Source organism: Lagopus leucura, unplaced genomic scaffold, assembly GCF_019238085.1.
Source record: "Lagopus leucura isolate 7727_CA_CO unplaced genomic scaffold, USGS_WTPT01 Super-Scaffold_100159, whole genome shotgun sequence".
Lineage (NCBI taxonomy): Eukaryota > Metazoa > Chordata > Aves > Galliformes > Phasianidae > Lagopus > Lagopus leucura.
This window is the reverse complement of record NW_024962335.1, coordinates 32,321,051-32,393,139: the sequence shown is the minus strand read 5'-3', so window position 1 is coordinate 32,393,139 and position 72,089 is coordinate 32,321,051. Positions and strand designations below refer to the sequence as shown.

Here is a 72,089-nt window from a genome sequence, read left to right as displayed (position 1 = left end):
TTCCCCCCTTCCCCCCCCCCCCCCCCCCCCCGTTACTACTTCAGATTTTTTTGTCTTCCTTTTGTGTTTTATGTTTTTCCTTTCTCTTTCTCCTACCTAAGGCCTTTTGAGACTTTAATAACATAGAAAAACAAATGAAAACAATAGATAATCAACCCATGGGATGTAACAATCTACTTTTGTTTGTATATTACTTCAGAAATGACTTGTGCATTACTTGCCTTGGTAGCCATCCAAATAGCCTGGAAGTCATGCTTTACAGCACTGCTGTATGTAGCTGACATACAAATGTTCCCTTGTTTCACTGAATGTTACAATGATATTTAGATGAAAAGATGTTTCGATACACAGATGGAAATTTTATCTGGAAAAGAAAAATCTACTTTATATATCTACCCACTGTTTCCACTTGTATCTACCCACTGTTTAAAACTTCTCTTTAATCACAGCCAACTCTCTTTTCTCCTCCAATCTTCCTTTCTTGTTTTCTTCTCATCATTTTTCCTGGACACTACATAAATATTAAGACAAGTTACATTAAAATATCAAAACTAAACTTGGTTTCCGACATTTTTTCCCTTGTCATTATTTGAAGCAGATGTTTAAAAAGATACAAACTCCTGTGGGTGTTTCTCATGGCTGAAGAAATTATATTCTTTTTCCCCCCATGTAGTTTTATTGGAGACAAATACAGATGCAAATTTTCTTCAGCTTAACCTGTTAAAAATTCCCCCTGCAAAAGAAAACAACTTGTTACCTACATTCAAACTCATGAGAACTTCTCAGTGAAACCTTTTCTACTCAGCTAAACATGATTGAAAAAGCCTAAGGAGTGCCAAGTTATTAGGGAAACCATGCAGATAAACTGATGTATACAGAGTAGTTGCATAGAATTTATCCCATAAGAAGACTTGTAAATTACAAAAAGTTAATACGGTTCTTGGTTTTCTTCATCATTCCTCACTTCTTTTCTATCTATTAGCTGTTCTGGGCAGAGAACTTAGTGAATTTGGATGGTGACAATAACAACTCCGAACTAAGACTCATTATGTCTGTTCAATGTATTTTGCTGTCAGGATTCCTGAAAAGATATCAGTTTAATCAAATTGGAACAGTTGTATATTGATGCAGCTATTACAGATATTTTCTCTACACGTTCCAGAAAACATAGATAAAACTAACCTTCCATGAAAAGTAAGAATAGAAAGCCTTCTCTGGTACTAATTTTTACACAACTTACCCAGAGCATGAAGATTTAGCATTCAAATCTTCTCCTTATCTTGCACGTAGTCCTAATTCAGGTTGCAATATGACAGTACTATGCAGCAAGATGATCAGAATTTGATTATTTTGTGCATCAGTGACCTCACGTTTTAGCATCTTAAAACTATTAACATGGCTCCACTCTAAAGATAAACAACAGTTTCTAGACACAACAACAGCTTTTGTTTGCATAAATGCTTTTTACTGAATTTGAAGAACATTTGAAAACCATACATTCTTTGTTTAAAGTTACTTGCCAAGAATGAGAACATTTGGGCTCCAAGCTGAGTGACATCATTGCTGAAGAATGACATGACTCCCCCACCTACTTAAAAATTAGAATGCTGTGTGTTTAAAAAAGGTAATCTTCATTGTATGTTCAAATCTCACCATTTACATTTCCTAGAGGATACATCTTCTCTATTTTTAGATGTCAAACAGATTCTGCAGGAGATAAGGCTCACAGTTTGTCATTGTGTACTGCATAAGTAGGAAAAACAAGACTGAAAAATTGTTCATTGAAGGAAAATGTAAAAACTTGAATTATCTATTGGATTAGGCCAGTGATTCACTTATTGCAATATTCTGCCTTTGACAGTAACTTTCATTTTATGTTTCGGATAAAAGAAAGAATCTAGCCATGATTGTGTTGTCTTTCTACCACTGAAATATTAGCTCCTGAGCCAGTAAAACTTGAGTGTGTCACACCTTTAAGCATGAATAATTCCCTATTCTTAACATGCTCCAGTGATTCATCAGATGGTGGTCTTAATGACTGCCTTGAGACTCTAAACATGACTGTTTATGTAATAATTTTCTCAAAATACCCAACGCAGTTCCATGGATCCTCATCAACCACTGAGATTAAGAGAAGCTAAGGTTGTCTACCCTAGAGATTCTATTTCATCACATTTTGTATTGATTTCAAATTTTCCCTTCTACAGCTTTAAGTATACTGCCTTTGTTTTGTTAATTACCTTTTATCATGTTTTCTGACAATAAATAAAATGCCTGTTCGCTTTTCCCTTGTCCACAGCTATATTATTTGTGGAAAGCTTGAAAGTATGGAGACAGCTGAGGTAGCCCAAATCAAGACTAATTTAGTTTGCAATTCTGTGTGATGTATTTGTTCTACTTTCAAGTCTTGCTGCATTTCAAAATGCAGTTCGTGTTATAACATGGCACACAGGACAGGTAAGAAAAGTCCTCACAAACCTGAACAGGGTTTGTAATAGATCACCTGAATGTCCACAGAGAAGTACAGAACTGACAAGTCAGAATAATATGAGACCTGTGATAGCTCAATGTACAGGTATATCAGCCTATCCATTTACCCAATAAAATTTGAAGTATATCGATCAATTTCTTACCTATTTTCTATCTTCTTAAAGCCACATACAATCTTCAGTATATTTGACCTTTTTTATTCAGTCCCTCTGCGTAAGCTGTCTTTATCATTGGAAGAAATAACGTTATCTAACTAGAGCTGTGCAGTAGCCTCTTCAAATTTCAAGGGAGCATAGAAGGTAAGAGTTGGCATAATATAAGTGTATATTTATATTTCTCTCTGTGCTGTTATTTTCATTTTGCATACTGGAAATAGAAGAGCAGAAAGCTTAAATAATATTATTGTGGTCAGACATGAAATGCATGGTAGACAGAGGGTATACCATCAAAGTCTTACGTGCTCTAAGTTATTGCACAGACAATTTTGTGAGATTCAATGTCTTTTAAAATCTTTGTTAATCTCTTATAGTGCATCTAGAAGAGGGCCACAGAAATGATCTAAGGGATGGAACACCTTCACTGTGAGGACAGGTGAGAGAGCTGGGGCTGTTCAGCCTGGAGAAAAGGAGGCTTCAGGGAGACCTAGTAATGGCCTTTCAGTATCTAAAGGGGAGCAACAGGAAAGAACAAGACAGACATTTTAGCAGGATCTGTTGCAAAAGGACAAGGGGAAATTGTTTCAAACTGAAAGAAGGGAGATTTGGACTGAATATAAGGAAAAAGTTCTTCACAGTGAGGTGGTAAAGCACTGCAACAGGTTGCCCCTTCCTTGGGGATATTCAACATCAGGCTGGACAGGGCTCTGAATGACCTGATCTAATTATAGATGTCACCATTCATTGCAAAGAAGTTGGGCTATGTGGCTTTTAAAGGCCCCTTCCAACTCAAATGATTATACGACAAGAAAATAGTTCTTCAAGGACTTAGTAGGACACTGGTGGAGGAGACCAAGATTTTTCCTATTCCCTAAGCCTTGGTATGTTGAGCTATAAATTACTATCTTCAGGGCATTTTTTTTTCCCCCAACAGATACAAAACATATTTTCTTTAGCATAAGGTATATTTCCAAGATATTATTGCTTCAAAGTCTTCTCAGCCTTCCTCATGTCTTGCAAAGTCTTTTCTTTCCTCCTCTCTGATACATTTCTTCCTAAGCACTTTCTGCAGCACTTTTATTAACAGGCTAAGCTTCAAACTGAGGCTGCCTTTGAGGCTTAAGAGGGGAAAGAAAATTACTAGTCAAAACATTGCTGAGAGTTCCTTCTGTTTTTATAGTGAAGAAGCTTAATCACTTTTCATGGTTTGTTAATTCCAACATGGAATGTAACTTGAAATAAATGCTCTCTTGGTAGCCTGTCATTTTTTCATCTCTACATAAGCTGGTTCTCAGGTACAATAATGCACGAAGAATTTTGAAGATTCCTATTTAACCCCATAGCAGAAGGACTCAGACCGTATGTTTCCCAAACGTCCTTCTGTCAGAAACTGTAACCTTGCATTATCTCAGTCTTGGGTGCATATTACTTCTCACGTTTTGGAAGAGGATTATCAAAGCTGTACACCTTTTCACTTTCATATCGTGCCCGCAGCCAACAGGATCTGTAATCGTAACTGAAACTTCAGTGAATCCTGCCCTATTTTGTTCATAAATTCCCCTTGAGAGGCTCGAAAGTGTAGAAACCAGAAGTAGCAGTTAGCTGCATAACTTACCCTGATTTTAATGCGGCCATCCTTTAAAATTTGTGGGTTTTTTTTTTTTGTTGTTGTTTGTTTGTTTTGTTTTTTTGTTTGTTTGTTTGTTTTTTTTAACTGTACTGTGACTTGTTGATTGTTTGGCTCTATTTCCTATTCCTTCCAGATCTTGAGATGTAAAGTCATTTCTCACCATCTGTTTGGAACTTTATCTTCTCATGTTGTCTTTCATGTAATCCTTAGAGTTGGAAGGGACCTCTGAGGGCATCTAGTCCAACTCACTTGCAAAGAACAGGGACATGCACAGCCAGATCAGGTTGCCCAAGGCATGATCTAGTCTCGTCTTGAAAGTCTCCAGGGACGAGGCACCAACCTCATTGCTGGGCAACCTGTTCCAGTGCCTGTTTCCTTATATCTAACCTAAATCTACCCTCTTTGAGCTTGAAACTATTTCCCCTTGTTCTATCACTATGGACCCTGTCCCCTTTTTCTATAACTTCCCTTCCAATACTGAAAGGCCACCATCAAATGACTTCACAGTCATCTCTTCTCCAAGCTGAACGGCCCCAGCTCTCCAACTCTCTCTTCATCACTGGATATGTGCAACCCAATAAAGTAGGTGTTGTCTTCTCTGTCTAGTTTGTAGAAAGTATACGTACTGAAGGCATTATGCTGAGCTTGGCAGGTGGGAAACAGAAGAGGAAAAGAAAAGAGGATGGAATCCTGGTTATGCTCAGGGATTAGGGTTGGTTTTTTTTTGTTGTTGATTACTTTTTTTTTTTTTTACCTGTTTTTTTTTTTTTTGTTACACACTATATATCTTTCATACATGCACATATATTTGCATCACTGGAGCTCTCTTGTTTGAACCAGACATGATTAATGCTTCTGGTTCTGAAGAAATTGTAATATATACTGCTAAGGTCTCAAAATTGAAAAGCTAGGAGCTTTGAGACCCTTCATGCAATTCACAGAAGAAACAAGCTCTTTCCCAACTCTACACCATCTGCATAACACTTGGGTAGCCTTGGCACAATCTCTCATTCTTCAGTGTCTGAGGCTTTCAATGAAAACACATTTTTCTTTGTAGAAAACAAGCTTATGATCTCTGTTGGAATTAGCTCTGTTGAGAATCATCCCTCCAGAAGCCCAGTCATTTTTTATTTATTTAAAGTCAGCAGGAGATAAACAGATGGCTTTGAAAACTGCATTTTCATTTACATGGATGCATATTCATCTACACGCAGACACTGCACACTCATACACATATATAGTGGTAGTCTAAGAAATTGATCCACCGCAATTAGACTTAAGGAGACCTGAATCTCTCATCTCTCAAGAATTCATAACTCAAACTGGTTAGTACTTGAGACTGTTAGCCCAGCAGGAGCATGAACCTGGAAAATGAGCACATGCAAAAGGACATGCTGTAAGACAGACAGCTTTTTCCAGCTAGATGGGTTGCTGATCACTGAGTAGCAGATGGATAAGTTAATAAAACTCCAATTACTATGTTGCTGTGCAGTTTCTAATATCCATGACTTTTCACAGAATACATTATTAAACTATCCAGTTTTACTGCTTTCTTACCCATGTTTTCACTCATTACCTCATTCTCTCTGTTGCCAGAGTAGTGTTGTTGGTTTCAAGTATTATAACTTATTTTTCTGACATCTATGTCTCAAGATCTCATCACTTAGTTGTCTGCGATAACATAAGGAGCAAATAAGTTAATATTAAAATGCAATCTTTCATTAAAAAAAAATCTTTATGTTACTTGCTGATTCTTCTTGTCAATTTCTCCTGCATACGCAGTTTTTTCCAAATCTTACTCCTTTTCTAGCATTTTCAATTACTGAAGTTGTATGATTAAACTCTTAAACTGTGTTGATGGAAGAACATTTGTTGATGGAAGAACATTTTATTAAGCTCAAAGCTGAGTAATTTCCATTTTTTTACATGCTGACTCATAAATAGATAGCTAGTGCTCAAGGTATTTTTTCTTTGTAAAACTTATTTCAAGCACCACCACTATCACAGCAAATGTTCTGTCAGGAAAACCAGACCGCATACCGAACTGCTGCTTTGTTTCAACTTGGCATAAAGATGATGCATCTAGATTTCCATTTCTTCTGTTTTATTGCAAAATGGCATAATTAGATTAGATAAAGTATTATTAAAGTATTACTATGAAAGATTGGTTTTAAAAACAACTCTTATCCATCTTTTCTATGGATAGAAAGAAGAAGGCTGTTTAGTCTTTGGAGTTTAATGAAAGTATTTTTTGCTGTGCTAACAGCAATTGTGCAATCTCTACTATGACGTCTAGTAGCTGTTGTTTATTTTCTGTGGTTTCTTCTACAGACAGAATTTTTATGGTTTTTTCTGTAAAGAATTAGGATTGCTAATAAGAAGCCACAGGAATTAGATTTGTCAGGGTGAAAGTTCCTTACAATTTTGCTAAGCAGCACTAGATCTGTGAGTGAGACTATCCATAGAAAGGAAAAATTTAACAACACCCTCTCCTGACTATCAAATTCTCATGCAAATACTTCACTTTTTAATATCAGTAAAGAAACTAATGCATATTTTTCTAGAATTGGGACATATCTATATTTACATGGCAGTCAATTTTCATGACCAGTGTCTCATATACATTTTAATCAATTCTCCTGGCAGGTACTTAGTAAAAAAGAACCACTACTTTAAAAGTGCAGTAAGGATTATCTTTCTGAAGCTGATTATATAAAATGCAGGGAGTACATACAATCAGTAAAGCATCTGTCTGTGCCTTGTAATAAATCTTGAAGAGCATAGTATCCTCCAAGAAATATTTAAACCAACAGAAAGCAGGATTAAGTCTTAAAATAGATTATTCAAAGATTTATGCAGAGAAAGAGACAAAAGCATGTTAGTAATAACATAAATTTACAGAAAAGTAGTGGTGATGTATCTGGTTAATTAAAAAACAAAACAACAATCTAAAACAACCCAACGATGTTGAATAAATTCCAATTTCAATAAAATTGCTTTCAAAAAGAAGCCTCTACTGCTAATCATTTGAAATACCCTTCATACTTTCATTCTATCTTCAGCCTTTGATTAGAATGGCTGCTAGGTAGTCAGCTTCTCCTGCCACCTGAAAAGCATTTCAATCCACTAATAACTGCAATGTAGCATCATTTGAAATATCACACATGGTTTACAAGAAGAGACTTTAATTTCTTCCCAATTCACACAGAGCATTTACTTCCTTGAAGAATTTCAAGTACAATTGTACTGTACTAGAAGGTTGGGAATTAATGCAATATTCTCAGGAAAGAAGTGTCCAGATATATGGCAACTAAATAAAGTACATTTTAAGTGGGAAAAGCAAAACCAACCTGGCTTCCTTAAGTGCTTTTATTTGTTTATTAGCACTACTAAAGGAACACTGGATAAGAGAGTACTCCTACCATCTCACTAAACTCTACAAATTAAGCTCAACTTTGTCCTTACAGCCAGAAAAACATGGAATCTCAGTAAAATTTAGTTTATTCTTTCGGCAAATGACTTTATTTTTATTCCATTATCAAAATTTCTATGCCTTCTTTGCCTTGTTGATTTGTTAATTTAATTTGTGATTACAGAACACAAGCCTCTATATCACTAAGTTTTGAGGTTAATGTCATCTGGGAATTGAATTGTGGACCAAACACAACCTTAGCTGAGCATGAGTAGACAAAATCAGGTTAGGAGAAAGTGCTCTAAGAAGAACTTTCCTTTCAAGAAAGTAACTCAAGATCCTTCTACAAATATGAAACACAATAGAAGATCACAGTTTCCTTACTTTTTTTGCTTCCATAATCAGTTCTTAGTGTTTTAAAAGGCTACATTTACAACAATAGAAATCTCTTCAGTGTCACTAACTTGAATCTCCACTACTTGCTTATGCAACTTGCCAAAGTAGCAAATAACTAAGAAGCAAACTCTTTCAGATCTGTATCAGTATGCCAACATCACACGTGAAGATTTGCTCTCTATCAGTAGACATTTCTACTTTTTGTATAGAATTAAGCTACCAGTGATGATGTTAATAGAAGTTTATTTACCAAATAAAATACTAAATTTAATATAATAACATGCTTAATTCTTGACTGGTTCAGTTCATATACTAATTTTATTCAAGTCAATAGATGTCAAGTACTGATGAGAAAAACTATGGAGACATAAAACTGGAGTCAGAATAGTACTAATAAATTATTTTATATGGTCTGTTTACTTATAGCTGGATGGGGCCCTGGGCAGCCTGGACTAGTATTAGATATGGAGGTTGGTAGCCTTGCCTGTGGGAGGGGTTTGGAGCTTGAGGTGATGATCCTTGAGGTCTCTTCCAACCTGGGCCATTCTGTGATTCTATGACATTCTGTTTGGGTTTTTTAAACCACAAGCATAGCTTGTTTCTTGTAATAATAGGAGGCAGTAGATACAGTTGCCTTTAACCAGTTTCAAATCAGCTTCAGTTTCAAGAAAGGCAGCAGTCACAGTTCAATTACATAATTATATTCAATTATCACAATAATAAAGAAGGAATTGCTTACCCCTTTTCTGAAGATCAGGGCTCACTAGAAACTCCTAAAGGAGGCAATCTCCAAGTAGAAATGCTTCCCTTTCAGCTGTCAGCCTTTAAGTGAAGCTACAGGTGAGCAGCTTGCACCTGTACTCCCAGGGCTGGCTAAGTCCTTCCCCAGGTACTCAATCACCGTTTCAGGCTGTGATCTAATGTCTCTCATACAGTTCTCAACATATTTTGCCTAGGCCAGTGATAGACTTTAAACATCTTTCCCATACAACATGAAGACGCTAACTTTTTAATTTTGATAGGAGTATTAAATTTTACTTCAGAGTTGTCTTTCATCAACTACTGTCATGTTTAATTGCAGTAAATTGTGATATTACACAGACCAAAAAAGAGCTGAACCTTGTCTGCTCACTTCTGATCCTAACCTTACAAATATCTGAAAGACTCTTAGAAGATTTGTCTGGGTTTTACAAATTAGAGGAAGAGATAACAGTACATTATTACAACTTAGTGCCTCAGCCAAATAAATGTCCTTGTAAAACAGCAAACAAACCAACAGATTTATATTTCCTTGAACTTAGCAGATAAAACTGGAAAATTTTTGTATTCTTGGCTGAAGATATCCTCATGCCAGTGGACAGTTTAAGAGGGTCTGTTTGTTTTATTTATGTTGTCTCTCTCGCATACATAAAAAATAAAACCAATGAAAATATATTTTAATAACATGACCTTTCAAATTCTTTTGCTAAAGATTATGAAAATTCCTAGTTAATAAAATTACTGAAAAATAAATTATGCAAATTTAACTACCATCAAAATCTTAAGAGAACAATGTTTCACCAAACATCGTTGGGAAACTTTTTCGAGGATGCCTTCAGGGGGTCAGTATCTGATGCTGTGACAAAAATAAACAAATTTCTGGAAGTTAAATGTAAAAATTTAACAACAGAGACAAAAGAAATTCAAGGATCTTTGCAGTAAACACGTGACATTTGTAATGAATTCATTTCTGAATGCCTCAGTGGCAGGAAACCTGAAAGAGAAGCCCTTAAAGGAAATTCACATGAGCAGCAGTTAGAAAAAGTAAGGTCATTGCAAAAAAATTAAAAGATTTTATTGCGAGAATAGTGGAGGACAGCAGTGGTATTTCTGAATTAGAATACTTTCTTACATGGAACATAACAGAAGATGTCTCAAACCGTTATGCCAGTTACAAAGTCTACAGAACAGTGTAATAAAATGGATAGTAACAGACTGCCAAGAAGGAGTGACCTCCTACTAATGTCCCTGACCTGGGCCCCAAGGAGGTAGCACACTTCCCTACAAGTAGGGTCTGGCCAACATATGGGGCCCTCTTTTCCTTAGAAGGGAGTCACCTATAACAATTACCTACTTCTTTCCTTCTCAGTGGAAGCAGTCTTGAGGTGTGGAGTCAACTGCTTCTCCGTAAGCAACCTCCTGGATGGACCTTTCATTGCATCCTCACTTATATCTCCCTTGAATTCCAGAGCTTCAAACCTAGTATGTAGGGGCACTTGGGAAGCGAGATAAGATAGGGACAGGGTTTGCTTGCAATGCTGAGCTGGGACCTGTTTCCACCCCTCCTCATCTCATAAATCCCTTTCCTCTGCCCAATGGTGGCAGGGCATCCACACTGTTTGGAGGGGTCTCACCCCAGTGCCTGTCTTGCAGGTATGGCAGTGAGTCACTCCACCAGTCTATCTCCTCGCACTCCCTGATGATCTTTAACCTCTCTACCATGTTACTGAGCAGATCAACCACTTGCCCACACTTCACACAAATTATATCCCTGCTGCCCTCCACTGGCAGCAACAGGCTCAGGCACTCCCTGAGCCACACATTTTTTTGGCAGGCACTCCATCTGAGTCACCATATTGTTTTTGTCAAGAATTTTCTGCCTTGCGGAAATCGCAGCCGGATTTGTTGTCTGGAAGGCAGCTCATAGGTGAGCCAGTCTCCTCAGTGTGGAGAAATAGTCTACATCCTCCCTGCTTGCCTCCCTCCAGGGAGAAACTGCCTGCATCGTGCCCATCTGACATGCCATGTCCTGTTTGCCACACTCCTGGTTGGCTGTACTCCCCAGGGCTGGGTTAATACACACAGAAAGTGTTAGGAATTGATTACAGTTTTCCCCTCAACATCATATCCTAACAAATATTCCATACCCTAATTACTTCACTGATACTCCATGAAGACTATGTAAATGACACCAATTTTGTAGTACTAGTATCTAATTAAGTAGATCAATCATAAGGACAATACAGTACAGCATTAGGAACATCTCACATAGTTGTTCTGCTCACAAAGAAGCAGAATTGCTTCTGACAGGTTCATGGCAATACAAGGCAAAGTATTCACAGGGAGGCCAGTAGTCATATAAAGAAAGAGGAGTTAGAACTTGCCCAACCAGTGATCTCCGACTACACAGCAATCCATGACAAGACAGAGCCTAGGTCCAAGACAGGCTCCCCCTACAGTAGCAGGCCCTTGTATGACCTTGGGTCTACCCCTTCTAATCATGTGGAGTACAAAAATTTTGCCTGTGCCCCCTAGGCCAGCCTCACCCCTTCACAAGGTGCTCAATCACCAGTTCAAGCCATGACTGAACAGTATACCTCCAACAGTATTCATAGTGTTTTTAAAAAGTTAAAAAATGATCTAAAAAATGTTAAAGATGGTCAGAGTCCTCTTACTTGAACTTCTGTAACTGAGAAGTCTATCCTTTTTCTCTCTTCATACCAATGTTTTCAAGAAATTAAACATATAAATACAAAAAGGATTTGATCGTATATTCCTTCCGTAAGGAAACTTAAATATCACCTCACCAAGTCCAGCACATTTTATTTAAACTCTACTGCTACTGCAAAAGCTGTAGATACCTACTCACACAAAATGAACAAATGAAGACAACACCATGAACATTTTCAACACTTTATTCGGTTTTCTGTCAGGTCTAAAATACACGTTAAAAAAAAAAAAAAAAAAAAAAAAAAAAAGAGGAAAGAAAAAGAAAAGAGTCAGAGCCTGAGATATTCAATATAAATCAAGAATACCTTCAGCTAAATAAAGCCTATTTTTCTGTCCTCCCATTTCTCTTGGTGGCCTTTTTCTTTTAAGGCAACTAGGTGAGCTTGACAGCTTAAAACAACACAGTACGTCACAATAATATAAAGATGAGCCAAGTCTGAATCCCAGCCTGACAATTCAAAGAATTTCCCAATGTTAACACATTAGCATCTCTTGAAAAGCGATCCTTCTTAACTTTTTAGTTCATCTCATCCCTAATGATGCAGTATGCCTCCCTTTCAGATTTATCTGCCAACTTTTCTGAACGGCACATTTTTCAGTTCATGTTTCCCAGCCACACTCCTTTCCCAGCTGGTTTCTACCTATATTGCAATTGAGTAGAGGCAGTTTTAATTCATTAACACAGGGACTTTATTCTTGCTGTGGGTTATTCAGTTCCCATTGTCATGTTGTAATTAGATGAGTTTCTTTTACTTTCCTATCTAGAAGTATTAAATGTTACAGACTTTATCAAACTGTTGTTACTACCTGGTTCAACACGGTACATAATAATGCCAGCCTGATCCTATGGGATCACGACTTCAGCACAGAAAACTGGCCTGAGTCCCTTTCAAGGAGTGTTTCCTTCAAGCACCTCAAAATCCATCTAATATCTACCTTAAAACCTGCGTATCTTTCATTATTTTCATCAAGATAGTAATAGTTCACTTAAGTTTATCTCTAAGTTTAACATTTTCCCTAGTTAGGTTGGTGGAAATCATCTTCAACCTGTTTCACCACAATTCAGTTAACACTTACCTCAATACAGAGACCAGTGGACTCCATGTCAACATCATTAGGATGCTTTTACTGCAAGTTCACATCATAGAACCTAGGGCAAACTGCACTCACAGCCTATTTTTACTTAGTGTGCCATCTTACAGAGATCTTAGAATTGAATATGACCAAATATTCAGATGCACATCTCTTCTGCTTTAGACCTTTTAAATCTTCTAAAACTCTTTCCAGTCCTTTGTATGTAATCTCTTTCCCTAATAGATTTCATTTTTCAGTATCTCCATATCCATCTTATGTAGCTACTTACCTAGCTTCTACATATTTTTTTCCCACGTGTTTAAGTTCCCCATTTTTAAAATGGGGACTCGTGACTGGCTCTTCACTTGCTAAATCAATTCTTAATCACAGGGATGGAAAACAGTTAACTATTACCCTGCAATACACTGAGATTTTTCTCCTTGGTTTTGTATGGCGCCTGCCTGTTTCTCCCTGCTTTCATCACATCTTTAAGCTACCCCTACCTTCTTCAAGTACGCTCTCTTGAAGTTTTTTTCCATTATTTTTAATGAGCGATGGTGCATGTACGAATATTTTCTCCCATTCTTTTGCCCACTTACTATAACACACATTCAATTTCTGTATCATGCTTGACTGTTATAATTGCCTCGGTAAATATATACAAGGGCTGCTCCAAAAGTTACACTTCTTGTTTTATTTACACTGGCCCATTACATCCAAAGCAAACGGTGATGGTTTGGCAGTAAAGAACCTTCCCACCAACATTCCATTACATTTTGTTGCTGTGCAACAGATGGCAGCAGAGGGGCTATCTGACAAACTAACCTCCAACATGAAAGTGCATATGAAACAAAGGTCTGTCACTGAATTCCTCCATGCAGAAATTGTGAGCACAGTGCAGGTGTGGGTGGTGCATTTAGGCAGTGGCAACAGCAGCGTGAAAGACAGGCCACATTCTAGATGGCCATGCTCAGCTGTCACACCTTGAAATGAAGAGTGTCTCAATCAGCTCATCCACGCAAACTGTGCAAATATCATTACTGGTGACAAGATGTAGCGTCACCACTACAAGCCAGAGCCAAAACGGCAAACCAGGGGGTGGTATACATGTTAATTCCACACATAAGGAAAAGTCTAAGATGCAGTTCTCAATGGGTAAAGTGATGTGCATGGTCTGCTGGGATAGGAAAGGAATGATTCTCCTGGATTTCCTAGAAACTGGACAAATCATCACCTTGGACTGCTACATCACGACACTGCCCAAGCTAAAGGCTTTTACTTCCAGAATCAGGCCAGAGAAGACAATCTTTCTCTTGCAATGCAGTAACACCAGGCCCCACACCAGTTTGAAGACTGTGGAGCACACTGCCAATCTTCGCTGGACTATCCTTCCACACCTACCAAATAGCCTATAGATTTGTTGCCTTCTGACTTCCATCCGTTTGGGCCAGTGAAAGATGGACTGCATGGACAACATTTTCCTAGCAATGATGCCATCACAGCAGCTGTGAAACAGTGGGTCACCTCTGTTGGTGCTCTTGTTCATTACTAACGAAAATGCACAGCTAATGGTGGTGGCTATGTTGAAAAATAGTGTTTTGCAGCTGAGAATGTGCTCTCTCAAAGGAGTGTTATTGTGCTGTTTGCATCTGTTTTACTTCTCATGGAAATAAATAGGAGTTGTTACTTTCAGAGCAACCTACGTAATCTATTATTCTTTCTACAATTCAGGATAAATAGGATAATCATCTTTGTCTACTTTTTTTTTTCCCCCCCATATAAAAACAATTAAATCAGCCAAACAAACAAAAAACTCACAACTTTCTGTCTACGTTACTTTTCTTTCTTCCCATAAGCCTGCTAAGTAAGAGATTACTACTTGTGCTTCACGTGATCTACTTAGGTATCATTCTCTCTGACCAAGCTGCAACAAGTAGCGTTCTATTTTAAATTGTGACCACATTCTAGAAATTAATTTCTAATGACTTTTATAACACCAGTATTACAGTTAAGCCTGAGACACAACTGTCAGTCTAACTTTTAAATCAACTAGCAATTTTAGAAACAATTCAAAAATGATTAAAATGTTTCTCTCAGCACAGATAGAAACTAACAGACAGTCCTCTATTTCAAGTGTACTGTTTGGATAGCACAATTTAAACAGAAGAATAACAGTAGTAATCAGCATTAAAAAATGGGACAGCTCAATTAAAAACTGCTTTAATTTTCTGCGTTGATGCATCTGGAATGTCATCGACTGGTTGTATTGAATTGTGCAAAATACTGACTTGTTGGACAATTTGAATATTCTTCTTCTTTAAGATAAATGTTCCTAGCAACAAATAAACAAATAAAAAAATGCAGTTAGTGACTGTTTTCTCAGTACACAGAACTTACTTGAGAAACCTAAGAAAGATGTAATGCATAAATTCATAATGCTCATAAAATTCAGAATTATTGCAAATGGAATTAAATGTAACTGTTCTTGCAACATGAATATCATGTCTCGATACCGCAAATTTTATTTTTCATCCTAAAGTAACCTTCCAGATCCTCACAATGAAAAACTAAATTATCACAATTCAGAATTTTTGCTTGCATAATAAGAAAGCACCAAATATTAGGAATTCTTTTGCAAGATGTATAGATGGATATATGATAAGAAGGAAAAAAAAGTCAGATTGGAGGATTAGAACATTGAATCAGCCGGCTTGACTTTTTTCCCTGTCGTCTTCCCTCTTTCTCAGCACATCAGAAACAACACCTATACACCATGATCTGTCAGTGGTTAGCTACAAAATCAGCTAGTTTTGACATAATGTCAAAGCTCCGTTTGTGCGATCAACTTTACTTAGAGCTATCAGAAACTGGAAACTTTTAATGAAGTGGGTGGACACCTATCCTGTTATTTATTTCAAAAAAGGAAGGTAAATGAAAGAAACACATACTGTTTCATACCCACTAATATGATTGGCTGTCTAACTGTATTTATTTGCTCTTCTGTTATCTATATAAACTTAGCAGTCTGTTGTCAGTGGAACACTGCTAAGAATTTCAGCTACTATTCCATATATGTGGATCAGTAAACATCACAATCTAGTCTTTGAAGGTGTTTCCAATGGTAATGAAAAGCATTCTTAATCTAAAATGCTAATATTTTAAAAAAGTATAATTTTACAATAAATTCGTTAGAAAAGAAACAAACTTAAGATAAGCAGAGAAGTTCTTTGAAAGCCAAGCAATTGCACTAATGGCAAAGAGTTTTTCTGAAAAGAAATCTCTCTTATCACTTACTTTGATTTCTGCTCCTGGGATAGTTGTGCATTTATGCTATCTAGAGCTTGGCGGCATTCCCGATTCTGTCGTGCTTGATGCCGCTCTAAAATTAACTGTGCTCTTGCAGCCTGCATGCTTTGCCTGTCCCATTCAGCATCTCTTTGGCGCTCCTCCTCTTTTAATCTCTACAAGAGGGGAAAAAAAAAAGCTTCATTTTTTCTTTACTCAAAGACAAAAATCCTATACAGAGTCTTATTGGTAAATTCATCCAAACAACAAACTTGCTATCCTTTACTGAACACTAGGGGTAGCACTCGAAATAGGGAGAAAAAGTACACACTTGTGAACAAGGTAGGAGCACACGCAGTAGACAGTACTAAAATAGTTTAGATCAGGAAGCTACTCTTTTCTAAGGAGCATACCCTAGAAGAGACTCCTACTTTTGCAAAAGAAGAAGGTAAGAAATGTAGGCCTGCTGTCTGGCAGAAATACTGTCATTAGACTATTATTTCTTTTCTACATCCTAGCTCTTTCCAAAACACATAGATTGGCAAGATTACTATATATATATATATATATATATATATATATTTTAAGTTCCCAGACCCAAATAATTTCTTTATCATCTCTGTGATACTACCACTTCTACTGCATTTCTTATCTGATATCACTGTGAACTGAATCAAGAACAAGCCAGCAAAAACCTTCTCGCTTTCACATTCAGCTCCCACACTAAATGAATTAAGTAGCTTCCTATATAGTAATACCTATGCCAACACACTTCTGACTGCAAAGGAGATATACATTTCTTCATTTAGACTGCCTCCATCCATCCACCTGTAGAGCATCAATTACTGGCAATATTTAGTCTTTCTATTGCAATCCCATCTCAGAGCATGAGTCATAAATGTGCAGGAAAGTAAAAAGGAAATTCAGGAATTTCAAAGACTGTGAAATATACATGAGTAGTATCACTGGATAGGCTCTCTTTGTCTTGCTCAGGTTTCATGTGTCCATGAGGGTCGTTTCAGATTGTCTGTCCTGCTGTGACTGTCAGTTCCTGGCTCCTCTTCCCCTATGGAGAAGACCATTTCTATTCCTGCTCATCTCCTGCTGGCAGTTCTTGCTGTTTCAAGTCCTAAACTGAGCATCATGAAGCCTGGCCTTTGGGCTGTGTAGGGCTTTGATCCCCAGCTGGGTGACCATGGACCATGCCCCAGGATTCTCAAGGCCCCCTGGCCTTGATCTTCACAGCAACCTACCTTTCAGCCCAACTCCAAGGAAGGCTCCAGCTTGCTCTTGCTCCTCTCTGGCAAGCCTCCCAAGTGCTTCAGAGACACTGTGTTAAGTTTGAATGATTAACATTTGGTGAAGCTCTGAACAACAGAAAAAGTCTCAAAACTGGATATGCAGTGCCAACTTAAAAATAGGTTCTTCAGACTATATTGTTTATAGTACTATTACAACCAATCATACAGAATATGCACATAAGCGTAAATACCAGCTTCTCCAGAACTTGTTCCTGTTGAAAGGAGCGGATTGCCATCAGCTGATCCTGATTCATTCCCTTCCACCGATCCGTGATCACACGATGTGTACCAAAGGAACTGATAGCTTGCTCAGGGTTTTCAGAAAGTAAGTTTCCTTGAAGCTGGCTGGAAATTTCATCCATATCATCTTTCATTTTTTGACATTTATCCAGCCTCTTTCTTTCAGCTAGTTCAGCAGCCTGAAGTCAACAAAAGTAGAGAACTAATAGCTTTTCTGATAGAAAATATTAACTTAAGGGATGCAAAAAAATTAGCACCTATATATAGATTTATTCTCAAATTCCATACAATTGTCAACAGCATCACATATGAATATTATGATCATGGCCCTACTGGTCAAAAAGACTGAAAATCCAATGGCATGCATTAATCATATAAGCATAATAGCATTGTTTTAATTTTATCATATCTCATCCCCGCTAGGGCAAAGAGCATGGGCTGTCAGACCTGCCTCTTGCATATACAGTTTTGCACATATATCATGACTGCAACAGGCCAATGGATACCAATTTTTCCAGTTTTTCCAAGATTCTCTCATTGTCTGCTGAAAATTACTGGCTTTGAAAGTGAAAAGTTGAAAACTCTAAGGCAGAGTAACTAGAAGAGATCAACAACTGAGAATGACAGGCCTATCTACACCCAAATGCAGGTCCTTTGCAAGAGTTACAGAGAAGAATTCTCCACTCAGCAAGCATGATGATCCATCCCACCAGAGAAGCCTGCTAACCTGGGTTTATCTCTACACTTGCATTTATGGACTTTGTTTTTGCATGACAGGAGCTCTCCCAAGCATCAGGCCTGGAGAATGTCAAAGGGTTTTTTATTTGCTATGGGCAAACATAGACAATGATCCATTAAAGACTGGACAGAAGAAAAAAAAAATAACAAAAGTATTAGATGTGCAATCTAAGAAAAGATGAATTCTTTTTTTTCATGATAAATTAGTCAAGCTTCCAATTAAATAAGATTATGCAGAAAATACCATGTTGCTGTCATTAGATGATTCATAAGAGATTACAAATGCCAACAAAAAGACAAAGCAAAAACCACAAAGATTTTCAACATTTTGATACTTCTGGGACACCAAACCAGAATATCTTGGTATATACTTTTAGCTTATTAATACTACAAATACAGCAATTATTTTTAACTCTGGAAATGCTCCAAAATAAAGCACACTTAACAGAAAGTCATTTTGGATGGATTTCACATAAATAATTCCTGAACAATGATGAAGAACTATTGAAGTTTAAACAGTGTAATTTTTATTGACATCGCTTTATGAAGGCAGTTTCGCTGTGATTTAGCAACAGATCCAAAATAGGCACTTACACCTTGTTATTTTAACCTTCTCACAGAGAGAGCCTAAAGTTTTCTGAGCTGCCTGGGAATCTTACTGGAGAAAACTCTCAACCCTGTGCATAGCTATGCAGCACTGTAAAATGATTAATGACACTGTGAAATAGAGACTGGGTAAAATCTGATGTATTTTCTGTCAAGACAGTTGGCCAACAAAACAAAATTTATTGGTGTAGCACGAAAACAAAAAACAAGCAAACAGATGCACCAATACATGCTACTTCATTTATTTTAATTTGTGCTCCATCGTTCATATTATATACTTCCATTCCACTGACTCAAGTCAAAAAAACAAAATAAATGTACATGGAAGCACTGCAAGGTCAGGACTTCACACGCTTAGAGTATCGCCAAGCTCTGAGTGTACATGGAACTAAACTGCTCCCAGCACAGGACTAAAAGAATGCACCATGTATTCTGAAGTCCTTACCACAAGCCATGAAGCTCTCAAATGACCAGAGTGATCCATCCATAGTCTTATGAGCTTGGGAAAGATGTATATCCCAAGAATAGGATATGAGTGACAAAAGATATTTGCACAGCACTCTTCAAAGAATGCTTAAAAACAGAGTTACCATGCTTCTATGTTTACACAAATATTTTATTTCAGGTGAAAAAAGGCTTCAAACTAGCTACTCAAAGTCTTGAATTTGCTGGGCACTCTGGACTGATATATTTGAAGTCAGATATAAAAATTCCTTTTCTAAAATTCATTCTCTGGCTGAGTGCCCCGGTTTTCTCTTAGGAAAAAAGATGTATAGAAAATCCCTTTAAAAGGCACAGCCTTTTTCTCTTAGACACAACTGCTACATGTACAATATAGTAAAAACGAACTACACTGATTGTTGCTTCTTTCTCTATTATTATGCCCTTTTGTGAGAAAACAAACAAATAAATGTTATATGTATTTAATATGAGCACAAATAAAGTAGAATGTACAAGGCCAATTATTAAAGACAAACAAACAAAAAAATTAAACCAGACACAAACTTCCCCTCTACTCCACCCCATTTCCCAAGCTCCATCACAAATTCAGGAACTTATACATGGAACAAATTTGTATTTTTGGATACATTTTTTTACAATTTTACTTTTACAATTATTTTGGATATTATTGTTAACTAAAGTGCACGTAGATGTACCATTTGGGGTACTTCTGCAGGTACTGATGTAAAATAGTCTTTAGACTATTTTAGACTATTAGACTTCAATCAATAAAATCCTTTTCAATTATCTTGTCTAGCTGTATATATATAAACATACATACACACACATATATATATGTATACACATATGCTCAATGTAGTTTGAAGGACTCGGGCAACACTTATTCAAACATGTGCATACATACTATCACACTTTAATCAAAATACCTACCTTATGTAGGTAATGTAAGTAAGGCACACGCCTTATTTTGTTGTGACTTATTTTGCTGTGACTAAAAAAAGGTAATTCGGATCAAATATTGTTTAACAAAACAAATGGTGTCCATCCAGCCCTTTAAGCTGCTCATAGAAGATATACAGGATTAACTTAGTAAGAAAATCTGTACAGTAAGATGAACAATTGGAGCATGATAGATTGCAGTACAAAGACAGGTGGAATGGAAGTGAATGGAATGGAAGACCATTAAGTTTAACTGCCTCTTCACACCTAACCAAAAGTTACAGTATGTTATTTCTGGCATTGTCTGAATGCCCCTTGAACACTTGCCTTGGGGCATCAACCATCTCTCTAGGAATCCTGTTCCAGAACTTGACCATCATCACAGTGAAGAAATTGGTCTGGTTACCAACGATAAAGAAAAGTTCATGTTATGTTTCAGTGAGTTCCAAAGCTTGCTTGGAAAACAACCTAGAGACAGATACACAGCATGTGCTAAAAACAATGGTCTTGGGGCATTAAAATAACTGATAAAGACAAAAAGCTACTGGTAATTTTTCCACAAAAAGGAAAAGAAAAGCTGGCAGAAGCAGCTAAAATGATCACTGAAATTATTAAAATTATGACTGAAAAACAAACAAACAAACAAACAAAAAAAACCCCAAAAAACGAGAAGGAAGTGCTGAAGGCTTTTGCTGTACTACATTTTACAGACTAGAAGTCCCAGAGAGATGGGATTAGTGGCTGCATGCTACAACAAGCTGAGAACAAGAAGGAAGCATTCTCACAGAAGGTAACCAAGTAGAGGATAGCCAGATCCTTGCAGATGACAAAGAAGTGAAAAAATCTTCTGAATCAACACTGAAAGGTAGCTGCTATCAAACATCTGTGGAAACATCACTACTTGTTATACTTTTGCTCACTGGTCATCTAATTTCCCCTCCATTTTCTCTCCTCCCCCACTCATTAACAGAAACAAAAACCAACATGATGAATTTACCTGGCTTTTGTTAAAGTCTTTGATAGCTGCACATACAGCACGTCTCGTTTCTTCTTCAATTCGTTGTTGTTCCATTATCTTTTGGTCCAGTTCAATCCTATTCTTGTCATGAAGATCATCTGAATCAGATTAAAATGAAATGCAGTCAACTTTCATGGACATTGTATGTCATACGAATATGGAAGAAGGGGAGGCTAAAGATGTAGTAAGCTGATTTAGGAAATTATTTCCCAATCCTGTCACCAAAGCTTTCCATCTTGGAATTTCAGATGATTCATGAAATCAGTTTATTTTGTAATCAATCTTGTCTTAGCAGGTAAACAAAGTTTAATAATAATAATAATAATAATAACAATAACAATAATAAACACTAAGCATGTTTAACAGCAAGATAAGAAAAAGAAAAATGAGAATTATTTTGTTTGCTCTATAAAAGTAAAGACTGGATGATTTGGCCTGCTGAAGTGTATATATATATGTGTGTGTATATATATATGATATATATATATATATGTCATGCAAAGTACAGATGATTTTTCAGAATACTCTGATACTTCATACAAGGTATAAAACAGAAATGAAGCCTAGGTAATTATTCAATCATTAAGTTATTAAATTCTTCATTTATATATCAAATACATTACAAGTTGTAGAGCAAAAACTGCTCTTTCTCTAAAAGCTGAATACACCAAAATACTGCTATGTCAGAACCTTACATAACAGGCTATAGCACAGTTATGTCCTAAACACCTGACTTACAGAGAAAACAGATAAAACCTCCCTTATCTTTTCTTGTTACCTAAAAATTTTTTATCAGCTAATGCATTCTTGTAATCTCTCTGTTGCTGAAGAGACCACTCTCTTAACTGCTCCTTTTGAAATTTCGTCCTCTGAGCGTAGTTTAAGTCTTCACCCATAAACTTCTGCAAGCCAGATACAGTGCATCGAGGATCATTGTCTGAAAGCCGAGCAGGTCTATCCTTCTTTAGAGCCTGGGGATCAGATAGATCAAATTCACGTCTCGTTTCTGGCTGCTGAAAATTCTTCTGGAAGTCACTGACAGCCTTGTTCAAGTTTCTGATGTTGCGTTTCTGTCTTTCTTCTAACATACACATCAACTTGTCATTTTTCTTCATTTCATTCGCTAGAGTAAAATGAGCACAACAAACATATAATTCTTAGAAGAGTATACAAATCAAGATGGAAAACGACAATTTCAAAACGAATAAATAGGAATACATGTATTCCAGGGTTAGGAATGACTATTTCATCTACAAAGGGTCATTCTGCAAAACACTCTAATGTTAGTAATATTTATTTGTAGAGTACTTTAATGTTTCTAGGAGTTAATTTTCTTATTAATGTGAAATTATATATAAGCATGTGAAAAGAATACAATAATAAGTACCTCTAGAACTAAAAAATTTCATTTGATGAAAGCTTGCTTTACAGATGAAGTGTATTGTTTACTAATTCTTCATATTTACTTCCAATTTAGCATTATGACTAAAATGCAATAAATTCCTTATTAAGAATACACAATAAAGAATTCTCAATTTAAGACATGTAGGTTGCTCCATAAGTAATGTTTGTTTGTTTCCATGGAAACTACAACAGATAAAAAGAGCACAATAACACTATTTAACACAGCACATTCTCAGCTATAAAACACTATTTCCAACAGAGTCACCACCATTTTTGTCAGTAATGAACAAGAACCTACATGCTGTGCTCATAAAAATCTGTACCAGCAGAGGTGACCCATCATTACCACTGTTGAAACAGACCATCCATGTGCTAATGTCCACTGTTTGGTCTTCACCAACACTCAGTAAGCATCAGTGAATGTCACTGGGTGCCATTTTTTCTGCATGAAGTTATTCAGTCACACCTCTGCACATCCTTGCCAGATACCATTTTCTCAGACAGCCCCTCTGCTGCCACCTGTTGCACGACAACAATATGTGTAAGAATTACCAGGAAGGTTCAACCTCTACTGCCATTCCACCAACATTTGCTTCTGATGTCATGGACCAACATAATAAAATAGGAGGCATTAGTTTTTGAGCAACCTTGTAGTTATTTCACAGTTTCAGTAATTTTTCCAAGCACAGCACTAAAAGAATTGGCTGTTGCTAATAGCTTTTGAAGAGCTTAGTAGCTCTTATCTATTCAATAAAAATGCTAAATAATCCAGTCAAAAGTTTTAAAAAAATGCATACATGATAGCCATTCAAATATAATTCACAATGAAATATAATTTCCTTTGATGCCAGACTTCTGGCAGTTTCCTAGGGGTCTGAGTCTGCCAGGTATTCCACCAGGATAATCAAAACCAACAGCGGAGGAAGGAAGGAAGGGAAGGAAGCACAGAAGCTGTCATTTGCAATTGAACTCTTTTTGAAACATGTAGAGTGCCCAGTCTGTGGGACCTTTAGAAGTGATACCATGAAAAAGCGTTCCAACCAAAGAGGGTCATCAAGAGTTTTGAGACGAGTGGACAGGCCTAAAATATTTTTGTGGCTATGCGTTCTGACTCAGCGATACCTCTCAGTTACAGCCCTGTTGTTTGCAAAACATGCAAGTCTGCAGATGATACTCCAAGCTGAGCAGCAGTGCTGATGCACTGGTGGGAAGGGATGCCATTCAGAGAAACCTTCACAGGCTTGAGAAGCAGGCTCATGAGCATCAAGTTCAACAAGGCTAAGTACGAGTTCTACATTTGAGCTGGGACAGTCCATACATCAGTACAGACTAGGAGATGAATTGATTGAGAGCAACCCCGCTGAGAAGGACTTGGGGATATTGCTGGGTGAAAACTGAATTTGTGCTGGTAATGTGCCCTCGCAGCCTAAAATCTCCTGGTCTCATAAGAAGTGCAGCTAGCAGTTTGAGTGAGGCAATTATACCCACCTCCTCTGCTCACAGTAAAGGGTGGGGTCTTGTGTAACTCACTCTGGGGCCCCCAGCACAAGCACCTGTTGAAATGAGTCCAGATGATGGCCCACTAAAAGAGGGCTGGAGCATCTCTCCTATGAGCAAACGCTTGAGGGAATTGTGCTTGTTTAGCCTGGAGAAGAAAAGGCTGCTGGAAGACCTTACTGCAACTTTTCAATATATAAAAGAGGCTAACAAGAAATAGACTTTTTACTAAGGTCTGTAGTGACAGAACAATGGGCAATGATTTTAAACTTAAAGAAGGTAAATTTAGATTGAATATAAGGAAGAATTTTTTTTATGATGAGAGTGGTGAGACAGTGGGACAGGTTGGCCAGAGAAGTTATGGATGTCCTATCATTTCAAGTGTTCAGGGTAAGCCTGGGAAGGAGTTTGAGCAGCGTGATCTTGTAAATGACGTCCCTGCTTATGGCAAGGGGGTTGAACTGGATGATAAAAGTCACTTCCAACCTAGGCCATTCTATGATTTTAGCAACAGAAATCTGCAAAATATTGTATCTACTGATCCTGTATAAGAACAGACAGAAAAACCATAAACTTATTTTGCAAGACAGCAGTAAAATAAGTTTGCCACTTCTGCTTGAAAAAGAATTATTATTTTTCCAAATCATCCTATATCTTCAGGTCTCTAACAATGCTATTTATCAAGATTTATTAAAAGAAAACACTGAAGATTAAAACCTATTCAGAAATACACACCAGTTTACTCATGACAGTACAAATCCCTGAGGCCCTATCTCAGATAATAAGGAAAACACATATTCTACTAATGCAAATGTATAAACATAAATAGGAATACACAAAGGATTCATTTTGTAAGTATGAATTTAGACAAAAGCCTAATTGCACATGCACTTATAAATATATAGATATACAGAGTTGATAATCAAGGAGATAGACTTCATTTGAAAATAATTACAGCTGTTCAAAATATATGGCTGTCCAACCTTTTAGTTTGCTGGGCTGTACTGAGTGAAAATAAATAATCTTTGGCCATATACAAAAACATATAATATAGTTAATATATACAAGTAACAAAACAGTTATTTTTAAAATATTTTTTATTAAAACATTAAAAATAGGGCAATAAAAGCAAAACTAGTAGGCTGGACGCGTATAAAAAGAAAAAGAGGGAATGAAATACATGACAAATCTGTTTACATTTAACTTCATACAAACATGAGTCTATCTATGAATATAATGAATATACCAAGTTCTTCATTTCGTGCTTTTTCAGTTGCTTCTTGAATTTTCCTATCCTTAACCTGGGCATCCAATGCATCTTTATCAACCTATTAAAACAAACAAACAAAAAAGTAAAAACAACAACACACCAACTGTTACTGGCTGTCACTGGGTGTCTTTGTAAGACTTATAAAAAACACTGACAATTCTTCAAGAGCCTGATAAAGTGTTTTAATAGTCTTTGCCTATTAGAATCACAGAGTCACTAAGGTTGGAAAAGACCTCTAAGATTATCTGTTCCAACTGTCCACCTACCACAAGTGCCCCTCACTGCCACACCTTCACGTCCCTCAAGCACCTCCAGGGACGGTGACCTATAAATACTTTGCCTTATTTCTGTAACAATCAAAATGATGGAAGTCAACCATTTGCCTCACTTTTAACTTTAATCATTTTTCTCCCTTCCATATGCTTCCTGTGCTTTTCTGACCTCTTTTTCCAATTCCTACTGTTTTGTTTTTTTTTAAGCTCAGATGATGGATAACTATCTCCCTGATGCCCCTCACACTTATAAACATGCACACCAGAGGATGAGAAGCACAACAGCCATGGCGCATTTACCTCTGTCATACATGCAATTCTCATTCATTCAAAAAGGCAAACTATAAGGTAAACTATAGATTTAACTTGCTCATTCTAGAACCTTGCTTCCTCTATTTGAAACATTAGCAAATTTAAGGCTGAGATATGCAAGTGGGATTTAAATTATAAATTCCTTGCTATAAGCAGTTTGAAGCAGTTGACTTCTAATTTGTAGTTATGCATAAGAATTCCTATGTAAATGGAATGTCTTTCATCATTTTACATTAGAACTGCTCATCTGAACTCTTTCAGAAAAGTACTGAATTATCGAGGATTAATTCTTAAATCTGTAATGAGATGCACCATGCTTTCCCATTTCTCAGACAACTAAACATACAGAAATCAAAGTAACTAGTAATAATCAAGGAAAAAAAAAATCTTACTTCCCATTCTACTTTCCAGACAACATTTTATCCCATTTTAAAAACTTCTCAATCCGCGGTTCAAATAGTTTTGTAGCTGTCAAATATTGCCTTCATTTTTGAATAGTCACAGACAATCACTCCACTAAATTAGTGACAGAATGAGAAAACAAAGAATCTAAAATCTCATTGGAAATAGATACATACTCTATACCTCCATAGCTTTGTTGACTCCTGCTTTGGACTTGGCTTAATTTCAAACCACAAGAATAGTCTCTTCTGTAAGCACTTCTTGCTCAGCCAACAAATATGGTATTATGAAATGATGTTCATCAAAATATTTACAGAATTCTTCCAATGGATTCACTTTCACTTTAGATGTTTGTCTTGTGTAAATGGATCTATCAAAACCTGTCCAAAGGTGGTTCTACAACAGTATTTGGGTAAGATCTCCAGACGGTATAAATCAGCATTGCTCAGTAAAGTACAGAGATCCAATGGTCTTCCCTAAGCGAGAAAGGGCATTTTACATTCAATATTCAAGGCTCGAGAAAAGCCATCCTAAGAGAAACTGTGCTTCCTAGCAAAGAAAGTTGAACTATCTTACTGTGCCCACGGAACTTTGTTAAAACACATTATTAGCTCCTATCATTTAACTGTACCATTGGCTACCGTGCCTGTTACTTTACCATGTCACTGACTGCTGCACAAAGGTCACGAGAGCAATTCCAAGGTGCTGCCACAGACCAGGTAAACATATCCTTCTGCTGCCATATGAGATGCTTCATTACGTGAGACTGCTTAAATCAGACCGTCATCTGCTGCAACCCTACGTGCACTATGAAGTTAACAGACTGGGCTTGTTTCCACCGCTTCTAACTTTGATTCTAGGCTAGTTATTGCAATCAAAATTGCTAGTTATTGCCCTCAAAAGCAACTTAGCTGCAAAATTTAAGCTTATTTTGCAACACTTTCCCCCCCATGCACGCATCCAGACTCTTAACATGAGACTGGATGCATTAAGGGAAAATTAACTACCATAACTCCTTGTACGGACTCTTCATAGCTATTTAGATAACTACCACTTGATTTCCTGATAGTCAGACTGAAGACAAAGCCCACTGGAGCGCAGCTAGAGAGAAAAGCACCTCACTCCCACCAACAACCTTCGGAAAGCGTTGTTAGCCCTTCACAGCGTGCTTCGGGGAGTTCGCTGCCCCTCCCCCTCCCCGGAGCCAGACTCACACAGACCTAGGCGGACTGCCGGCCCCACAGCCCCGGGCAGCCGAGCCCCGACCCGCGAACAGACTTCGTCCTCGCCCTCACCCCGATGGTCCGCACTCGCGCGTTAAAGATGCGGCCCTGCCGCTGCAGCTCGCGCTGCCGCCGCCGCTCCAGAGCAGCCGCCTCCTGCAAGTCCCGCCGCGCGCTCAGCCCGCTCATAGCGCCGGCAAGAAGCGCGAGCAGCGACAATCGCCGCTAAGGCACAACACACCGGGTCGCCATGGGGACGAGCTCCCGCCCCCTCCCCCCCTCAGCGCTCGCTGGCCAATCAGGCGAGGCCGCGCGGCCGCGAGCACGAGGCGGGCGGCGCCGTTGTGCGTCGGCTGCTGATGGGCGAGGTCAGGCCTGGAGGTTGCGCGGCTTGGCGCTCGTTTGGGCCGTCTGCTGCTCCAGCCGCGTACGCTGAGAGCTTTCTTTTCTCCTGTATCCCTTTCCTGAAGACAGACCGTTAAAAAATAATACCCGATGGTGTGAATTTTGTGTGAGGCTGAAGTTTGAAGGGGAATGGCCTTTGTACCCACAGCCTCAGGGATGGGCTACCTGAAGCTGCTGATAGTGAAGGACTTCAAGTCCTGGCGTGGGGAGCAGCTGATCGGCCCCTTCATGAGGTTCAACTGCATAATTGGGCCCAATGGATCAGGTAGGAGGCTGGGAAAGTGTCATGGGCATTTGGAGGCCGTACGTGTCCTCCGCAGTTGCCAAGATGGAGGTGTCTGTTGCCCTTGCCCTGCTTTCCCAGGCTTTTTCCCAGTCTTAGTTCTGGGCTCTTTGCCAGGTTGCTTAAAGCCTGATGAGGGAAAAAAACCATAACAGCAAGTGCGTCCAAGCGTGGGCCCAGTAATGGGGCTACCACAGCTGGCACTGAATGGGCTGGAATGGCAGCAGCTTGTCCCTTGGGGGCAGAATTGCTTGATTTTTGCATAGGGGATGTAGACTTCTGTGGGCCTCTTTACAGGGACCTGTGGGCTTTTTTTGTCATGGAAGTGTTTTATCATGTCAGTGATCATCTTTCAGCTCCCCCGCCCCAGAAGGTGGAGTAACAAAGTGCAACAATACTAATAATGTCTTTTAACTTGTATTATTTGCATTGTGGAAAACAATTTAAAAATCTGCCATGTGATGAAGACAGACTTCAAGCTAACAGGCTTAATTAGAGGCAGGGAATGTAATAGGAAAGATTTGGTCTAGATTTGATGAGGAAAAATAAACATTAAGAAGAGAAGTCCAAGGAAAGCTGTTTGTGTCAAGTTGCATCATATTTTGAATGCTTTCCCTTTCACACGCTTAGAAAAATAGCAGTATTGCCACCAAACAGCCTCAGACATAGTTTCGGTGTTAGAGAAGAATCAGAGGGAACACATACAGTGTTTCTAGTATGATCCATGAAAATAATGTGAAAAAATCTTAGAAGTATTAGTGAAATGCGTGTGTTAAAATAGCGATGTTATAGGGGATGGTGTTTCACTCTCTTCCCTTTTGTAGTACTTCTCAGCTTGGTTGGTTTGGGCTGTGGCCTGGGCTGTGACATTGGGTGTACTTTGTCCTTCTCTCTCATCACTTCTTTTACTCTTTTTTTTTTCCAACTGCTGCTTTCATTTTGTTTCTGTTCTTCATGTTTTCTGCACAAACTTCTGGAAGATCCTGAGCTGCCATTGCTTCTCTAATGGAAGATATTGATTATCAGTTGATTTCTTTATTATTTTCATGGTCTTGTAGAACAAGCAGTTTGCAAACAGCACATGCGGCTATGTAGGTCAGCTTGGTATGGTCAAATGAAGATGGTTTTACTCTAATGCTCTGAGTTCTAAACTGTAATAATGCATAATGGCTTCTTGATTCTGTTGTAGTCCTTGCCTTAAATGCCTTCTGAGGGGAGAAGGCGGCTTTTGGGGGATGGCAACTACTTCGGACACAGTAGTTTAGTCCCCAAGTCTTTGCTTGTCAGTGTGTCTCAGCGTAGTTAGGTGGTAGCTGCTGGAAGTTTTAAAAATGTGGCTCACTTCTGCTGAAAGCCCTATTCAAGCAAATGGGATTTTATTCTTTACTTGGCAGAGAACAAGGTGATGCTCTAATGAGGAGCCGCAAGGACAGGCTTAGCATTTGATCTTAGTTGCCCAGTCCATTAGTGATTTAGTTTATGATCTTGGTTTTTAGATCCTGCTGTTCCTGCATTTTTTCAGTTGAAATGAGATCCATAAATATGCTGTTCTTCCACAGCAGTTGTTCCCACTGCTCAGCAACAGCCAAACATTGCTGTATGATTGGCACTGCGATAAAACCCAGGCATGTGGAGGGTGCAGTGCTGTGCTAACTCAAGTTGTGGGAAAAAAATTTGTGTTTCGATCCATTGGCTAAATGCAGTCCTGTCAACAGTGAAAAACAGGCAGCCCCGCGTTCCATTTTGATGAAGGGATTTGAGAGTAAGTTCCAAAATTGCTGGAAAAAAGTGTCAATTTTTTGTAAATACATTATCTGCAAATTTTCAGATGGAACGTGTAGAGCAGTAATCACATAATCAACTGAGAAATTTGATCATGTCTCTTTACTAGCCTTTTATAAGACCTATCTTACCAGAGAGAAATATCCCTTGCTTCACAATCGTGCCTTATTCACATCATCACTTTTTGGCAGTCTGCACATTTGTGGATAAATATTTTCAAGTATGAAGCACAGGAAGAGTAATAGTTCATCAAAAATTTCTGAGAGCACCTTGAGAACTGAATAAGAATTGCACCCTCTTCCGTTGAACCAGACTGATGCATCCATTTTGCAAGAATGAGGTCAAATAGCCACTAGTGTTTTGTTTTTGTTGCTTGCCTTTCCTTATTGCTATAGAAAAAAATATTAAAGAAGTTTTGTTACTTACATTACATTTACTATGTATTTAGTAAGTGGCCCAAGACAATCAAGACAATTCCTCTTGACTCAGCGCAGCCCAGGCAAGCCAAAAGGTTGGAGATGCATGATAAAAAACAGGGCTCTATGAAGTAAGCATTATGATAGTGTTAGTTCAGTAATAGTAAGTAGTTTACTGTTACTAAATAGTTTAGTAAGTAATGACAATAAAGTTTGTTCTGCCAAGCTGAATAAATAACAGGAGAGTTTTTTGATGATTTTTATTAAAGATTAGCTTTTATCTGCTGCCTCTGTTGCATTTCAGAAATGCATTTCTTCATTGTACGCAATATGTTTTCCTCAACGAAATACAGAATTAGAATTCTTGAAGACTTTTGTGTCTGCATTTGTATTTTTAATTAATTGTTAATCATATCCCTCCTTCAATTTCTTCTGTGTCAGAGCATTGACTTGTTTGTTTGTTTCTAGGAAAATCTAACATAATGGATGCTGTTAGTTTTGTGCTGTGTGAAAAGATATCTAATTTGCGAGTTAAAAGTGTTCGAGAACTAATTCACGGAGCACATGTTGGCAAACCAGTTTCTTCTACAGCAAGTGTAAAGATAGTATACTGTGAAGAAGATGGGGAAGAAAAAACATTTTCAAGAGTTATCCGTGGTAGGTGGCAGGTCCTTTTGGATGTACATTCTGTGGTCTGATACCTAAAAAATGAAGACCAAGAATAGTTAAGTTTGAATTTCAAATACTTCTTACAGTCCATCAGCAGCATCTTGATACCAAGTGTAAAAATTGCAGAAAATGTATACTAAGGCTAATGTTAAAATTAACCAAGGTATAAGAGAATAGTTGAAGTTTTCTTTGAGGAAGTTGCTCAGGAAAAAAATGTGGAATAATTTTACTGATGTATTTTCTGTTGCAGCCTTTTTAACATGATTGTTTTTTCTTTTCTCCTTCAGATGGTTGTTCAGAATATATTTTCAATGATAAGTCTATTACCCGGTCCGCTTACATATCTGAGCTTGAAAAAATAGGCATACTTGTCAAAGCTAGGAATTGTCTTATTTTTCAGGTGAGCACTTAGGGTACTTCATAAGAAAATAAGTCTCTGAGATTATTTGATATCTGTAACAGTTATCTATTCAATATCCAAGCTAGTTTCAAGGCGCTTTCAAGCCAATAAACTTTATCTTGGCCTTATAAAAGAATTTTAAGTCTTTGAAATGAGAATGATAGACCTTGTGTGTAGAGGATTACATTAGGAGGAAAGGGGCTAATTTGGAAGAATGCTTATTTCTTCAAAATAGAAGATGTAGATCTTTACTTTTAAAAGTTTGCAGTGTTAATTTCTAGAAATGTTATAAAAAGAAAAATGTTTGCACCATATAATGTTAATCTAGAGAGATGAAAATTTGTAAGACTATCTTTTAGGGATTGAAAATCCTGTTATTACTTCAAAAGTATTTAATGATACAAGTAATGAATTCATGTGCTTATGACACATAAGCTTGTGTGCTCATGAGTATATTTCACATGATTGCCTTTCTTATGTTTTATTGAACTGTGATTGTAAAATTCCCAAGGAAGTACTACTATTTTTCTTCTAGAGAAAACCTGGGTATGCATTCTTTTTGTGATCATAATTCCTACTGTGAGGGTGTTTGCCCACCATAACAGCAGATTGAAGTCAGAAAATGTACTGAATACAGTTTTCTGAAAATGATAATTGCTTCAGGTCAGTGAAGATTTGAAAGCTAACGTGTGGACAAAGCTTGTGACCCGTTAGCCTTGGGAGTTGCAGAGTCTTCAAATACACCGACTTGAGCAATTACTCTCCTGAAGTAGCTGTTTTTGAAATTTTTTTCATTGCAAATGTCTTTCAGTTCTTTTAAAGAGGCCAATGAGATAGAATTTTGTTTTTCTGATACTGCGCTCTCCTTTGTTTAAGTAGATTTAATTTGAATGTGTATTTCTTAAGTAGTGTTTGATATTATAAAATTATTAATAGTTGTAACTTGCTTAGTTGGCTAGATTATAGTCTTTTCCTTGCCTTTGAATCTATATATATGTTTTCAATAATGCTAATCATTAAAATATCAGGAGATAAATCTGTATTATATCTCTTAAGAGATGAAATTTATCATTCTACAATGTGATCTGCAGTGGTTCATTTTTATTTTTTTTTGCAATTTTGTGTTAGGGAACAGTAGAGTCAATTGCAATGAAGAAGCCAAAAGAAAGAACTCAACTTTTTGAACAAATCAGTAACTCATGGCAATATGCTGAGGAATATGAAAAAAAAAAGAAAAAAATGCAGCAAGCAGAAGAGGATGCACACTTCAATTATAACAAGAAAAAAAATATTGCAGCAGAACGCAAGCAAGCAAAGGTAGAGAAAGAAGAGGTAACTCAAAGTTACTACTTTTGTGTGTGTGTTTTTGTGTCTTCTGTGAACTTAGTTTTTAGGAATAAAATACCATTTTTTCATCTAGTATTTTTTCAGTATACTGTAAAATACGCATTTCTAAGTTATTTTAAATATTTTATTATAAAAACTAAATAAATGGAGGAGTAGAGTAGCCAGTATTTTTACAGTAAGGCTTGACTTAGATATCTGAGTTATAATAGTGTACATTACTGGTACATCAGCCTACATCACTTTGGACTTCAGATTAGACTGCTAGTGATCTAAAAATCATTTCTTAATCTAAAAATGAAATTTTAATGTTGGCAGGCAGAGCATTACCAGATGCTTGTCAGAGAACTGAATGCAAACAGGATACAGCTTCAGCTTTTCCAGCTCTATCACAATGAAAGAAGCATTGAATCTCTGAAAGAGAGTTTGGATGAAAAGAATATGGAAGCTAGGGTCAAGAAAGACTCCCTTTCTACAGCAGAAGATGCCTTTAGAGCAAAGAAAAAGGTGCTTGGTGTACTAAACAGAGACCAACAACACATAGAAAGGGAAATGAAGTAGGTTTTTCAATCAAGTTCTCTGATTTTTGAGTTAAGGCATAGTCTGCACTGGGAATTGCTTGGCAGGTGGGCGTTTCCTATTGAAGTGAGTAGGGTGATAACTCCTAATGCTATGGAAGTTGGGTTGTAGCATTTTACTTGAGTAGTAACTAAACATTGATTTTTATTGTTATTATTTTTCCCCCCCAACATTACCAGCATTTTCAGTAGTTTAATTACTTGTTTGTTGCGAGATTTCAGAATTTTATGCTGCATTTCTTCAGCTTTTATTTTCAGTGGATGTTTAAAAATAACACCTGTGGGTATGTAACCTTGCAGCTGACAATAGATGGCTGATTTGCATGTTTGTTTGGAGGTGTTGTTTTATTTTTTTGTTCTTTCAGGACTCTTCAGGCATCCCTAATTCAGCAGAAAGCCCTCTATATAAAAGCGAAGGAAAATACTTCCTACCAAATCAAGAAAGTAGAAATGTCTAAAAGATCTCTAAGGGACAAGGAGAAATACTGTGATAAGGAAAAACAGAACATAAAAGAACTGGAGATAGAATTGCATGATACTGAAAAGGCATGGAGAGAATTTGAGAAGGAGACTGAAGAGGAGATATTGCTGAGAGTAGAACGTGTTGAGCTGAGAGAACGTCAGGTGAATTGGGCGAGCAGGAAACAAAATATTGTTTACTAGTGAAGTCAGAAAACTGCACTGGTGACAAAGAAATTATTTTTTTTCATCAGTAACCTGTGATTTTTTTACTGTTCTTCTCGTTGAGTTCAAACAAAACTAAAACATAACTTTTTTGGGGGGGACTATTTAATCAGTTAAATAGAATTGATGCTTAAGCTTTTTGGGGTAGTGGAGCATCTCCTTTCTGGGAGAAGGGAAAGAAAATGACAAATTTGGAAGTTTTGAGTGGGAAACAGTTCTAAGAAAATGTATTTAAGTTGCAGAAAGAATCATAAATGTGCTATTCCAAGATTAGAAAGGATATGCAGTTCAGTGTTTAAAATCCATTTTCTAAGTAATATGAGAAGGTACTGGAGGAAGCAATGAATTTCCAGTGAAAAAGAAATAGAGAAGAATTTGATGGAAACTTCAGAAGGGTTGTATGGAGGGACTCTCCTCTGTGGATTAGGGTTATAGCTACATAAATATGTATCTAGAGCTAGGTTGAGAACTCTTTTTGTTCTGCTTTGTATTGTTTTCCTTTCTTGTAGGAGTTCAGATAGTACAGTGTGGGAAGGTAGAATAGAAAATACCACGTAGGGTCTTGGGGCTGAGAGGATTCATTCTGAGAAATGGCATGTTGCTGTACTGTAGAAATACGTGTTCAGTTAGGAAAAAGAAATAGGTGACAAATGCACGCAAGGCTTCATATTGTACATGCCATTTACTGTGGGTCAGAAGCTACTGCTGAGGTAACTTGTATTATTTGAAATTTTGGAAGGAAATTGCAGTATTATTTTACTGTAAATTCCCATTTTGAAAATCCGCCTTCGAAACCATTTGTTCTGAAACTCTTCTGTATCCAAATAGTAACTTCTCCACAAAATATTTTCTGATCCATTAACAGGATCCTGAACTCTTCCGCCTGAAGAGTTGCTTATTTAGCATGTGAATGTTATTTTGCACCTTGAACACATTTCTTAAATTAGTCATAACTTTGTGGGATTGCTTCAAGTACCGTTTCATGAGTTAGCCTTTAAATATAGATTTGATACCATTCTATCGCAGCATTTCTATGTTGTAATGATAAATTCAAAGCTTGCTCTAGTTTTGGACTGAGCGAAGACATTGTTTTAAACTTAATATTCACTGTAAAGTACTGTCAACGTGATAAAACAGAAGTTGTTAAATACCAGAATAGTTATTGCCTGTGGTCTTACTTAAGTGTAAGCTTTGAATTGAATCTTCCCTTAATAAAACGTAATGGATGGAAAGGCCTGCAGAATTCAGTGTCTTTTATAATACTAATTTTGATAAGGTAGGAAATTACTATTCGAGACTATAAAAACATGAGTTGTTTCATTTTCAGTGCAGTGATTATTTTTTTTTTTTGTTATTTGTTCAGCTGGAGCGCTATAAAGAACTAAAGGAAATTGCAAGAAGGGAAGTAGCTATGCTAACACAGCAGCTAGGTAAACTTCGTTGGGAGCAAAAAGCAGATGAAGAAAGGATGAAACTTTATCAGAGGAAGAAAAAGGAAATTAAGGTACTTGTATCAAGCTAGAATTGCGCTTTAAGGAAAAAAATGTGCTTTTTGTGCACCCCTGCCTCTGGTATGAATGTCTACATAAATGTGTTAAATGCTGTGACAGAAATCCTTGGCGAAAGATAAATGGCAAGTATTCATGCATTTCTCATATTGCAGCAGGTTTAGAAAAATGACTTAATTTTTTTTTCAGAGAGTGATTGCACGGGTCAATGCTAAGGGTTGCTTTGAACAGTCTGGCTCTAGCATTTTACAGTTACTATGTACAGGACATGTACATAACTCTAAGAAGTTCCTAGTTCTATAAACTTAATTCTTCTTTCAGAGGTTCCCTAGCATTCTTTATCTGTATGACTATCATCCCCTTTTGAGGTTTATTTTGTTTACAGCAGCTGAAATAGTTTGGAAGGGACTTGAAGGACCAGAATGAGAGAGAAGGAGAATCATCGTGATCACTGTGGTATTGCAGTTCAGAGAAAATGCCTGTGAATACAGATATCTACTGTCATTCTGCTTCTGATGTACATAATTACACATCTGATCTTACTATGCTTGATACACTCTCTTAGAAAAATTATTTCCAAGCTTGTTCTGCTTTGTGTCATGCTTCTAGAAGCTCAACTGATGATCTTTCTTCCAATAGAATGCTTGCACTACAATGTTTTTATATTTATTTTTCCCAACTATGCCAACATGGCAACATGCTTTTTTTTTTTTTTTCACCATTTAGTTGTGGAGTCAAGGTTTGGAGGAGGCTCTTGTTTGGAAAACTCAAATTAGTCAGATGAGATGTTACCAGTTCTAGGAGTACTAACACTTAAGTGATCTAAATATAAATTTCCTTATAGAGTAAAGTAAGCATTTTACTTGATAACTATGAGAGTGTGAAGTCATCCTTGCTATCAGATTTAAGGTAATACTTGTACATTTGTTCGCTGTTTATGATACTACTTTTTCTTGTTGAAGGACTAGCTATCAGAAGAAACTATTCAGTGACTAGAAGTAAAAAAAGAAGTTCCACTCGTTATGCTTCTGAAACTCCACAAATCGTATTTCAGTGTTCAGAAAGAAATAAGGGATGCTGAGATTTCATAAAATGCGTGTCTGACCATTAAGAGTTGCCAATATTCATCCGTGCTGTTGACAGCTGATAACTATTCTCCACACTCAGATACGCATGTGACCGCAGCAAGCTTGTACTGCCAGTGTAAGAAAGACTGTGGCATCCAAGTACACTAGTGGGCCTCCATGCTCATTGGGGTTGGAGCACTTGGCATAGCAGGAGAGGCTGTTTGAGCTGTATTTCTTCATCTTGTAGAAAGAAAAGCAAAGAGGAGACCTTAGTGCTACCTGTAACTACCTAGCGGGAGGATATGAGCAAAATAGTCACTTTATGGAGGTGCACAGTGATAGAATGGGATACATCAGGTGCAGTTTGGAATGTGGGAAACTGAGTAAACTGGAAATAGTCAAATGTTGAAATGAGTGTGCAGGAAGACTGGAGCCTCTGTCCCTGAACTATTGAAAATTTATCAGGACAAGGCCTTAAAACAAGCTTGTATGAATGACTTTCCTTTGCATCAGCTGGTGAACTAGCAAGCTCCAGAGGTCCCTTTCAAACTGTTACTCTGTAGTTCAGTAACAGCTGTTAAGTGTTATGTATGTGAAATTTCAGCTAAAATAAGATGGATCTTAGTGCTTCTGTATTTTGCCCACAAATCCACTTACCTCCTTCAAATTTCTGGAGATATGCAAGACCAGCCTGGACACCTACCTGTGCAGCCTGCTGTAGGGAGCGTGCTTTGCAGGGGGGTTGGACTTAATACTCTCTAGAGGTCCCTTCCAGTCCTCACAGTTCAGTGATTCTGTGAAACGCAGATGTCAGATCATTAGTGTGCATTGCTAGAAGATCTGTCTGTAAAAGACAAGTGATTAAAAGAGACCAATATATTTAAAACTGTAGATGATAGAGATATGTAAGATGTTTTGAAAGGAAACAGTAGGTCTCAAGGATTTCAGAAGGCATGACTTAATAAAATACTAAGTAACTTTATGTTTTTCTTCTTGCTGCAGTTTATGGATTTTCATTCAGTTTAGGTAACTGAAAAGACTTACATTGTTGCTGGTTTGGTTATGCTAATTCAATGATTTTAGGTAGGAATTTCCATGTCAACTTAATGTTTTTAGAATAAAGCTATTATTAACCTTTTGAAAAGAAAGGAATCTTTTTTGCTTTAAAAGCTGTAATTCACTAACACTGTGTTTAAAATTGTTTCATTTGATATGAGGCTTTCTCTGAACTGTTGCTGAACACAAAAAAAATATGGTAGCGTCCTTTGTAAGGTGAAATTATTTTGTTCTTCATGGTGCACCTTATCTACTGATGAGAAAGATACTGTTTCTTCAGCATGTGGTATGTAAAAGGAAGAATAGGTAATGTTTTAGTACTTAAACTAAATTAAGAGCTTTGTGTCTTGTTGGGGAAAAAAAATAGTATTTTTATTTGTTTTTATAACACAATCTATTTGTGATTGCCTAGGAAACCATTGTACAGACTGTGGAACAGATAGAAGAGTATAAGAAAAAAGTAGAGAAGCTGGAAGAATATACTAAGAAATGCACGTATGTTTAAAAATGAAAATTTGTTCTTTTATGTTATGTATTTTCAGGGTTGGTTTGTTTGTGATTGTGATGTTAATATTTCAGTTACTTCAGCTTGAATTATGATGAATTCTGCATATTAGGAATTATGATTATGATGACTCATCTGTTGTTTGAAACAGTTTTCTTGTGGATGTGTAGATCATGTCACTGTGGGTAGGGGTTGGGGCTATTAATGGCTAATGGGGATGATTAAATTCTCAGGGTATAAAGCAGTTCTGTAGTGCCGCTTTAGAAACAAGTTAATATCAACCTTGTGGATTAGAAGCTTTTGTCAGTTGTCCCTTTGTTTCCTGTGTCGTTTTCATTCTTTGTGAAATAGAGTATGCAAGCTGTACATTGAGCAGCTTGATCCAGCTTTTGTATTAGCCCTGTGTTCTGCAAGAAATCAGGGTAGATATTTTCAGAGATTGCTTTCAACCTGTCTTCTTCTGTGCATCTGCAACGTGTGCTTTGGCTTAGCAATGCTGTCTGCGTACTGAAAAAAGTTCTGCCACGGACAGAGAGCAACCAATCCATTGTGACTATGATGCAAAAAATTATTTTAATCAAGTAGTTAATAGTAGAGTCTTTGAAAGGGTGCAGTGTCATTATACTTATGAGTGAGAATTTTCAGGCTTTTTTAGTTTCACAGTATCAGACCTTTTATTAGCAGCAGGTAAAATAGTGTATTTTTATATACACACAGCCATATATTCTCACTTGAAATTAATTTTGGAACCTTAAAAGCTGTGTATATTGTGGAATGCAACTCAGTAAGCGACTTGTTTCATGAGGGCTGCTCCAAAAGCAGTGCCTGCTGTTTTACTGTGTTGGCCCACAACATTAGAGGCAGATATTGGTAGAATGACAACAGTGGTTGAACCTTCCTGTCAATATACTGTTACATTTTGTTGCTGTGCAACAGATGGCAGCAGAGGGGCATGCTGACAAAACAGCATCTGACATGGACACGTGTATGAAGCTAAGGTGTGGAGTTGGAATTCCTTCATGCTGAAAAAATTGCACCCATTGACATTCACTGATGTTTGTGCAGTGTTTATGGAGACCAAACAGTGGATGTTAGCACAGTAAGGGTATGGGTGGTGCATTTCACCAGTAATTTTTTTTTTTTATGATCTGTGACCACAGAATGATTTAAATTTTATAAGCCGAAAGCTTGTATAATTGTAAAAGTAAATTGCTTTACTGTTTTTGCTTCTGTTCAAAGTGAGTCACTGGCAGAAGAAAAAAAGAAGGAGGAAATGCTAGCTAAGGAAATGGAGAATTCAACAACACGAATAGCTGAAGTGAACGAAGAATTGAACAAAATAGTTGGTGAACTACAGAATGCCAGAATTGATTACCATGAGGGAAAGCGTCAGCAAATGAGAGCGGAGATTGTTGAAAGCCTTAAAAGACTGTATCCAGACTCTGTGGTAATTGAATGATTTCATTTAATGCCTTATTTCAGTATTACAAACTGAGAGCTCTGCTTTAGCATGAATAAGCAGCTAGAGTGAATTGGACTGTCCTGTATGATATTTTGAGCTTAAGTGCACTTGGCAAAATACAATGATAGAATCATTTGTGTTGGAATGAACTTTATAAGGTCATCTAGTCCTGCTTCCCTGCAGGGACATCTATAGCCACATCAGGTTGCTTAGATCCCAGTCCAGCCTGACCATGAATGTTTCCAGGGATGGAGCCTCCACCACTTCTCTGGATGACCTGTGTCAGTGCTTTGCTACTCTTATCATAAAAAAATACTTCCTTATATCCAATCTAAATCTTCCCTCTTTAGGTTTGAAATCTTCCCTCTTTAGGTTTCCCCTTTTCTTATCACAACAGACCCTGCTAAAGAGTGTGCCCCTCTTCAGACACTGAAAGGCTGCTAGAAACTAGGAGCATACAGACTACTGCTTGCATCCAAAAATAATTTTGATTTTTGTGTACTTCTTGTGGAGTGTGATTTATTTAGTTTTTGGATTTGTTTTCTTCTACTTCAGAACATTTTTTTTAACATGCTTATTTTGAAGAAATTAATGGGAAAGTTAGCTATAAGACCACTTATCCCAAAAAGAATACTCAGGAACATGAGATTTTTATGTTCCCACATGATTTCCTTAGCATATACCATATTTTACTGAAATTACTCTTAAGTACTGTCTGTTTTGTGGATGCCGATACTGCATTCTCTTAAGACCTCAAAATATTTACCAAGATAGTTTTATGACTTATTTAAACCATTTTATAGACACTTTTAAAGATAGTCCTTCTGATATTACTACTTGCGAGTTGTTTCCACCTCTTTAATACATCTGATCAATTGCATCTCCAGGTATATCTTTGTGTGCATGTCCTCATCCATTCTCATTTTAGACATACAGCCTAGGGATACTGTTTTGAAAATAATGCTTGTAAGGTGACACCTGTGGTTCTTATGCTAGCATAAGAACATAGAATGGTGTGTTTTGCTTCTCTGTCTTTGTTGGAACCTTCTCAAACTGTGGTGTTTGTTTTTTGAAGAGAGAAATAAATTTGGTTTTTGATTCTGCTTCACAGGTTTTTCAGTTCATATTGATAAGGTATAAAAAAAATAATCAAAGGTATGATTGCATGTATGTTTTTGCTAGCTTTTTGTGTTGAAACCCTACATGAGAAGAATTGGACTGTTTCTTGCTGGCCTAGAGGAGATCAGACGTTGAGGGTGCACTCAATCATTTCCTTTCAGGAGCTGCAAATAGAATAGTTTCAAACAAATGAAAGGTGGATAAGTTGAAACACCAGCATGTAAGGTAGCAGCATTGCTTTTGAGCTGCTCCTTACACTCTGATGTATTAATTCCAGATTACTGGATACAGTCCAAATTAAAGTCTCAGGGTAAAAGAATCCTGAGATTTCATCTTCTTATAATCCAGTAAGTCAGAACTGGGTGGAAATTTTAGTGTCAGCTGAATTCATAGGTAAAAAGTAGTAATGGCTTACTGCTTCTAAATGCTTAGATCTAAAATATTAAAGTTCCTGTACTTCTGCTGAAAGATACTTTTAATAGTTGGTGAGCATTTGTAGTACTGCAGTAACCATGCAGCAGTGTGTGTCCTGCTGCGTGAGTGCCTTTTCATTGATCTGACTGATTAACAAAATTAATATCACAGCTTATTACAGTTTTTATCATTCCTGCATCGCTGGATTGGAAATACTACTATTTTTTTGAAGATTTGGTTGGACTGCCCATATTTATTTCCCTAACAGCATGGCATTCCACCTGCAGTTATAATGGTCAGGATATGTATTAGTGCATAGCTTCAGTCTTTCAGAGAAATGTCACCTGTGTCTAAAGTTTCAAAATTAAAACAAATGACATCTAGGGAGTACATAGAGCAAATGAATTAAGTTACTCTAGGATCAGATTATGGATGGAAGCTATTGTTGAATGGCAGTGAAAATGAATATATTTGTAAAACTTGAAAGAATACTTCTGGCTTGTAAGTGATTTTTTTTGTGGTAGGTATTTGTTTATTGCATGACAGTGATATCTGATGATACTTACATGTTTAATTTGCTTTCATCTGCAGCAAGCAGTCAGTGATTACCGAGATTTAGATTTACCGTCACACTGCAGAATTAGTATGCACATGCAATTAATTTTGCTTGTGGAGGTCATGTCTTAATATGAGGCAAAATAGTCTTATTTGAATTACTCAGTACAAGAAAAGCAGGTTGAACTGGTTTCGTGCTACTAATAGATGCAGATACTTCTTTTTTCAGTTAAAACTGCAGTAGTAAGCAATAGTGCCTTTCTTGTTCTCATTTTCCAGTGAACTGCTCTAATTACATAGCTTGCTCTAAAATAATGCCTCCTATTTATTTCCATAGAACAGATATGAAGAGCACAGTAATATTATTTGATAGAACAAATTCTCAGGTACAGTAATTAGTTTTCAATGAAGTCACCACCGTTATCGGATTCACTTGAATGAGCTGATAGAGACACTCTTCATTTCATGGTGTGACACCTGTGCAGAGACATCCAGGATGCGACTTGCCTTTCGTGTCACTGTTACCACTGCTGAAACAAGCCACACACTGCCTCACTGTGCTCACATCCACTGTTTGGTCTCCATAAACGTTCAGTGAATGTCAGTCAATGTCAGTGTTGCAACTTTTTCTACACGCAGGCATTCAGCAACAAGCCTTTGCTTCATAAGCACTTCCATGTCAAACGCTGTTTTGTCAGACTGACCCTTTGCTGCCATCTGTCACATGACAACAAAACGTAATGGAATATTGATAGTAAGGTTCAACCTTTATGGCCAGCATCCGCCCTGAGGTAGTGGGCTATTGTAATAAAATAGGGGGCATTACTTTTGGAGCAGCCCTTGTAATTAGGACCATATCATCAGTCAAAGGTCTTATATGCTACATAGTTTCATTTCTGCAAAGATGCTTAACAAGTTTTACTATTGTTATTATATCATACTTCTAAAAGTATTTGCTAATAATTCCAAGTAAGACATTAACAGTCACCTTAGATAAAAATTAAATCTGTTCAGATTTTGAAAGCATACTTTAGTGTTTGATCTGGTGATTGCTGCAATTTCTATTTTTTCTGTCATAGACCCATTGTAAGAAAGCACAGATTATAGGCATGTAACACATTTTACTTCTGCTACTTCAAGATCTTGTATGCAGAAATTCTTCTTGATATCTGTAATTAAGTTTTTATTTCTCTCTGTATATTTTATTTTCAGTTTGGAAGATTGCTTGATCTGTGCCATCCTATTCATAAGAAATATCAGCTTGCTGTTACCAAAGTATTCAGCAAATATGTGACTGCTATTGTTGTTGCCACTGAAAAAACAGCAAGAGATTGCATTCAGTTCCTAAAACAAGAACGAGCTGAACCTGAAACTTTCCTTGCTTTGGATTACCTTGAGGCAAGTATATTTTTGCTGTCATCAGCAAGTTAATACACTTGTAAATCTTAATGCTGGCTCATTAAACGGGCTTACATGTTAAGGAAGAGCAAACATGATAGCTCAAAAAATGTCATGCTATCTTCTCCTATATACTTAGATGTTTTATGCCTGTGGAAATAGTATCACAAACCAGTTAAGTTTGGATGTCATCTTGTACAACCACCCTGCTCAAGCAGGGCCAACTACATCAGATTGCCCAAGTGATTTCTGAAAATCTTCAAGCATGGTGATTCCACGGTTTCTTTGGGCAATCTGGTTCGTTGCTCAGTCACACACACAGTAAAGAAACATTTTCTCATGTTCAGATGAAACCTCCTGTGCTCCAGTTTGTGCCTACTGCCTCTTGTTTTGTTGCTGGGCACCACAAAAAATAAAGCACGATTCTGCAGTCTTTATACCTTCCCTTCAGATACATGTACACAGAAGTCTCCCCCCCCCATGTGTCTCTCTTACTGGAGAGCCTAGGCCTGGACAGTTTTCTCCTCAGCAGTGCTGAAGAGGGGGGAAGGATCACCTGCCTCAGCCTGCTGGCAACATTGCTTCCAATTCAGCCTAAGATGCTTTTAACCTTCCTCTCTCCTAGGGCACATTACTGACTTATGTTCAACTTTGTGTCTACCAGGACACTGGTTCTTTTCTGCCAGGCTGCTTTTCTGGTTGTCAGCCCACAGAGCGTACTGAAGTGTGGTGTAATTCCTCCCCAGGGACAGAACTTTGTACTTACGTTTGTTGAATTCTGAGAAGTTCTCACTGACCAGCTCTCCAGCCTATCTAGGTCCATCTGAAGGGATGCATGACCATCTGGCCTGGCAGCCATTCCTCCAAGCTCTGTGCCATCTGCAAACTTGCTGAAGGTGCCCTTGTCCCCTGTCAGACTAATCCCGATTGTCAATGAAGATGTTCAGCAGGATGGGACCCAGTATTGACTCCTGGGATACGTACCTAGTTACTGGCCTGAAACTGAAGTTTGTGCTGCTGATCACCTCTCTCTGGCCTGGCAGTTCAACCAGTTTTCAATACACCATACTGTCTGCTCAATCTACCCATACATCAAGAGCTTATCTATGAGGATCTTATGGGAGAAAGTGTCAGAAGCCTTGCTAAAGTCTAGACAGACAATATCCACTGCTGTCCCCTCATCCACCAGGCAAGTCACTTATTTGTGGAGGTTTATCCGGTTGGTGAGACGTGGTGAACCTGGCAAGTCTGCGCTGACTATTCCTGATGACTTCATTGTGATTTATATACTTGGAAATGGTTTCCAAGATCAACCACCTTCCCTGGGTTTAAGGTGCAGATGATCTGACTCTAGTTTTGTGGGTCCTTCTCCTTGCACCTTCTGGAAGATTGGAGTGACGTTTGTTCTCCTTGAGTTCGTGGGCATTTCTCCCAGTAATGGTGACTGTTAAAAGGTTAGTGAGAGTGGTCTTGCAGCCAGCTCCCTCAGCATTTGTGGATGCACCCCCTCAGGGCTCCCAGATTCCTTCTGCATGTCCAGATGGCTTTAGCATTGCTCGACCTGATCTTCTTCAAATAGCAGTACATCTTTTCTTGCTCCTGCTTTCTCCTCTGGTGGCATTCGTGAAGGTCTGTCTAGATATATCCTGTGTACCAAGTCTCATGCAGCATTCAGCTGCACTTTCTCTCCTCTTTTGTCATCTGTGTACTGGCAGAAGCCCTTCTTCTGACATCTCTTGCCGGATTCAATTCCATTTGTACTTTGCCTTCCTTAACAACATATCTGCATGCTTGTCCAGTGCCTCTTTTCCTGCCAGATCATCCTTCCAGCTTCCATCGCATGTATGCTTCCTTTTTCTCATTATTATTATTATTAATAATATTTAGTTATTTTTTTTTTCTTTTTATCAGTAATGATTTGTTTTTCCATGGCATTTTTTCTTGACTTACTGCTTGCTGATATGGGCCACTCCTGGAGGAGAGATCTTTGAATATAAACTAGCATTCTTGGGCCACTCTTCAATTCAGAACCTTGTCCCTTGGGACTTTCCCACGCAGATCCTTGAAGGGACCAAAATAGCTTTGTTGAAGTCCAGCATCGTGCTCTTGCTTTTTGCCCTACTCTGTTCGCTCAGGTTCCTGAGCTACCCTATCTTATTCTTGATCATTGCAGCCAAGGTTGCCTTCTATCTGCAGGTCACCAATGAACCTCTCCTTGTTGGTGAGTATGAGGTCCAGCAGAGTTCCTCTCCTCTTAGGCTCCTCCCTCACTTTGCGTGAAGAAGTTGTCAGTGATCTTCAGGAACCTCCTGAATTAGTCATGCCCTCTTCTGTATTTTCTTGAGCAGATAACAAGCTTAATCCACTTTGTCTTCATGGTGAAGTGTCCTTTTGCAGACTCCCACTATAGTGTAACTCATCCTTTTTTTTTTTTTTTTTCCTTACCAGCTATCTCTTATTTCACCAAGCAGAGCTCTGTCAGTGCAGCTGTTTCCTTGCATACAGGGCAGCTCCAGCTCATGTTCACAAACCAGCCTTCGTCAAAAGACGATGTTTCCATTGCAGCACTCCAATCATGTGAGCCATCTCAGTATGTCTACACGATCCCAAGATTGTTGCCCTGCAACTGCAAGCAGATCTCTTAAACTCATCTTGTTTATTTCTCATGCATGTCCTAGTGTATGTGCACTTCATGTACAGTAAGAGACATAAATCCCAGGACTAGTATTGCACACAGAACATGAAGAACAGATGTTTCTGGTCTTGTAACAGTTGATACCCATTCTTTTGATTCGTACTTCTTGTTTCCAGACCATTGAAATTTGGATATGGTTTGCTATTACAACTTGAATTTTAAGCAGCACATATTTGCTTTAAAGGTCAAGCCCATCAATGAGAGGTTAAGAGAGATAAAAGGAGCTAAAATGATTGTGGATGTTGTGCAGACTCCATTTGCTCCATTGAAAAAAGTGATTCAGTTTGTGAGTGGGAACGGCTTGGTCTGTGAAACAGTTAAAGAAGCAAGACAAATAGCATTTGATGGACCAGTGAGATTGAAGGTAAGAGGGTGAATTTGTTTGCACGTGTTATGCATTTGATGCCATTTAAATAATATTTCTATGAGCATCCCACAAACTACTGCAGAAAAACACAAAAATGATACCTTGCTGTTCAAACTCCTTCTACATAAGGCACCAGATATTTCACATGCTTACATTTTCCTCTGCATGGTACATATAAATGATTTCCTGGGAAAAGGAAATAAATTAGAAAAGATTATGTTAGCATCCAGACATACTTCTTGACATTGTCCTCTACTTTTGAAAGGAAGGATGAGGAAAAAGGAATAATCATTCTTAAAACCATCCAATTTAAAAATAAAAACGTCATATTTCTAGCTTTTCTGTGAAGAAGTGCTTTCAAAATTTATTTTAATAATCTCTATTTTTTAGACAGTTGCAATTGTAGACTATAAATTGAAGAGGCAGCTTCTTTCTCCTTTTGTACCATATTTTCTTTTCAGCCATCTCTCTACTTCTTTCGTTGTCAGTAGAGCGCTTTTACGCACTTACTAAACCTTTTAAAAATGTGATTGAAACAGCTCTAAGTTGAAGATGAATGTGAATTCATGTTCTCTTGAAATTAGGTTAACTCCCCCAAAACTCCATTTTCTTTACTAAAATTTACATTTTCTTTTTACAGATGAGCTGTTTGTTTTTCCAGCTGCCTAGATTTCCTCCTCTCCATTATCACCTTGCTTGTTCTGCTTTTCTGACCTGGCTATAATCTTCATTGCCAATGTACACAAATCTCTCATTAATTTCCTCAGCACAAGGAAATGATAGCATTTCATTTCCCTTTTTGATCTGTTGTAATAATACCAAAGTGTGACTTGTGCCAAGAAACAGCAGGCTTTTTTTGTGTATTTCATGTTAACGTATTTTGGAACAGGGTCACCTGCTTAACCACCATATTTTCGTGCCCTGTTTCACAGGATATTTTGGCTGGTTTGTATAAAGGAAAATTTTAATTTAATTTTTACTTGCAGACAGTGGCACTTGATGGGACATTATTTCTGAAATCTGGAGTGATTTCTGGAGGATCTAGTGATTTAAGAGTTAAAGCTAGATGCTGGGATGATAAAGAAATAAAGAAAATGAAAGAAAGAAGAGATACATTGATTACCGAGTTGAAGGTAGGCCTCTTAAAAAAGTACTTAACTGCAAAAGGCTGTAAGTTGCATTTACTTTAACTTAGCTGTGGGAGAGTGATAAAGATGAGTCTCAAAACTTCTGGAAGCAGCAAAGAGGAGAGAGTAGTTGTTTATACACTTAGTTTTTGGTAAGGTAATATAGGTCCCTGTCTTTGGCTCATGGGTTGGTTCGCATATCACAGAGGTGGAGAACCAATCAAACATAATACATAGTTCTCCAGGGGAAAGGAATTATGTTCCCAAAGACTTCTAGCAAAAAAGTCAATACATTCTACCCACATGAAAATATCTGCACAGTCCAAAACCTGGCAATGTAAAATTTGCCATACATCTAGTAATCTCGGGCTGCTTGAGGAGAGAGTAGAAATTTGTATATATATGCTTTTTTTGACAAATTAATCTGTGCAGAATGACTATTGAATATGACCAGTGCTATCAGCATTTTCCTTCAACATGGCCTTTCTCATTGAGGTTGGCTTAAATAGCGCATGAAATTTGAAAAACAAGGAGTTTCCAAATAAGTAAGGCTTTGCTTTAAATGTTTTTTCTCTGTTCCCACTCTAATATTTTTCTAGGATTTAATGAAGATAAAACGCAAGGAAGCTGATTTGAAACAGTTGCAAGCTCAGTGCCGTGGAACTCAGACACGACTTAAATACTCACAGAGTGAACTAGATCTTATTAAAAAGAAACATCTTCCTAATCTCTATATGGTGTAGTACTAAGACTTTATAATTTTCATGCTTAATCACTCTATTTTTATTTTACCTGAGCTGTAATTACCAGTGAAGTAAATACGAATTCCTTATAGAGGCTCCTTACTTTGATTTGTTTTACGTACAGCAGTTATGACTAAAGAATTACTAAAACTTTTTTTTTTAGTTAAAAAACAATTGAAATTATTTTTCTTAAAATTAGATCTAAAGTTAATTTGAATTTCTGCTAAGCTTGGTCTATCATTTAGTAATCTTCAAACTTCTATAACTCAAACCGTGCTTATAAATTGTGCTTATGTCACTTGTTTTACTATTTACTAAGACTGTTGCTACTGCAGGTCAATCAGCAATGTGTGGGTAAATAACATTTAGTATTTTTAATCGGAAAAACAGTTAACCTGGTTCAGAAATGTGTTAGTTTCTAGAAAGCTGACCATCTCATTAAGAAAAGTTACTATTTTTTTCTCTTCTATCTAGGAAAAGTCAAAGCTGGAAAGTGAACTGGTAAATACTGAGTCTCAGCATGATATGATAAAGGAAGGAGTAGTACAAAGAAAACTAAAACTAGAAGAATTACAGAAGCAGATTAATGAGGTAGGTCCTTCTGTTCTAGTCAGGACAGGAACAGGCTGCCCAGAGAAGTTACGGATGCTCCATCCCTGGAGGCATTTAAGGTCAGCATGGGTGAGGCTCTGGGCAGTTTGTCTAGTTGCAGTGCTGCCTGTAGCACGGAATTATGAGCTTAGTGAGCTTTGATCCCTTCCAATCTAAGCAATTCTTTGCTTCTCTGCCTGGTAACTTCTACATGAAAGCCTGTGCTTTTGCGCTTTTAATCAGAAACAGGAAAAGTTTTCTAAGATGTTACACGATCTAGCAGGTTAGATTTCCAGACTGTCTTTTCTGTAGACTGTTCTGCCACCTCATAACCCAGTTCCCTATCATTCTCTTCAGGCAGTCCCCAGAACAGTTCATACAGACAGCTGACATTCAAAAGTTCTGTTACTATGAAAGAATGAAGGAATTCAGTGAGGTGAATAATATTAAAGCCTAATCTGACAACAAAAGCAGTTTCATACTGTGTTCTACTAGAATTCTGGCAAATCTGTCCCTTCTCAGAAAAAAATACGTCATTCCCTACTTCTTTTTGGAATCCACCTTTCTCATTACTTTTGCCAAACAACAGGGAATCTGGTAGAGACTGCCAAAGAGTGATGCTGCAGTTTTAACAGGAAAATTCAAAGCCCTGTGCCTAAATACTTAGGTAAATGTAGATCTGTAGGCCATTTATAATCACTGTCCGGAGTTATTTGAGGTGTACAGTAATTCAGACTGATGAGAGGGTCGGAAGTAAGGAACTTTCTTGAATTAATTTATGAGTGAAATTTTGTATGTGAAGAGAAACCAAAAATACTATGCGTTGTCTTTCTTGCTTGTGGTACAGATGTGGGGGAGTGCAGATGTGAATCATCTGCAGGCACTGAGAAAGTCATTAGAGTTTTGGCCATAAGAATCCTATATCCAGGTAATTTTCTTTGTAGTGGGGGGAAACAAAAAACAACAGCAAAACAAGAAAGGCTGGCCATCAGTTTCCTAAGAATAGTATAAGTTGATTGGATATAGCATTTGGTATCAGGTTAAACGTGTCTGTAGGTTGGCCTACAGACCAACCGAAACAATGTATACAAACTTGGTTTTTGCTTTGTGAAGTTGTTTTTGTTTTGTTCAGTCCATTGTTTTTACTGCTAACTGTACACTGTATAGTTAGGAAATCAGACACTGTTGCATTCTTTTTTTACTTTTTTTGCTGTGGCTCTGTTGTAAATGAGATGTAGCCATTAATATTCATGGCTATTTATTGAAAGGATTAAAATGAATGGGGCTACATCAAGAGGCTTAATGTAGCTCATTAGTGTCTTCTCTACTATTTCTCGAGGTGAGTGGAAACCACGGACAAAACTAGGGAGGCTGCTTAGACTGTAATAATTTGAATTGCATTTATAATGACCAGTTGCTGGCAGGAAGAGTTTGGATGAAAGTAACATTTTGCAGATCACGCACTTTATATTCGGCATTTGTGCTGAAGCTCTTATTTGAAAATGTCAAGTACAGATTCTTTCTCCTTTCTGAGCTTGTTTCCTTTGAAAGCCTAGCCTGTAACATGAGATGATCATCTAAGCATTTTAATTCTGTGATTTGCAAAATAGCATAAGCATTTCTTTGCTCCTTTTCCATTTATTCAAAGGCAGAAGATGCTGTTTTCCAAGAATTCTGTGAAGAAATTGGCATTGAAAATATACGTGTGTATGAACAAGAACATGTGAAAAAACAAGAAGAGATTGATAAGAGAAGGTGGTATTTGTAATTAAAATATGAAAACAGTGTAGCATGTGAGTTGGGCATGTAGATGAGTAACTGTCATAGCATAAAAACAAAAAAACAAATGGAAAATGTTATATTACCATTGCAATAATTAGTTAGCAGTTGCACAGCTGTGTTTTGGATTTATTAGACAGTACAGCCAGTGACATTTTGCAACAAACTTGAAGATAAAATGTGTTATTTTGGTTGTACTGTTGCAGAAAAATAAAGTAAATAATAGTTTTCTTAAATTCACATGAGAAGTGGCGGTTCAGGGTGATATGAAGGCTTACTCGTGGTCATAAATCTTAAAGGATGACTGAATGTAAGATGCAGTGACTTGATACAGAAATGTACTACTAAGGAAAATGGCATCTTAATTTTCTCAGACAACCTTCAGCTGGTATTCCACTCAGACAAGTGCATGTCAAAGTACAACAAATATTTGACCACTTTGTATCTTTGATAACATACGTGTTGGAGAATTACTACTGTATTTTTGTAAGTTCCAGTATATCCATAGGATTTGGTATAGTGGAATCAATGATGGAAATATAAGTAAGTTCATGTGATCTAGTAGGAAAAAGAGAGAGACAGAGAAAAAATTTAAAATCTATCTACATTAGTAGCATCAAGTCATGGTTACTAATCTACTTCTAAGTGTTGGCTTGAAATACTGTTCCTTCACCAGGTTGGAGTTTGAAAATCAGAAGACACGACTAAGTGTGCAGCTGGAATATAATCGTGAGCATCTACAGAAACTAATAGAAACCGTCAGCAAGTTAAGGGATACTATTAATAAAGATGAATCTGAGATTACTGGATTACAGAAGGTGATTAATATATATATACGCATAGAAAATATCTGGGGCTGAAAGGAAGGATTGCATTCAGTTGCACATAGTTAATTCTGTAGAGTAATTCTAGTGCTTAATTCTGTGTTGGTAGTGTAAGTATGGAAAAAAAATGTGGTGCATGTCATTCTTTCAAACTCAGAATAACTTGTGTAAGGATACTTAATAATTATTAAAAATAAACTTACTAAAAGTAAAATTGGAATCACTATGTACAGAGTTGTGTTTAGTTTATATAAAAAGGCAGCATGTGACTACAGATAAAGCTGTGTAACTGGGACTTGTTAGAAGATTTTATGTGAAGCAGTAAATAATATGTGCTTTCATTTTTAAGGTGCTTCATAAATGCTAATAGGCGTAAAATAACCAAGTATTAATACTAAATACAGATTTTTAATTGAAATATTATGCAGGGACTCTTTTCTTCATAGTGTTTCTTATTTGTTTTTTAATTCAGCTGATCAAGATCCTGTTGACTGTAGAATAAAAATACACATTCATAATAAATTTTCATAGTATTTATGTTTTTTGTTAAATAAACTGTGCTTATGGGGCACTAGAAAGTGATGGAGAAAAGATGCGCTGCAGTGCTTTGTTTGAAAAGTAAAGCTGCTCCAACATGGGCAGAGAAGCCACGTGCATCATTTGACATCTGTATTCTAGTAGCATATAAAGAAACAAGCATACTTAGTAAGTGTATATTTGATTCTGAGAAAAATAACAGTCTGACTCAGGCGTGCACAAAAACTTGACTTGATGCCTGTGTGTAATTCTTTTGAAATACAACTTAGAGCGAGTTCTGATATTTTTGTCCTGGAGAAGGATTGCGCGTATTAAGTTCTGAAGGTATTCTGGTCTGATGCTGTAACAGCAGTAAATCTTAATTAAATTTCCATAATGCTGATCTCTGAAGGACCCTGCCTTCCTGCATGTCGTGTTAGGTTGACTATATTTTTACACCTCAGTTTTAGCAATTCATCAATGGTATGATTTACACAGGGGTAAAGGGGTAAAAACTCATGTAAAGTCCTTCCACTTGTATTTGTTCTTTGAAGAGATAGTTGTTCTCTGCAGATTACCTTAGGATTTATCTTTATTGAACAATACTTTCTACACGATTTCAGGTTATGTGAGATGATGCTAAATATTTTGTACAAGTACAGCAGATGAGAACACTTTTTGAAGGCTGCTGGGATAACAGAGGAAAAGAGAGTAGGCTACAGATTGTAGGAGTTCTAGGATTCCTGCCTTGTTTAATGGTGTTACAGTCTGCTGCAGTCACAAATCTGGAGCTGGCCATGCCTATGTATAAAAAACAACTGGATCTTCTAACATGTAATACAGGCCTTTCTCACAGTGCTCTTCAGACTTTATGCTGCAGCACATTTGAAAGTATTGTAACAGGTTTAAACTTCAACTCTATGTAACTATTTGTATGTTAAAGGTCCTTTGTTAAAAGGTTTAAATTAATGTTTCTTTTTAAAAATATTAAATATTAATATTTCTATGCAGGATGAGGAAAAGCATCTAAAAAAGGTGAAAGAAATTGAGGAGGAGGAGCAGCATCTTAAAGATAGATTAAGTGTTCAGAAATCTGAGATTATAAAAACCCAAAGTGAAGCAGAGGAGTTGAGAAAAACATTTTTAACTCTTAATAGGTAATTATTTCACTCTTGGGAAAAATGATTCATGTAATAATTTTTAGAAGAGTTTTGGCGATGAGATATTTGCATTTCTTAAGTTCTGTTGTCTTGTGAAAAATTAGAGACATGGTAACTTGCTTTTACAGTATGCATTAGTTAAAAAAAGCTTCTGTTTTGATACTTGGTTCCAGAAGGTAATTAGAATATTTCATGAGACCATTCCGTAATAAGATATGCTGTTCTATATAGTTTATTTGTTTAGTATTAGTTCTTGTGATTTCTAATGAATATGTATTGATTTCTGATAAGTACATATTAGCTTACAATTTGATCTCGGGGGAGCATGTTAAAAGATGTTGAACGTTTCTGGAAGTGTTTTACTGCACACGTTGTTTGCTGGTTGTTTCATATTTTTATCTGGGTTTATTTAATAAGTGTTTTCTTTTTCTGATTCCTTCAAGTGTTGGGCACCTTACACTAACATTAATTTAGGGTCAATGTTTTCTCCTTACCCTTCTTTTAAATCAGCTGCTTTAGAAACAGTTTACAGTTCAATTTACCGCTTATCTTATTCAGGAGTTCTTGTGATGTTTGAAAAAAAATATGTTGGCACAAACTTTCAGAATTCAAAATGAGCCCTTAATTTACATGCCCAGTAATGCATTTTATAGTGTTTAAGATTAGCAGTGCGAGACTGTTTTGTCTCTGCCTCATTAAATAACTTAATGCTATCAAAAGAATTTGTTGCAAATGGAGTAATGATAAAAAAAAAAAAATTGATTACAGCTTGAGAGGCATCAAATCTGTATATATATATTAAGGAGAGCAGAACAGAACATGGTTATCGATTGTTATAGTTGGAAAGGATGCTATAGTGTGAACTTGGAATATGTTGGGATTATATCCTTGCTACTAGCACTTGGATTATAATAGAGTGTAGAGTTAGTATGTTACAACAGAGCTTTAGTTTACGTGCTAGAATAGTGCATGGTTCCCATGTCAAACTCAGTGATTTCAGGGCATGAAGGGAGTGGAAAAAATTAGTGCTATTTGCATTATACTTTAATGAAGATTACAGAGATAGTGGTTTTTCATGCTGTATGACTATAGGTATTATTGGTAGTGATGCTGCTGCTCTTCAGTGGTTTTGTGCCTTTTGTGTACGTAGGGAAGCTGCAAAATTACAAAAGGAAGCTGCAGCTATAGAAGCTTCTCTGGAAGATAAAAGATTAAGAAGACATAATATGCTTCTAGAATGCAAGGTGCAGGACTTGAAAATACGTCTCCTGTCTGGATCGTTGGATGACATCAGTGAAATAGAGGTACTTTATATAAGTAAAGATAGATGCCGTGTAGGTGCCATTATTAACCTTGAATTTAATTATATTCTTTTCTTTACAGGGCTAGTTGTCTTAAATAATAATGATAAATTAATTGGTTTTGTGTGATCAAGCCTCATCCATTCAAAAGGATGATTTTGTTTATTTTTTAAGACAGAGATATTGTTTGCAGTTGTTTTTGCATGTGCTTATGATGTATTCCTGCTCAATATGTAAAATCGTTGTGGTACAAAATGGCGTGAAGCAGTATTCTAGATACGTATGTATAAGAGGGCACAGGGGATCACGTCAATCATAAACAAATACAGCTTGTGTCTGGGTTGAGATAATATTTTGATTTCAGTATATGTAGATGTTTACAGAAATAAAAACAGGCTAAAATAGAAATATTCCTGCTATCAGGGAATTGAACATTACTACTTTTCTCAATCTTCCCTCTTTCAGCAACAGTATCTTTTGTGTGGAGAAATTATTCTTTGTCCCCTTTTGTGAAAGAAAAGAAGTTATTTATTTTGAAGTATTTGTGCCTACAAAGTTGGAAGAAATCTTGTTGAATCCACTCCTTAGAAAAGTGCTTTTGTTGGAGGATAGGTCTAAATAGGGATGAGTTTGTAGGCAGCTCAGCTATCTGTTTATGAATAAGGAAGAAAAAATTAAGGAAGTTGGCAATTGGAATAACAACTTTGATTCCCAGATAACAGTACTGAAAAGACAGAAATATTTGGTTTTAAGAAGCCTGGTAGGGAAAGGACTGATGGTGAATGCAGCATGGCATGTGTTTCATTTAAAGACGAGTGGCCGTTTGAACTTCAGGCTCACAGTGTCCAGAAGATACTCTGCTTATGTCAAACAGAACTGAAGTTCATTTTTCTCAAGCCGGCTAAATAAAAGATGTACCTTGACTTACACATTTCAGAGCCTTTCCTTGAATGAAGAATGAATTACCACAGAAAAGTAAATTATTTCCCATCAGGAGAGAATAGTATACTTCCAGTATGCACATTATTCTATAAACATATTTCAGAGAAATTACAGCTGCTTTCATAGTAGCTTTAAAATGAAATTGGCAGATGTTTTTGTCTTCATATAAAAGGTGCACTTATATTCTTAGAATTATAGGATCTTAACTGTTAGCTCAATTTTGGACGGGGGTCAAGCAATGGAAGAAGTTTACCTCATGCCCTGTTACCACTGTGTCTTTTTCTGTCTTTTCAATGTATTGTTTAAATGATTTAGAACTTTTGTATTTCTGAAGCAGAATGTCCATTTTGCCCATAGCTAGGAACTGAAACAGAGGACACTCAGACTACAGGTATCTATGAAAAGGAAGAGGCAATTAAAATAGACTACAGTAGCCTACCTAAGGAACTGAAGGTAATCTCATTTTAAATAAACACAAATTGAGTTTATTTTTTATTTAAAATATTTCATTTCTTGAAATTATTTGTTTATTCCTCACCCTAGCCTACAAATGGAACATTTTTAAAACACCGGTAAGCTTAAGTGTTTTGGTTTTGCAATTGTACGTAACACAAATACATGAAGTTTTTAGGTAGGTCAGATATCTTTTCTGTTACGTTTAACTAAAAGTCTACCTAAACCATAAGAAGAGCATAGAAAAACTGTAAATATAATTCTTACTTTTTTTTCCTCCTTCTTTACCTTCTGCCTTCAAGTTCTGCCACAGAAGGTTATAACACATAACACTAGAAACTAGGGATTGTCTACTGGAAGTGGTGGGAGGGAACTGTGTCATTTTCTTTCCCATTGTATTTTCAGAAACTGAATCTTAGAACTCTGTGATTCCATTACAATCATGTTTTCTTAGCACATTTGTGTGTGAGTAAATTCTTCTTTTTAACCATCATAGCTAAAATGAATTATGGATGTTAGGTACAGAGCAAGGAGGAATTTGAACTTTTGTCAAAAAAAAGTCTTCAGTAAACCACAAAGAAATATTTTCTTTGCAAATCAAGGAATGAAGACAGCTGAGATTTGTCCTGTATTATAACTTCTGATGGATATCTAGGCTGAAGAGACGTTTTTATTTGTAAAACAATACTTAGGACCTAGTAGATTGATTCTGCGAACTATGACTCTGGATAGGGAGCATTAGATGTTGGGGTTTTTTTAGTTTTGTTTCTAGATAGAACTATCAGATGAGTGGAGTGCTTATCCAGAAACCATGACTGCTTGTTTTATACATGGAAATGTCTTAGCCTAAAAGCAAATCTTATGATCTGAAGTTTGTTTTGTTTTGTTTTTTCTCTGTTGTTGTTGTTTATTTCTTTAGGACCTAGAGTCTGATAAAGAGATAGAGGCTCATCTGAACCAGATTCAGCAGGAAATAAAATCTAAGGAGAGCATCTTAATGAAGACAGCTGTTCCAAACCTGAGAGCAGTAGAGAAATTACAAATAGCTCGGACCAAATTCCAAGAATCAATGGAAGGTAACACTGAGTCTTCCTTATTGTTTCTTTAATGGCCTTGAAAGTTCTTGCCCTAATTAAAATTCCTTTTTATGGGGTTGGTCCTACAGTTTTTGCTACTTTCAGGTATTAAGGTATTTCTTGTGCTTAAGTGTTTATCCTCAGTTGTCTTTTAACTATATTTAAACAATTTATTAATATATACTCTGCAATATTTCATTGAAACACAGTTGAAATGATTAGCAAAAATCACTTTGCAGAAGTGGTTACAAGTAATTTCTTGACCAAATGACATTGTGAAATATTTTCTTAAAAGGACTGACCTTAATTGTAAAATCATTTTAATTTTTCTTAATTAGAAGGTTGTCCAGAATCTCAGACATAAGCATCACTGTAAAATTACCAATGTCCTCAAAGAGAATTGCATTGAATTACTACCAAATTGAAGGAGTTCTGAATCTGTAACCAGTAAATGCTTGGGCTGCTTAAGGCCACGCTGCCTAGAGAAACAATTAGGAAGAAAAACTTTGTTGCTTCAGAGCAGTGTGGCATAGAATATACTGAATATATGTAACTTTCCCATTTTGGAGGCCACCAATTAAAATCTGGGAGGAAACTCATAATGTTGGTGTGCTGTCTGTTTGTGTGTTAGAATTGTTTCTGTAGTATTTTCCTTGATGCTTGCTGTGGGACACAGTCCACTTATTTTTTTCTGTATATTTTCTTAGAGTCTTATTATGAAATAATTTTAGAATTTTTTTCATAGCTTTTGAGACCAGCAGAAAGGAGGCCAGAATATCCAAGCAAGAATTTGAAGAGGTGAAAAAAAGGAGATATGAACTTTTTAGCCAGTGCTTTGAGCATGCATCCATAGTTATTGATCAGGTCTACAAGAAACTTTGCAGAAACAGTAGTGCACAGGTGTGTCATGTTCTCTGGTACTTGGCTTAAAATGCCTCCAGGAGGCTTTGCTATGCAGAATTAGAAAACTTAATCTGCACACTGTGATTGTTGTACTTCAAAAGAAACTTCTGCCTAAGAAATTGTACACATACACAGGTTTGCTGCTGGCTTCTCCACCAGTTCTCTTCCATTACTTTTCTGTAGAGAAAGAAATGCCATTCCTTTCACAATGATGACCAAGGAATGTATGAGAAACATACAAGGAGCTACAAGATTATTTTTGCTAGCAGTGATTTGCTAACTGTCCGTATATGTGAAAAAAAAACATTTGAGGTATTTGCAGTGGCATAGAACTAGAAGTTGCTTTGCAAGATAGTTGACATGTATACAGCCTGAATAACAACAAAAGACATTTTCTCACTGGAGAAAAAGAGGAAAATATGCATTACTTCCAAAAAAACAAAGGTGCTGCAAAGACTGTACTTATTTGCGTGACTGTTTATCAAAGAAGTTGCTTTAAATCAGTGCAAATGTAGCATTGTGGTTTTTTGAAAGTTTGTTTCAAAAAAAAAAAAAAAAAAAAAAGGAATATGTGGACCATTTCCAAAATGGTTTTGTTAATTAGCCTTCTTCATCATTCATCAAGAGGAGTATTCACTGGGAGGTTTAATAGTGTTAATATTCAGAAGCGATGAGAAGCTTCATCCAACAAGTGAAGTTGATTTATCAGCTTCAGGCGTAGCTCAGTCAGTATTTAAGTCTAAAAAACGCACATCACAACAATATTATAAGTGTCACTATCAACATTGAGATGTATGCATTTCCAGGCATTCCTTAGTCCTGAGAATCCTGAGGAGCCTTACCTGGAAGGCATAGGCTTTAATTGCGTGGCACCCGGAAAGCGCTTTATGCCAATGGACAGTTTGTCAGGAGGAGAAAAAACTGTAGCCGCTCTGGCTCTTATATTTGCTGTACACAGGTAAAATATTTTGGTGTTATACAAGTATTTGGCTTTATAAGTGATAGGAAGAATGCATACTTAAACGTGTTAAAAATCTGCTAGTACTGTATCTTAATATTTACAAAAATCTTTCATTCTTTACCTGTCATTACTCATTATCAGAATAATTTTTTGGTAGCGTGACTCACAGTCATTAGAACACTTATCAATATTTTTGCATTTAAATGCAAAACACTGTATTTTCTTTTACAGTTTTCGGCCTGCACCGTTTTTTATTTTAGATGAGATAGATGCTGCCCTGGATAACACAAACATTGATAAAGTAAGTTGGTCTCTCTTCCTTTGCCTTTTTAATCTACACATAATGGTATCTTTTGCAGGAGGATGGCTACTTTTCATTAGATGTTACAGGGCTAGAGAGATTTCTTACAGTGTTTAACCCAGTTGAAAATTTCATTGTGTTTAGAACAGAAATAATGATCATACATGAGATGTTTGACTAAGGCTAGGTTTTAATTCCTAAATCTAACAATGTCTTTTAAGCAGTCTTCAGTCTGTGAATTTGAGAAAACAGAGCAATTCTGTAGAAAATTTGCCCCATGAATGTGTGTGGTGCAATCTAAGACAAAGGCCATCTGGGAATTGCTGATTGGGTTTGTTGAGTTGGAATTTTTAAGGACTTTAAATTCGCTTAATTGTAAGAAGCAGAAGGGAGTGTATCTAGGTGTTGAAATTCAATTCTTTATATTACTGGAATATGTTATGTTACTGTCTTACTAAATATTTTCATCTCCATTAATATCAATTAGGGACTATAACTCCCATTATTTTAGAATTCTTGTTTAATGAAAAAAGCTTCCTGTTGCTCTCTGACTTTATTTTTGCCCTATTGGTAGCAGTCACTAGAATGAAAATTTGAGTGGAACAGAGTAGAATAGAATGGAATACAGTACGCAAATATTGCCAACAGTAGATGTTATTTAAGGGAGAAAAAGATCTCCACATATCTATGGACTTCTTACTGTGGAATTATTCCTTTCTTGATAAAATAAAGCAAAGGGATATTTCTAACAGTATTATTGGTGATGCCAAGTCTTAGTAAAAACTAATGAATCAAATCCGTTTCATGAACACAGTTTGTGGTGGTTGTTTTTTTTTTTTTTAAATGAACTGTGTTATGCCAAGTACAGTGCAGATTGCTTTGAAGATACCTCTTCAACCAGCAGCTGGTGAAAGATTAACTAGTCATGCCTGCCAGATAGAGTACCTTCTCAGAGGTTACTGACCCTTCATAGCTCTGTGAAAGCCTTTTCCAAAACCAGACTTCTTAATCATTTGTTGGGATTCAAGCCTGTGAGGGATACCCATAATCCATTACTTCTGAGACGATATACATTGCATTTAACACAGTCCACCACGTTTCAGCAATACTAGATAAGATGTAATGGAACTGTAATGAAAATAATTACGTGTTGTTAGGCTCCGGCTGTCAATGGCACTGTTGGAAACAAGATTACAAATAAACTGATCACAAAACACCTCCATAATCTACACTTTTTAACAGGATTGTTTTCTATTCATTAGTCTTCCAGGACCGCTATGACTTGTCACACCAGTTGAAGATCCTGTGCTCTGCTTATATATTGTGTTTTCTGAATGTGCCTCTTAATTCTGGATTCAAATGTGTTGTGGCTGATGATGTTGGCCACAGTTACCCATGCTGCCTTCACACTCTATTATCTTTCTTTTCTTTTATGTATGCATTCTGTGAGGTTCCTGGCTTCTGGTATGTTACCAACTTCCCATACAGATTATGAACCATGCATTAACATAACTGATGACGAGGCACTTCTCTGCAGTTTGCCTCTCCAAGTAGGCATATTCTGATGTATGTGATAGAGATCTCCAGTTTATATCTTGGAATGCACTAGGCAGCATTCCTTTTCAGAATGCTATAGACAGACATGTTTCTAATTGGACAGATTCCTCTTCAGATAAAAAACACATTCTTAGCCTGTTAAATGTTTTCAGAAGAGCATTAACAGTTGTTAACCAGTTCCTGTCTGCTTGCACTGTGGCTGGTGGGGATTACTGAAATGGCAGCTCTTTTCACCCCAGCAACATAAAGCAGGCAAGCTGTGACAAAGGCTGTTACATTTACATATGTGGAGCGTGACTGCCTGTGTGATGCAGGAAAAAGGGTAACAAAATATTGGTTCCCTGAAATAAAACCTTTCACTTGCTCAAACATCTGTGTAGGTGTATGTAGTGTCTTAAATTGCAGAATGAGCAAAATCAACATGGCAGTGATGTGCAAGTAAAATTTATATGCTTCCCTGATCCCTGGGTCTTTCATAACTCTTTCCTAACCTGTAAGATACAGTTGTTATCAGCCTGATACTAGAAAGCACCAAAACCTTCAGAGGAATTAAATACAGCAAGTGAATAAAACTGATGTATGAAAATGTTTTATGTTGCTAGTACTTTATTGGTAGCTAGTTTTTATGCTTAGAACTAAGAAATCTTCATGCTTTTTCAGTTTTGAGATCTGTTTTAGCAAATCCTTAATAATTTACTTGTACCATAAGATGAATGTTAACGATGTAACTCACTAGTGGCTGTTCTTTCACTGGAAAAAAAAATAACTTCCATCACACAGATAAAAATACAGACTAACTGAAAAAGTGCTGGGTTTTCTTTACTTAATTCATATTGTGTGTATTGCCTTTTTTCAGTCTCAGGCTTATCACTGAATATTTTTATGTTACTTTGGAGATGATTGAGGGGAAAAAAAACAGTTGTCATCTGCAGTGAACTTAGTATATAAGCACTGACTGTCCTTTTGCATTTTTTTCCATACTCAGGAATTTCCACCTCCCTTCCAATTGCATTAGTGCCAATGAAAAATATTTTATGTAACGTTTTTCTGTAGCTTTATACATCAGATTGAATTATAGTTTTCATATACATTTTCAAAAAGCAGCAAATCTGAGGTGTTTCCATAAGGCAATACAATTTATGTCTTAAGATACTTATTTTAACAAATGAATTGCTGAATGTAATGTAGTTCAGTTCTTTCCTCATCATTGCTTAATTATAGTAATTACAGCACAGTTTAATTCTACCAGAACTAACTTATTTGTCTTCATTCCAAAGGTATCAATTTTCATTAGGGAACAGGCACATAAACAATTTCAAACGGTAGTTATTTCTCTGAAGGAAGAGTTTTATTCCAAAGCAGACGCATTGATTGGAGTGTGTCCAGAGGTAACAATTATTACTTATATTTTTGTTAAATAATGCAAGCTGATTCTGTTGCAGTACTGATTTACATCTTAAGAGTTAATACAGTGACTCATGTATGAAACTATATTGTTGGATTTGAAGTATTTTGTGTTTAGAAATAACTACATGTATTCTCTTGATGAAAAGATCACTTTGGTAACTCAAGCTCATTACTCTAAGACTGTTGCTTACAAAATGCTTAAATCAGACGTTTTTAATTGTATGATCCTTCCCCTTTTCAGCATGATGACTATGTGTTCAGTCGAGTACTGACTTTGGATCTTACCCAGTTTCCAGAGGATGAAGAAGAAACAGAGAATAACAAACGCAGATCTTCAGAATAAAAGCATGGATGGATTTAGGGTCAGGAGGCAGGTAGAACTGTGTTTACAGCTGACTGTTAAAAACCTTTAGTTAGAATATGGTCATTAATGGTTAATAGAAACATATTTACCTTTTAAAAAAAAAAAAAAAAGGCATTTTCTTCAAGTTTTTGTTTGTTTGTTCTGCTGCCTTAAGATGAATTATAAGCACACTGTTACGGAGCATAAGACTTTTTTTTTTTTTAATGAGAAGAGATATGTTTAGTTGTATCTCCAGTGCATGCTAGCACTGGACTATCTCAAGACCTTTACAGTCTCTTTTCTATGATGCAGCTGCCTCTGTTTACATTCAGGTGAGATTATTTTGCTTTTTTGAAAAACAAACAAACAAACAAAAAAACCCAAGATACTGGAATATGGCTGTTGCTTTCTGTGATTTCTTGATGGCTGTAATACATCAGTTGTCCACTGTGGGATTATGAAAATAGTCAATTTTACAAAAGCTCACCTCCTCTCTCCAGAGGTTTGATGTACCCTGGAAGAAATTCCCAAGGCATTTTCCCCCACACAGAATGGGAAAGAATAAAACAGGTGTGAGGCAGCTTCCAGACAAGCCTTAGAAAAAGAGCATCTTCTGTTAGTTTGCATTTGAGAAGAGTTAATATGTAGGTGTCCCAGTGCATTCAAGGTGGATGTGCTTCATCTAGGGATAATGAAGTTGGTTACAGAACAAGTTTGAGATCTAGAATCACTTAATGTGGCTTCTGTTGCACCTTGGTGTTTACTGATGAGCTTTATTGGGCTTGTACTTGCTCCTGATTATTTCTTGCATTCATATACCAGTTTCCTGCAGTCTACCATGGCTGTTATATACTTAGATCTTCTGATGTGTTGCTAATAAAAGTGCTTGTTGCACTCAGCAGTTGAGTTTACTAGGTAAGGAAGGAAGGACCTATGCAAACAGATAGACTGTTCCTAGGAAGAATGCTACAATGACATAAATGTGTCCACCCAGCTGTAGACAAAGGTTTATCAAATAGTTACATTGTAGCCCCATTCCATTAAATAAAGTTATTTACTCTGAATATAATCCATGAGTAAGCTTAATTCCTTTGTATTAATGTATTAGGCATGGCAGTGTTTTTATTGATGTGAACAATGAACAGAAGGAAAGCAGACTCGTAGTGTTTTTCAGGGACCTTTGATCCACGAGTTATCACACTGTGTTATCAACACAAATAGAGAAGTTTTGCTTTTTAACCATTTAAAAGAACACTTGGTTGAAAGCTTATATGGGCCCACGCAAATACACTGAGAATAACTAACCTGAATATTAAAGACAGAAGTAAAGAAGGCAGTCAGAATCTCAGCCTTTTCCTTGTTCTCAGTGACAATGTTTTGCACTGTTTATTAATTCATTGACTGACAGCTGCATTCCAAATTATGTAGCCAAATAAAAATTGTATACCTTTAAACACAGTTTCATCATCATCTATGGGAGACTTAAAAAACTATATTAGAGAATTAGGAATGAAAGAGGTCTGTGAGGATGCCTTTGAAAGTCTGGATGTGATGAAATTTTCAGCAGGAATGAGAGATCTCATCCTGCAACAAGCCCCAACACACCAGTATGGTTCTTTGGTATCCATACTAAACCCTCTGAGGGGGGGTTATAATAGATAGAGGCCATAATACAACAGGCCACCCAATTGGTGGCAGGTCTGTGGGGGACACACCAATCAGCACCAATGAGCCAGGCACAATGTCTAAAGAGAGGTCAGAGGTCCATCTATGACCACAACCTTGGAGACCGACCTCTAAAGTAATCTGATATGGATCCATTAAGGTCTTAAGTAAGCAAATGTTCAATTACCTGATTAGGGCAGGAGTTCAGTTTAAAAAGATTGGCAGCCTAATCAGGTCCTATCACAATTAATCAGACAATTAAAGCAGAAGGAGTTAACAATCATAGAACGCATTCCATTAGAGAACAGAAATGTGGAATCTAGTGGATTTCAGTCCCATCAAAAAAGAGTAAGCCTCCTCAAACAGCCCAGGCAGCTGCAGCTAAGCCATCAGAGGAGAAAGACTTAGGGATTGCCAAGCTAATGGCATAACACAGGAGCCAAAATCCCTTGGTACTGTGGCCTACAGCAGAGGCTGGAGGCACTATGTTGAACTAATGATTCATTGGTCCAGAAAGAACATTCAGCAGGCTGTGGCACTAGTGGAGTAGAAACATCAGTTGTATCACAGAATCATAGAATGGTTTGGGTTGGAAGGGACCTTTAAGATCATCTAGTTCCAGCCCTCTGCTATAGGCAGGGACACCTTCCACTAGACTCAAAGCCCCATCCAGCCTGGCCTTGAATGCTTCCAGGGAGGGAACATCCACAACATCACTGGGCAACCTGTTCCAGTGTCTCAACATTAAAGAATTTCTTCCTATTATCTAGTATAAATCTACCTTCTTCCAGTTTAAAACTTTCCCCTCATCCTGTTCCTACGTGCCCTTCTAAACATTCCTTCCCCAGCTTTCCTGTAGGTCCCTTTCAGGTTCTGGAAGCCTCCCTCCAGAGCCCTCTCTTCTAGGCTGAAGAGTCCTAGCTCTCTCAGTCTGTCCTTGTAGGAGAGCTGCTCGAGCCCTCTGGTCATCTTTGTGGCCCTCCTCTGGAGCCCCTCCAAGAGCTTTATGTCATTCTTGTGTTGCATGCCCCAGAACAGGATGCAGGGTAGAGAGGTAGAATCATCACCTGTTGGCCACACTTCTCTTGATGCAACCCAGGATGCAGTTGGCTTTCTGGGCTGCAAGCACACATTGCCAGCTCATGTTAAGTTTCTCATCAACCCCAAATCCTACCCCTCAGGTTTGCTCTCAAGCCATTCTCCACCCAGCCTGTATCTGTGTTTGAGATTGCTCCAGCCAAGGTGCAGGACCTTGCACCTGGCCTTGTTGAACTTCACGAGGTTAGCATAGGCCCACCTCTCAAGTTTCTCCAAGTTTCTCTGGATAGCATCCCTTCCCTCTGGAGTGTCAGCTGCACCACTCAGCTTAACGTCATCTGCAAACTTACTGAGGATGCACTTGATCCCACTGTTCATGTTGCTGACAAAGATGTTAAACAACACTAATCACAAGCACTGATCCCTGAGGAATGCCACTCATCAGTAGTGTTCACTTGGACATCGAGCTGTTGACTGCAACTCTGAGTGCAACCATGCAGCCAATTCCTTATCCCTTGAGTGGTCCATCCATCAAATCCATTTTTCTCCAATTTGGTGACCAGGACATCGTGGGATAGCATCAAAATGTTTTGTACAAGTCCAAGTAGGTGATGTCAGTTTGCTCTTCCTTTATCCACTGATGCTGTAACTCTACCATAAAAGGCCACCAAGTTTGTCAAGCATGATTTGCCCTTGGTGAAGCCACGTTGGTTACCACCAATCACCTCGTCTTTATTTTCCACATGCCTTAATAGGGTCTTAATGGAAGATCTGCTCCATGATCTTACCATGACTGGCCTGTAGTTCCCTCGGGTTTTTTTTTTTTCCCTTCTTGAAAATGGGGTTATGTTTCCCCTTTTCCAAGGCTTTTAGCTCATACTAACAAAGAAAACATTGCTGGTAATTCCCTTGTGTTCCATCTACATTCAGCACAAATTGCTTTCTCTCAACTAGAATGTTATTTATTCCTTATTGACAAATTAACTGAGTATGAAGCACACGGTTAGTGAGAAACCAGTTTCTAAAGATCATTTCACACTTTCAGACATGATGTTTTCATGCCCTATTTTCAGTAATGCATTTCCATTTAGTTCCCAGATTTTCATTTGTTTTGTAATTAACCTTTGCAACACTAGTTAACTGGATGTTTGTTCACGTTGTTGACCTTTCTGATAAATTCATCTCTGAAACCTAAAACAAAAAATAAAATAATTCTTAACGCACCTTCCTTGGAAAAGGCCAAATTTAAATACAGTTGTGTCACTGTTACACTTTTTTTTTTTTCCAGCAACTATTTTAAAATCAACAATCTCTATATCAGTTAAGTAGCACACTCGTAGAAAGAAAGCTCACGTATGAGTGCTGACTCCTATGGTTCCTTGTTAGCTCAGCCAACTGATATTTTGAAGTTAATGGAGACAGAAGTAAAATATATTTGTATCTAAACAAAAGAAAGTTTATCATACCCACTAAAATGTTTGTTCATTTCAAGTAAATAAGTGCAAGGTTTTCCTTGCTTTGTCGTCTTATTGTTTCTTTTTGTTTGCTCGCTTGTTTTACCCCAGCACTAAGTCTTCCATGGTCAGAAATTTATTACATTACCTAAAAATAAAATTGTTGAATATTCAAGACTTCATTTCAGAAATCCAGATTCAACATTTCTACTCGCTGAAGTTTTTTGTGTAGTACTTTACCGAAGTACTTTAAATAAAAAATTATTTCTGTATTCAGTCAAGATCTTTGTTTTAAATAAAAAAAAATAATCTCAAGCAGTTATCCAACAATTTTATGACAAACTTCTACAAAATTTGTGCATCATCTTTATTTACAAACAGCCAGTAGTATAAATTTCCAAAATAGAAATAAACAATTGACAGGAATTCATTCATCCTTCTGTCGGTCTCAGCACATTTAAGCATTCTGGCATGCAGAACAGAAAACAGTATTTTTTAAAGTAATATAAACCAAAGAAAGAACAAAGATAAAAAGGATTATACTTTCAAAATCATATACATCTTACAAGTCTTATACTAGAGCACTATATAGTCTGACCGTAATGTCTCCTACTTTGCTATTAAAGAGGTGAAAAAGATTTATGTTCCTGAGAAAGGAAAATATTTTAACAAAACCAAACTGATACAAAAAATAAAATGTAAGTCTCAACATTTCTTTAAAAAAAAAAAAAAAACTTTCCCTTTTTGAAAAACAAACAAAAACTGGGTTCACATAGGAATCCAAAAGAAATCCAGATATTAGGCACTTCTAGAAAAGCAGCTACATGTACAGAATTTTTGTATTGTGTGTTCTGTAGAAAAACAACTCGGTGCAGCCTAAAACAAATACTACGTTTTTATTACCAAAAACCAAATTACATATTCAAAATGCTATAAAACAGGCTCAAGAAATTAAAAGAAAACATACTTCTTTCCAAACAAGAAGCTCACCAGTTACTAGAAGGAGTCTAATTAAAAACATCAAGGCGATTAACAATTCCTATTTCTACAATACAGTTTAACACAGAGACGATGCTAAAGCAAGGTTACAAATATTAAAGCAGGCAGCTACGATCCTCACTGCAAAACCCTGGAAGTTGTCATCTCTAATGTGTCATCTTGTACACATTATTCACGCTAGCTGACCCAGGAGAAACAGAATCATGCTGAAGGATCTGAGCGAGCCAGTTCACTTGAAATCAAACATGAAATGAAATTTCTGATTCTACCTTCTAACTCACTGAAACCGATATATTTAGAAGGCAGAACAAGTTTCAGCTATTTATTCAAAACACACTGTTATAATGAAGAGAAGTTCAGCTAGCAACTATAAATCTAGAACTAAGACACTCAGAAGTTACTTTATTATTATTATTTTTAACTGTTGTCATCAAAATGGCAGTTGTGTCTCATACTCTGAAATCCATGAAAGCACAGAAACATTTCCCTGAGGCTCTACATGGTAAATATGATATATCAGATACAGAAAAACAGAACCTAAACATTCACGATTCTGATCTCATTTGTTTTACAGTTTAACAGAATGTACTCAGGCAATTCAGCATCTCTCCCCATCCTGAAATCCATGTAGTACAGATCTTTGTCTCTGCTGTTCCCACACAGGATTAGTGAGCTGCTATAACACTCCTTCTCACAAGAACATCCTTCATCAGGCATAAGATCTCGAATGTCACCCTTCTACAACAATCTCTAAGTACAGAGAACATCCTTTAACTCTCCAACAATCTTCTAAAGCCAATTTAAATCGAAAGCCTATAACAAACTGCATATTGGCAAGAAACTTTGGCTACAGCGTCATCACTTAGAAATCCCCAAGTTTCATTACATTAATTCTTGTGGCTATGTTTCTTCCTTCATTTTATTATTATTATTATTTTTTTTAATATAAGGATGTAGTTTTTTTCTTTGGCTTTGAAACACATCTCAGTGTGTGGTTGTGGAAAACGCAGACTGCAGACCCCGATCCCTCAAGAAAGCACCGTGCCAGAGCCTACAGTTCACAAGGCTGCTTGCCAACTCCAAGGTTCACATGCTGAAAGCTCATTTGGAAGCAAGAGGCCTATGTCTGGAAATCATCTGACTAAGAAGGAAAATTAAAACCTCCCTATGACAGAGGGACATCAGCATTTCTGAGGAAAACCAACACGGACCCCATCTGCAAATGAGGTTTTTTGTTATAATAGTACCTCCAAGCTGTTTTCTTTCACTGTCAGTATCCTACAACACGCTGCGCTATGAAGAACTCCGGCACGTTCAGAGCACAGACAACAACCAACTTACAGCAAAACACGTTAAAATCTACAGAACAAACTCCTCTACAAAGGGTTCACAATGCAAAAAAGATTCACAAAGGAGATGCAAATTGTTTTCTCAGAAAAGGACTGCATTTTTCCACTACCCCATCCAGCAAAGCGTTTGGGAAGATGCCTCCAAAAAAGCTTCAATAATCACATGTATAACTTGCCAAAACTTCGAAACAGTCGCGTCCCGCGACGCTGCCAACACCAATATTTTAGGCTTTAGTTTTTGCTTTTATCCGTACAGCACCAACACGGAGCAGCCACACGGCTGCCCACAGCAGAGCTCGTAGTAACGGCCATGGCGGTACAGCGGCACTGCACGCCCCGCCCCGAGCCACCTGCTGCGGGCAGCGCCCAGCTGCCCCGCCTCTCGCCGCCACAGCGCCCCTCGCGCCGCCCCGCCCAGTGCGTTACCTCAGGGCGGCGGTCTCGCATTGCTTCTTCCTTAGCTTTCCCCGCCGGCTGGGAAACAGCCTCCCCGTGTGCCGTGTTCCGCCGCAGACGGTGGCCGCCCTGAGAAAGCGCAGTGGGGCGGGTGGTGCCCCTGGCCGGAGCCTCCGTCCTCTGCTATGAACTGCTCCCCTCGTCACTCCCTCCCGCTGTTGGTACTGCAACACGTTTTCTCCTCAAACGAAAGACAGTCAGTCAGTCAGAGCTGTCAGCTCAGAGAGGCACCTGAGTTCCACAGAGCCGCTCCCACATATGCCAGGGGATGTTGGCGAAGTGTGAGACCCTCCTGTACTTCTCTTCACTCCTAAAATGGAGCTGAGCAATGTTTGCACGCCTGTACAAATCCCAGAAACACTTTAAAGGCAAAAATACAGGTTAGCAGTCTACTAGTCTGCAGTTACAGAAAGGGGAGGGGTAACCTTGAAGATTAACGGCAATTGAAATCACAGATGATGCAACTATTAAAAATGCTGAAGTACTAGACTGATGAGAAAACAACACAGAAAGAAAAGGAAGAAAAGACATCGTTTAATTACCATCAGTGGATGCATCCATGGGTAGGGTCGAGCGATTTGAGCTGATCTGAGCATAGCATTGGGATGTGCTAACAGCAGGTGGCATGTATACTGTGCACGGACAGCAAAACAGCGTGCTATTCAAACACAGCCTGCTTTATCTAGTCTAGTTTAAAAGCCAATAGCTACAGCTCTCATCCTGTTCAAATCATTTTATTTTTTTTTAATTCACTTAAAGGCAAAGTCTAAAAGCTCAAGTTCCTTCACCGTGATTTATTATAATATTCAATCAATAACATTTATCTCAATTCCATTTTATTTTCCAGCAGCAGTTTCCAGGTTTATTTGCAGTGCTGTGTGTTTAATTAGGCCATGTCCTGAGAGGGCTCAGATATGTAAGGAAAACCCAAGATGAGCAAAGACACACTGCACCTAAGGGTGCTTTCAGCAAGAACTGCTCCCCCAGTTCCAGCTGTAAAACTTTTGAAAATGTGACGTTGCCTGATTTCAATTTCTTCTGGATAACACAATACCATGTTCTGGGTAACGGACTTCTGAAGTGCTTATTGGCATAAGCTCCCTAAGCATAGGCTGCAAACGATTTTGGTTTTTTTTCCTGTAGTTCCATGTTTTGGGGTACAGTCAGGATTCAAAAGTGTTGTATGCATGTATACAAGCATTCTCTTTTGTCTATTAAATGTCAGTTGTACTGACATTCTGGCATAGTTTTAGGAAGAATTTTGATAAAGACAGCCAGTTTTACAGCTGGAACAAAAAAAGGTTTTCTCTCCATATCCTGTGATACTTTCACAAGTGCAGTTGTATTCAGCCCACTGACTTTATTAACTTCTATTTTACATAAGAGCACTGTGTCCTTGTGAACTATACATGTAATCTTCCCTAGACATCATTTCTCACTTTGTCATTTTTTATATTAAAGTTATATTATATTCGTAGTGTCCCCAGAAAGTCTTAAAAAACAATGTGGAGATTGATAGTCATAAGGAAGATGGAGGACAGGATCACAGAGAGCAGAAAGGGTGAAGCAAGAATGAGGCTACAGTCTCACCTGAAATTTCAAGACTGAGGGAGTTAAGAGAAGCCCTGCAGTACTTCCATCTCTTTTGCCTTTCACCATTCACTGCGGTCACTCAGTCCAAAAGGCAATTTAACATGCTGGTGTTTTGGGTTCAGTACACCTGGAAGTCAAACCTGTTCTCTTTTAAAAGAGCCAGTGATGTTGTTCTCTGAAGCCTCGGAGAAAAACCAGCGTTTTTGTGCTTGGAATACTGTTTGACACTGCCTTGCAGTACAGTTGGAATGTAAATAATTTGATAAATATCTCTGAATATTTTTACAGCTGTAGATAGGAGTCACAAAGGCTTGCTAAATATTTTCCTGAGTTGACTCAAGGTCAGACCCATCCTCTCAACTTATGATACCTAATATTCTTTGTTTCACATTACTTTTAAACTGAGAGGAAATATCTATGAAGAAAAGCCCTCAAATCTTTTTTTTTTTTCATAAATGTTATTACTTTTTCCCAGTACGTCTTGCCCCTTTTACATCCGCAGACAACAACAACTTATTCAAAAACAACAGTAATCACAACAGTAATAAATTACGTAAGCTCTAGACTTGCTCACAAGGAGTTGTAAAAGTCACTAAGGGTGAAGAATATTAATATTTTCCAACCAAATTAGATCCAAGCATAGTCACACAAAACACAATCAAAAGGAGCTTTAGTATAATTTTCCAAATATACAGCAATAAGCAGCAGTGTATTTTTTCATTACATTTTAAATTACATTTTCTTATTATAATTCAAGCTGTGTATGACAGAGACAAGCAAATAATGTTGCTAGAAATTGGGGGGAAAAAGCTCGGTAGCAAAAGCCATACTTCAAAGAGAATGGTAAAATGTGTTTAAATATAAACTTTGAAATAGAAAGGAGTTTCTTTCAAGAAGCAACAAGGAAAGGTGTGTACTGTTGCTGCAAGTGAGAAACTCAGTGACAGGCAGAACACGTTTTAAATTAAATAACTGTAGAAGCTTACCACTTGATTCAACCTCAGGTTAATCTCCCATATTATGCTAAATCCATATGCTTATCCAAGTGTACCAAACAATATATTCATTCCGTGGCTTATTTTGGGCTTTATTGCTACCTCTGTGAATACACTTAAAGTGATGTAATCAGGATAAGCTGGTTGGTTTTGGCTAAATGAGGCACTGAGTCTGATTTTTCAGCAGTTTAATAAGTTTTGATATCCTTATATCCTTATAAATCCTACAATGCA

General features: G+C 37.3%; 2 protein-coding genes across 4 annotated transcripts; one reads left to right on the top strand and one right to left on the bottom strand.

The window, feature by feature from the left end:
* Positions 1-14,834: 14,834 nt before the first annotated feature.
* On the bottom strand, positions 14,835-27,804 carry RIBC2 (RIB43A domain with coiled-coils 2). The gene is made up of 7 exons (XM_042890237.1): positions 27,688-27,804; positions 25,383-25,464; positions 22,014-22,358; positions 21,215-21,333; positions 17,424-17,651; positions 15,941-16,107; positions 14,835-14,978 (listed from the first exon to the last, which is right to left on the bottom strand). Exons 1-7 carry the CDS (start codon positions 27,802-27,804, stop codon positions 14,897-14,899), a joined length of 1,140 nt encoding a protein of 379 aa, XP_042746171.1. The 3' UTR covers positions 14,835-14,896.
* Positions 27,805-28,149: 345 nt separating this feature from the next.
* Positions 28,150-62,338, top strand: SMC1B (structural maintenance of chromosomes 1B). Of its 3 annotated transcripts, none has more exons than XM_042889972.1 (25): positions 28,150-28,285; positions 30,970-31,158; positions 31,458-31,570; positions 32,699-32,902; positions 33,233-33,471; positions 33,858-34,116; positions 35,540-35,680; positions 38,220-38,302; positions 39,552-39,759; positions 43,075-43,260; positions 46,140-46,319; positions 47,309-47,455; positions 48,049-48,186; positions 48,667-48,783; positions 50,432-50,538; positions 51,239-51,380; positions 52,914-53,059; positions 54,213-54,366; positions 55,663-55,758; positions 56,678-56,834; positions 57,580-57,734; positions 58,544-58,695; positions 58,930-58,999; positions 61,834-61,944; positions 62,205-62,338. In XM_042889972.1, exons 1-25 carry the CDS (start codon positions 28,150-28,152, stop codon positions 62,304-62,306), a joined length of 3,732 nt encoding a protein of 1,243 aa, XP_042745906.1. In that variant the 3' UTR covers positions 62,307-62,338. The 3 variants fall into 3 exon arrangements, with proteins under 3 accessions (XP_042745906.1, XP_042745907.1, XP_042745908.1); XM_042889973.1 differs by having other exon boundaries at positions 28,176-28,285; positions 48,667-48,787; positions 50,436-50,538; XM_042889974.1 differs by lacking the exons at positions 58,544-58,695; positions 58,930-58,999 and having other exon boundaries at positions 28,176-28,285; positions 48,667-48,787; positions 50,436-50,538.
* Positions 62,339-72,089: the final 9,751 nt, after the last annotated feature.

Excerpts from the sequence above, each read along its gene's own strand:
- RIBC2 (XM_042890237.1), bottom strand. The coding sequence starts at position 27,804 with ATGAGCGGGCTGAGCGCGCGGCGGGACTTGCAGGAGGCGGCTGCTCTG. Across the intron at positions 25,465-27,687 it reads CGCGAGTGCGGACCATCGGG|GTTGATAAAGATGCATTGGA; the intron begins GTGAGGGCGAGG and ends TTGTTTTAATAG. Across the intron at positions 17,652-21,214 it reads AAGACTTTAACAAAAGCCAG|GCTGCTGAACTAGCTGAAAG; the intron begins GTAAATTCATCA and ends TGTTGACTTCAG.
- SMC1B (XM_042889972.1), top strand. The coding sequence starts at position 28,150 with ATGGCCTTTGTACCCACAGCCTCAGGGATGGGCTACCTGAAGCTGCTG. Across the intron at positions 32,903-33,232 it reads CAAAGGTAGAGAAAGAAGAG|GCAGAGCATTACCAGATGCT; the intron begins GTAACTCAAAGT and ends TAATGTTGGCAG. Across the intron at positions 48,187-48,666 it reads ATCTTCCTAATCTCTATATG|GAAAAGTCAAAGCTGGAAAG; the intron begins GTGTAGTACTAA and ends TCTTCTATCTAG.